Source organism: Ochotona curzoniae, unplaced genomic scaffold, assembly GCF_017591425.1.
Source record: "Ochotona curzoniae isolate NIBS_2020 unplaced genomic scaffold, NIBS_Ocur_1.0 scaffold_4683, whole genome shotgun sequence".
NCBI classification, from domain to species: domain Eukaryota; kingdom Metazoa; phylum Chordata; class Mammalia; order Lagomorpha; family Ochotonidae; genus Ochotona; species Ochotona curzoniae.
Window position 1 is genome coordinate 12,166,989 of NW_024467121.1, and position 63,274 is coordinate 12,230,262.

At 37.9% G+C, this 63,274-nt stretch overlaps 3 protein-coding genes across 5 annotated transcripts; all 3 read right to left on the bottom strand.

Moving 5' to 3' along the window:
• Positions 1–2,126: 2,126 nt before the first annotated feature.
• Positions 2,127–12,843, bottom strand: LOC121148049 (prostaglandin-E(2) 9-reductase-like). The gene is made up of 9 exons (XM_040968033.1): positions 12,695–12,843; positions 10,190–10,357; positions 9,144–9,260; positions 8,287–8,364; positions 7,384–7,506; positions 6,095–6,204; positions 5,652–5,817; positions 4,857–4,939; positions 2,127–2,359 (listed from the first exon to the last, which is right to left on the bottom strand). Exons 1-9 carry the CDS (start codon positions 12,776–12,778, stop codon positions 2,317–2,319), a joined length of 972 nt encoding a protein of 323 aa, XP_040823967.1. The 5' UTR covers positions 12,779–12,843; the 3' UTR covers positions 2,127–2,316.
• A 6,108-nt stretch (positions 12,844–18,951) lies between these two features.
• Positions 18,952–32,852, bottom strand: LOC121148057 (prostaglandin-E(2) 9-reductase-like). 2 transcript variants are annotated; one of them, XM_040968046.1, is made up of 9 exons: positions 32,766–32,852; positions 31,382–31,549; positions 26,956–27,072; positions 26,086–26,163; positions 25,527–25,649; positions 23,885–23,994; positions 23,469–23,634; positions 20,893–20,975; positions 18,952–18,994 (listed from the first exon to the last, which is right to left on the bottom strand). In XM_040968046.1, exons 1-9 carry the CDS (start codon positions 32,847–32,849, stop codon positions 18,952–18,954), a joined length of 972 nt encoding a protein of 323 aa, XP_040823980.1. In that variant the 5' UTR covers positions 32,850–32,852. The 2 variants fall into 2 exon arrangements, with proteins under 2 accessions (XP_040823980.1, XP_040823979.1); XM_040968045.1 differs by lacking the exon at positions 26,086–26,163 and having other exon boundaries at positions 32,766–32,849.
• Positions 32,853–38,412: 5,560 nt separating this feature from the next.
• Positions 38,413–58,462, bottom strand: LOC121148044 (prostaglandin-E(2) 9-reductase-like). Of its 2 annotated transcripts, none has more exons than XM_040968019.1 (9): positions 58,327–58,462; positions 55,870–56,037; positions 48,743–48,859; positions 47,837–47,914; positions 47,340–47,462; positions 45,542–45,651; positions 45,003–45,168; positions 40,618–40,693; positions 38,413–38,687 (listed from the first exon to the last, which is right to left on the bottom strand). In XM_040968019.1, exons 1-9 carry the CDS (start codon positions 58,408–58,410, stop codon positions 38,581–38,583), a joined length of 1,029 nt encoding a protein of 342 aa, XP_040823953.1. In that variant the 5' UTR covers positions 58,411–58,462; the 3' UTR covers positions 38,413–38,580. The 2 variants fall into 2 exon arrangements, with proteins under 2 accessions (XP_040823953.1, XP_040823954.1); XM_040968020.1 differs by having other exon boundaries at positions 38,413–38,681; positions 40,611–40,693.
• Positions 58,463–63,274: the final 4,812 nt, after the last annotated feature.

The window sequence follows — 63,274 nt, forward strand, 5'->3', positions numbered from 1 at the left end:
TTCTCACCATGTAAAGCAGAAAGAATATGGGACATCTTCTAAAGGAAGACAAATGTGAACCCCCAGAGTAAAATGGTTTAAAATTCTACCTTATATTGGCACTTATATTTAGGGGAAGAAACTAGTTTGAAAAAGTAAAAAGTTTATTCTAAAGGCCCTCCTTTCATAGAAAGGTTGAGTTGCCCTCATCCTTTTCACTGCCCTTTAATAAATGAATGAAAAACAGTTGAATCAGCACTAGGTAAAAGCAATATTAATTAATATATGACTGATTATAAGATTCAATCAAGAATCTACAATATATGCCTTATAAATTTCTTTTATTTATGAGGTTTCTTTTTAATTCCTTACTCTTGATACTTTAAGTAATATTAGTTTATGTTTAGTGAAAATTGATTTTGGATATAAGTAAATCACTTGTCACTATGTAACCACATGTGCTACCAACCAGTGGAGTTCCTGGCTTCAGCCAGGTGACTTGCTGGTTTGAATGAGTAATGGTTTGCTGAAAATGTTTTTCTTTGAAGTAAAATATTGATTTTTTGAGGATTGTTGATGTATCCTCTTAACCATGAAGTAAATATGAAGCAATTAGGACCTGACGCAATAGCCTAGTGGCTGAAGTCCTCTCCTTGAATGTGCTGGGATCCCATATGGGCACTGATTCTAAACCAAGGAGCCCCGCTTCCCATCTAGCTCCCTGCTAGTAGTCTAGGAAATCAGCGGAGGACAGCACAAAGCCTTGGGACTCTGCACCAGCATGGGAGACCCAGAAGAGGCTCCTGGCTCCTGATTTCAGATTGGCTCAGCTCCAGCAGTTGCGGCCTCTAAGTGGAATGATTCATCAAAGGGAAAATCTTCCTATCTGTCTCCTCCTCTCTGTATATCTGCCTTTCCAATAAAAAAAAAAACAAGAAATCCTTTTAAAAAAAAAATGAAGCAATTGGGCCCGGCGGTGTGGCCTAGAAGCTAAAGTCCTCGCCCTGAACGCCCCGGGATCCTATATGGGCGCCGGTTCTAATCCTGGCTGTTCCACTTCCCATCCAGCTCCCTGCTTGTGCCCGGGGAAAGCAGTTGAGGACAGCTCAAAGCATTGGGAACCTGCACCCGCGTGGGAGACCCAGAAGAGTTTCCTGGTTCCCAGCTTTGGAATAGCACAGCACCAGCCTTTGCGGTCACCTGGGGAGTGATTCATCAGATGGAAGATCTTCCTCTCTGTCTCTCTTCCTCTCAGTATATCGGACTTTGCAATAAAAAGGAATAAATAAATCTTTTTTTAAAAATGAAACAATTGTATGTCATGCAAAATCTTGTGATGATTTCTGTATAAAGAAAGCAGCTTTTTTGAGTTGTCCATTATGGGCATCATACCATAATGGTCCACATCTCTTCTTGTTCCTGTCAATCCACACATCCTTTGCAAGGTCTAAAGCCAGCCAGAGCTGGTCTCCAGCAGTAGTGAGCTTGCCAGCTTAAGCAAGAGAATTTTTTTTTTCTTTTGCATTTTAGGGTCTAATGCAGCTGGTATATAACAAACCAAGAAGACATGCTTGATTTGAGACAGAAGCATGTAAAAGAAACTATTCTATAAACCACAGCTAAAGGGGAAGCTCAAGCCAGACTCTCTGACAAAACCTATTAAAGATTACCTTTTATGTGTAGCAATTATTCCCAACAGAACTTTGCTGATATTCCCAAACTGCAACTGCTCAACTTCCTCTTATGCAATTTCTCACATAATGGACTTGCAATTATGCTTCCTAAGCCTACTCCTCTTCTCCCCGTATCTAACCTCCCCCCCAGACACCATATTACCCAATCGTGAACAGCTCTGATCTGCAAGAGGCTGGAAGTGAGCTCCTGAAGGATTCCATCTGTGCAAGACTGCCTCACCTTCTGGCCCCTAGGATATATTTATTGTTCCAGGAAAGACTAGAGAAATAAAGGCTGGGAAAAAAACGTTCCTTATTGCCTTTCATACTTATAACTCTTCTGTTTCTGTCTCTGGCCACACGTCTCCACTGTTTTAAGCAAATCATTTATCTTAAGAGCAAATCAGTTGAGGAAATAAGGAGTCAAAATGAAACAAATCAGGCAAGTAAAGAAATCTATGACCAATGACAATATTTAATAAATGAGCATTATTTTATTTCTCAGTGAGTGACAAAACTTAATGCCATGTTTTATGCCCCGTGGATGCAGCTGAGGCTGAGGCTGAGTGGCTGAACAGCTCATAACAACCAGAAGAGAAAGCTAGTCACCGGCGTCTGTCTCCATCATGGTACATTTGCAGCAGCCATGAGAGCAGGCTCAGTGTCAATATTCATCAGAAAATGGGTACTCTGGGTGTCCAGCAGCACTAAAATGAGAACAATTAACAATCTAAATTCAGTGACCACATTTCTAGAATATTAATTGTGTGATTTCTATGGAGTTACCATTAGAGTACAATAGAAAAGTATGTTATATTTATAGGTTAAGCTATATTTCATAGAAGGCTGAGGCTGGTTGCCACCTGAAGTGCTGGCCTCCCATGCGGATGCTGGTTAAAGTCTTGACCCTTCCATTTTCAATCCAGCTACCTGCTCCTGTGCCTGGGAAAGCAGCAGATGATGGCCCACATTTTGAGCCTATGTCACCTCGTGGGTGACCTGGCTCCTAGCTTCTGATTGGCTCAGCCCCAGCCATTGTGACTCTCTCTCCCTCTCTCTCTCTTTGTCTCTCTCTCTCTTCCCCCCACCCAAATAAAAATAAATCTTGTTTTAGAACTGGTTTATACTCATGAGCATGAACTTATGACAGATACATAATACAATTTTTCAAATCGTTTCCCTTTGCCTGGAACTTAACATAGAAAAACATGCAGAATTTAGGAATTCAAACACATTGCTCTGACTTAGTTGCACCTTTCAGCATGAAAAGTAATATGCAGGCCTATGCTAAATCTAGGAAAATGTGGATTTATTCTGTGTGTCTTTGAACAAAGCACATCCTCATACTGTTAGGAGGTATGGAAAGTTCTGTGGGGGGAGAGGTAAAAGCTAGCAATTTTGCAGCTTTTCAATTAATTTTTTACTTGTGAGATCAGAGCGTATGAAACAGCATAATGTATTTGATTAAAAAATGGAGAGCATGTCATAGATAAGACAGAGTTCAATGTTCAAACATTTCCTATAAGTTAGTCCATTTATATATTTTGTAAGGACTATAATGTGATAAAAATTGAAAGCTTATTAAATTGTCTCAGAAGTTTAGGAATTATTCATACTTATAACCTTCTCTCTATGTTTGTACTATGTCTCTGCTATGGTCTTTTTTATTCTCTATACTGGTAAAACAATGATTGTATCATTTTAATATTTTACACTACATTAAGGGCTTTCATACGTTATTGCATTTATTTCTGTAATGAATTAAAAATGCCATGTGTGGCAGGAATATATGATCCTTGTTATTCTCATGTATTGTACATTTTTGCTTAGATTCTATACTTTAGAAAATAGAAGAAAAGTAAAAGATACTCTGTTGGCTGCAAACTCTCTTTTATCTTGGGAGTTTTCAGTCCGTTCTCATTCTTTAATTTCAAATCTACGTTTAAGACTTCATTTTCTGCTCTAAGATCACCATATTTTAGAAAATAAAAACTGTTTCAACTGCCCCGCTGAAACCAGCCTCCCTCTAGCTAAATGCAGTGTTTGAATCCTTACAAAAAAATGGACAAGATATGACAAGCTTTCAAACTATTCCAAACATTAACAGGATTTAAAGCAATTTAAGAATTTCATATCAATATACATTAAAGGATTCCATATGAAGGGTATAAGAATTTGTGTATGGGTGTTCCATGTTGAAATTCTTTGCACATTTTAAATAGCATAGTATACATGCCTTTTTCTACACTAGTTATTAGAAATTGATGGTTAAATAGCCTAGGAGTGTTATTAGGATTCTTCTAAAAATTAAAAAAAAAATCTTGCCTTATTTGATAAAGAATATTCAAAGTAAGGCCTGTTATGATTTATTCCTGAAGTTATTTTATATGGATATCACCAATAACTAAACTCCACTGAGTATTGCTCCTGGCATTTCAGTCAGGTCACTTTTCCCCCTTAAATTGCACTAGATTAACAGTGCCTTATCTAAATTCAGTGCCTAATCTAAATGAAGTTGCTTTATTGTAATAATATTCATTTGCTTTCTTTCCCCAAGAAAACTGTTTCTATTGCCAAACTTTCAAGACACTTAAATTAGTATTTATGTGTTTTAAAAAAATGTATGTTAAGCTTCTTTAATATTTAAGTAATTAAGTGCCCAGTTGTGGGGAAGAGAATGGTGTCAGAGAAACCTGTAAGTATAGATTACAGGAAATTCACATATTGAGCAATATAAGTCACATTTCTCCAAACCTTCAACAACCAATATAGTTTTGAACAACAACAACAACAAAAATGCCAAGCATAAATAATTTATAAACTTGAGTTCTCAACTTTCACAATAATAAAGTTAGAGGAGCTGATTGCTATTCAGGTCCAATTATTGCAATTATTTATTCCATTATAAATCCACATGGTTTTGGAAGTCTAAGTATCTCAATTACTTACTAAAAATAACAAAAACAAAACAAAAGTTGCTGGCTTGAGAAACGGATTTCTGCCTAGGAACACAGGGTTACAGTTACCGTACTCAACCTGATAAGGTCTGAATGACACAGCAAACATGATCTTGCAAGTATTTAATTTTGCTACATTGGTGATACCCACATTGCAGTCCATAACAGCTGAAAAATAGACACTATATCACCCTACATTTCTCCTCCAAAAACAAATTGAGGCAAAGCATTCACCAGTATTACTTACAAATTAGCAGTAGTGTATCGAACATTTCTGTTCAGTCCATCTAGAGCTTTCATGTCTTCTGAGGACAACTGGAATTCAAAAACCTATCAGAAAAAAATTTATATTGCTTATTTGCAAATGTGGAAAATTCCCAAAATGTTCCAAACATTTTGAGACACCAAACAAAATGCTTGAGCCATAAATAAAGCATGGCAGAAAATTACGTAGCAGGGCATGACTAGATACATTATATTACCACAAAGGAGATTTCGAAGTTCTCTAAAATAATGAAAGCTTACATTCTTGACAGATGATGGGATCATAGTGCAAGGTCCAAGAGAATCCAAGGGCAAACATTGAAATATACAGAAAAATTCACTAAAGCTTCTTGATACAGTTGGATTTTTATATCTCATCAAAGAAGAATTAGAATTATAAAACAAAGTTTTTTTCTAATATAATTTAAGACAGCAATTTTTGAACATAATGATTTTTTTTCAAAGGACACAAGAACATGCTTGAAGTGTATTCCACTATTGAATATGAACCATTTTAAATAGCAAAAAAATATATACTTATATTTGCTAGCATATCAGCTCTCCATAATAAATGTCTATTTTATGTAAAAACCTGATTTGTGTTTTCCATTCAATCATAATTCCTATCATTATATTTCTCAGCAATATGTGCACATCTCAACTACATGGGCAAATAAAGAGTAACCGACTTGGCCCAATGATGTCTTAACATCTCACAAAGCATACAGACAAAGCATACTGTGCAAGGTCTTGATACCGCCAGCAAAGAGGTTCTCACCTGAATATTCTCTCTGATCCATTTCTCACTGAAACTCTTGGCCAGGACCACAACCCCACGCTGCAGGTGGTAGCGAAGGGCAATCAGGGCTGGGCTTCGGTTATGCTTTTTTGCCAAGGCACAAATGACCGGATCATCCAGAAGAACTGGAGTGCTCTGGTCCACCCTGGCAGGAATGGTGAAGAAACTGAAACCTTGAGGCTGGGCCTTCAATTTGTTAGAGAGCTTCCAAAACAGACTAGGAGACTCATTCTAGATCAGTGCTTGCCAGCTGTGATCTTTGGACCAGCAGAACCAACATCATTTGAAGGTTGCCCCTCCTAACCAGTCAGTTGACAGTTATATACAGTACAATACTCTGTAAATGAGGTATTGAAAAAACAACAACAACAACAAAACACTTCACAAACAAAAGTAATTTACAAACACATTCTGTATTTTACCATTTTGGCTCCCGATGTGATCCTAGTGCACTGTAGGCAACCAGAACAATATCTTTCGATTTGCAGAAATCTAGCAGTTTGTGTTGGTTAAGGTAAGGATGACATTCCACCTGTAATTACAGATGCAAAAAAGAAAAAAGACTAAATGCAATGCTAATATTCATATGAATGGAAATTTAAAGGTATGAGTAGCTGGATCCAAATTGGAAGCATGAAATTTGAACAAGATATTTTAAGGTATTTCTTAAAGTCTTTATGCTCAATGAAATTAGCCAATTCTGAAAGGCCAAATAGCACGTGTTCTCTCTAAGGCAAAATTCATACAAAAATGCACAAATACATATATAATAAATTTGTACACACACAATGCATGCGCACACATAGATGATCAGAGATGAATACATAATGGGGTGGATATATCTTGCAGTTTGCAGCTCTACTCCTGAATAAAGAGTGGGCTGCCAGTGAAACAGTTAAATGTACCTTGATAATATGATACTAGATTTTCTGTTTTTATTTATACCTGCAATGCCATAGTGCATGCATGTAGCACAATGCAGAACTTGTAACTCTTTTTGAAGGACTGTTTTATTATAATAATAAGGGAGGGGCAGACAGTGGAATGGGAAAGTAGGGAGAGAGAGGGAGTAGGGAAAGGGGAAATTCCTGTACCTATGAAAAATAATACAAATAATTTTAAAAAATTGAAAAAGAAAATAGAATGTATGACTCATTTGAAGTACTTCTAAAATTCTCATTTGTTTTATATAAAAAAATTAAAGCCCTCATGAGTATATCAATGTGAATATTAAAACAAAAGAAAGAGAAAGCAAATAAAATATATGTCCCTTCCGACGATGATCACTACAGTATCTTCTCTTTTGATTGAAGGGAAGATATAAACATTAACTTAATCTATTAGACTGATTATAGTACATGCTGACCTAAGCTGTGAATGTCAACTAATTAATAATACCTTTAGCCATCAATAAATGATGTAATTTTCCTATGTATCTTTCACTAATATGGGAAAAAATCCCATCTTCCCTTTGAGGTTTGATTCTTGCTTCTGCCTTTCTTGAACATTCTGATCTCCCTATAATCTGTCACATGTTGCAACAATTTTAACTAACATTAACAAACATAGAGACAATGGAGGACACTCCATGCCCTACAGACTTCTCTGTTCAACACAAAAAAAGTAAACAGATGTGGAGAACAAAGAGGAACCTAGCAAGAGTATGAGCGGGAAGAATGGAAATCAGAAGGAGGGAAGGCTGAGTCCTCACCTGGTTGCACACAGGCTTGTACTTGAGGCCTGGCTTGTTCAGAATCATCTCCAACTGCCTGCGGTTGAAGTTCGAAACCCCGATGGACTTGGTCAGTCCTGCATCCTTGCACTTTTCCAAGGCCTAAGAAAAAAGATTGCAAAGAACTATCTCCACAATTGACTAGAATAACATGAAGGCATATTGATACCATTAAAGGGAACAATATTACAAAATAACACAGGGCTCGGTGCAATAGCTTAGTGGTTAAAGTTCTTGCCTTGCCAGTGCCTGGATCCCATATGGTCACTGGTTTTAATCCCGGTAGCTCCACTTCCCAATCAGCTCCCTGCTTGTAGCCTGGGAAAGCAGTCGAGGACGGCCCAAACCCATGGGACCCTGCACCCATGTGGGAGACCAGTAAGAGCTCCTGGCACCTGGCTTCGGACTGGCTCAGCTCCAGCTGATACGGTCACTTGGGGAGTGAATCATCAGATGGAAGATCTTCCTCTCTGTCTCTCCTCCCCTCTGAATATCACCTTCCCAATAAAAATAAATAAATCTTTTTAAAAAAGAAAAAATAATAATACAGACACTACTGGGCACTGAATGAACAAATTAAACCAGAGAGAAGTATAGTAGACATAGGATAGCAAGAAAACAGATTACTGCTTTCTTCTTGAGAAAGCAGAAAATCACCACACATGAATCAAAAAATGTGCCATCCATCGTTGTTCCGAATTCTGCTCTGTTGCTGTCTGTGTCTTTCGGTAGTGTCTCTGCCAACCATCACTTTAGCACCTTAACCCTTACAAGGAACATGGATTTCTATATCCAAGCTGCATACACCAATCTTGTGAGGTGGGTGGTGATACAATTCTCCCTCTTCCTGATTCCTCTGTACTTACTTCTCCAAATACTCACCTCCCAGGTGGCACGGATATCTACAGTGTCAAATATTACTTTTCCGTTTTCATCTCTTGGAAATAAGTCCTCCCCAGGCTGAAAGAGAATTAGTCATTTATCATTATATCATCATAGCCAGGTATCCACACCATAGCAAAATACCCAGATGTATTGCAATGTGGAACATTAAATTTTCATAAAATACTTGGGGCAACATTCTACAGTATTTGTAATGAGTATTGTAAATGACGTGATAAATAATGTCATGCTATTTCTTTTGTCTTTGTGTGTGTATGAATAAATAAATACTATTTTCCGCCTTGTATTGAGGTTCAATGTTATTTCATATTCTTGTGTTCTTTCCCCTAGAAAAATGCTTCTCTTCCACTGTCAAACTCAAGAGCTACATGCTCTCAATCTCTTTGGTCCAGGGCAAGCAATCAGTACTCCTGAAATTCCTTAACGCACATAATTCCAAAGACAAGCACTTGAACTGTAAAAAGTATATTGAGCTTCTACTTAATAACAAGCAAAGCTAGAAACTGTAAGGTAATACTAGAAGATGCAGAAATAGTAGCAAATGTTAATAATACAAGCAAACATAAATAACCTACAAAAATTTTATAAACCATACAGTGATGCAGACAATTACTGATACAAACAAAACATTTTCCAGTGGTGAGTTGAAACTATACATCTATTCATGGCTTAAGCACTCCATTTTAATACAATAAGTTATGATGTTTAAACCAGTTTGAGTGGTTTCTATCATTTTCATAAATTAATAAGTTTATCAATATCACTTACTTGTCTTTAAAATTTAGGGTCATGCTGACAGCAAAAGGGAAGCAAATTTGATGATGATAATTTCCTACCTTCAGAGCTGCTGGGAAATGAATAATATAGAGATCAACATAGTCCAGTTGAAGTTTTTTCAGTGATTTTTCCAAGCTTGGTCGGACCAGCTCTGGTCGAAGGAAAGTGCACCAAAGCTGAAGGGTTAAACAGTGGAAATTGCGCTGAATAAATATGTTGGTCAAATTTCTTGATTTACTTCATCTAATATTGAGACTTTTTCATACTAGGCAAGGAATAGTGAGCACTGAAGGAAAAGGCTTCCTTCTTTTTGGGTGTCCTATGCCATAATTAGTCTCATGATCTCCATCACTTCTGTAGAAGTTACTAATAGGCCTACTAAAAGACTGATGGTTATGGTGTCAGAGATGATTTTCTATCAAATATCGATAATGTCCATTGTTTCATTTATGTTTGACAAAGTTCACAAATAAAAACATAGAGACATTGAAGAACTGGTGCCAGTGCCATGATGTAGTGGGTTAAGCTGCTGCCCACAGCACCATACCATATGAGCACCCGGCTGCTCGACTTCCAATCTAGCTCACTGCTAATGTGCTTTGGAAAGTCACAGAATATGGACCAAGTACTGTGTCCCAGTACTCACAGGGGAGCCCTGATCAAGCTCCTGGATCCTGGCTTCAGGCTGGTCCAGTCTTGACTTTTCTGGCAAGTTGTGGAGTGAACCAGAGATAAAAGCTCTCACTAACTCTTTCCACTCTCTCTTTTTCACACACACACACACACACACACACACACACACACACACACACACACACAAAGGAATGAAAACGAAAAAGAAAATGTAAAATGAAAACACTCTCTGGGATCTCCGGGATAGTGTGTCTTGGGAAATCCTCACAAATGAAAAAAAAAAAAAAAAAAGAAGAAGAAGTAAAGATTGTGAATCTTAAATATGAAATAAAAACATAAAATGTAATAAAAATTAAACAGCAGTGATTAATTTGTAGCCATAAGAAATTCCTCCTTAATTACCGAATTGCATAATTATTTCCACACAAAACATTTAGTTGCTTAGTTCACCTGCATGTCACATCTACTGTACCTTGGAGGTGTAGAATATGTCTTCCCTCTTCACAGTGCCATCTGCGATCTTGCTGCGGATGGCCAGACCAACTTCCTCTTCATTTTGGTACACATAAGCAGCATCAATGTGGCGGAAGCCAACATCTATAGCTATTTTGGTAGCCTCTGTAGCCTTACTCTTAGGAACCTGAGGAAGCAGCCAAAAATATGAGAGAGATAGACATGTGATTAGAAAAAAGGTGATGCACCAGCAGTGGCCCTCACAATAATCATTTTTCTTCTCAGGTCTGGATGATTTTGTATAACTGGGATAAGGAAGCTATCCCTCTTTGCCTGGGTCTTCCCTAATTAAGAACAAGCAGGCAGCTCAGCAGCCACTGACTAGGAGGATCTGTTGTCCATTGAGGTCTTGCTTTTATGGAAGGCTCAAAGGATACAGCCAAAAGCTAATATCCTAACTGCTACATAGTGAATTCACAAAGGAATATTAGCACAAGGAAACATGGAATGGAATGAAATATGGACAAAATACAGCACAATTAGCTAGGAGTCCTCTTCCAATGAGACAGAACACAATTCTGCAAGAACTGAATTTTTGCAAAATTTACAAATTTGTATCAAAAAAGCTGGTTTTTAGAGTTCTCTACTTCTAAGATTTTTTTGAAATTTGAGATTTGGTTATAAAACTTACAAAAATTATAAAATATATGCACATATATAATATATATGAAATATATATAAATGCATATTCTATTTCCTTAAAGAAATTCAGAGATAAACAAACTCCAATGCCTGGACAGGTAGTTTAGTTACAGCCACCATGTTAAGAAGTCAGGAAATTGAACACAGTGTAGGGTTTCTGATGCCAATCTAGATTCAACTGAATAAGAGACATTTCAATAGATAGGAGGATATTATATTAACCCTATTCTACAGAGTCATTTTGTCTGTCCCTCACAGCAAAAGAAAAGAAAAAAGGAGCAGAAAAATTATACTCAAGAGTACATATTGACCTGAGAAATTAACTGTATCATATAAGAAGTTATTCTAAATAATTGTAGTCACCGAGACATAAGCCGTTTCTTTTATATGAGATAAGCAGAATTAAACTTCAGAATCATTGGCCTTCACAAATTGCATAGAGACTGGAAAGTGTTTGTTACAGGATAGACAGGTAATGAAACAAATGCTTCCAAACATTTGAGTAATTTGAGGAGCTTGATTTGTTGACAAAATAGTAAGGAATCAGATAGTAGACGTGCTGCCTGCTGCTCCCCTCCCAGCTGTGAGGGCACTAAGACATTTAATCCCATCTAAACATTGCTGAATGCCCTACATCCTTCCCTCTACTTCTTGTCATCTCACTGTCAAATGTAAATGAGTCTTGGTGTGTGCCTTCAAAGGTTCTTTTCTGTGCTTTGTATAAATTATTTTTCTTGATAAAATGAATGGCATCGTTTATTTGTGATAGTTTGTACTTTATTATGTGAAAAACTGCCTGAGAGATGCAAAATACTGGGTTAGTAAATTATGGCATTCACAACATCTTGAAATGTGAGTAAATTAAAAACAAATATAATGACCAACGTTGCTTTTAATGTTCAGCTAATAAAACAGCTTCCCATACCCTCGTCAAATGTAGTGCTTGTGAAAGAGGAAAGAAGAAACTCCTCATGTCCTAAATGGATGAAAGTGAAAGTAAATATAAAGTATTACAGAAATACAAGGAAAAGTTTTTAGACACTTTAAATAAGTCTTTGTTTAAACAGAAGTTTAAATTTGGATATACAGACCATGTCAGACGATTGTGTAATCAGGAAACCCTATCAGCGTGTAAGGTTCCCTCCACAACGCTCACTTTATTGGGCCCATGCACATACTCCTTTGAATCCTACATTTGTTAGCCAGTATGAAACACTTAGCCTCACTTTGTTAGATTCCCATTTCCTTAACATATTATTCTACTTTTGTCTAGGCAATTTCCCCAGAGGTAAGAACAACACAAAGCAAAAATCTTCTGTCTCCTGCTTCTGTAATTACTGTGTAACCTTCAGTTAAAGGTTACCTTGAACTGTTGAACTGAACAGCCTCACTCTCGCTTCGTTTCCTATACACTTCCACTCATGACAGAAAAATTTCCCTGTACCATTCCTGATTGGGAACTGGAAATATTTCTTAAATTAAGAAAACAGCCAAGAAATCGCTCCAACTGCAATCAAACATCAGGCAAGCAAACTAAGAAGCCGTCCTGATGAATTCTGACTTGCTTCTCTTTCCGAAAGTAGCAAAACAAGTGTCCAGGATCACCAGCAGGGGACCACAGAATCTGACCGTCAGGCAGAGCAAAATGCGACTAAACTCAATCTTATGCATGAAATACTGCTAGCCTGGAGAACTTGGGGGAAAAAATGTGAAACTGTCAGTGTGACACAGTCTGGCTGACTTTTCAATCTCGTTCGTACTCCAGTTATCCAAGCTCTATTTTCTTTCGTTCCTTGAAATGAAAAGTAATGCAGATAATTACCTCATCAGGTGCATAGGTGCCCAGTCCCAGCACAGGAATGGAGTGTCCGTCATTTAATGCCACACGCTGAAATTTGGCATCCATTGTTTTCACTCTGCTGACCAATCACACTCTGCTTCTTGCTGCTGCCTGAACGAGAGGAACAGGAAGTCAACATGCCTGCTGTCTGTCTAAAGTTCTAGGAATGTGGGAGGAGCAAAGTTAAAGCGGTATGTCCTAGTGAAGAAGAGATGTGCAAACAGTTTACTATTATATAAAATGTATGAAAGAAGAAACCATGACTTTATTAAACTATAAGCAATCAGACATCTGTCCTTTCATTTTATCTTTATAATGAAATGCCATGTATTCTGCATTGCACTACATAAACAAACACAAATACACAGAATTAAAGAAATGAACTGAGGGAAAATACATTAAACTGGGGAGATTGCAACAAGATGGTGGCTGAGTAATAAAATGCACTAATTTGAACAGATAGTCATCTGTGCACAGTAACTTAAACAGGTACCCATTTGTAGACAATGTTGTGATCAGGAACCCCATCCAGGCACCAACTACCTTCCCAAGAGCTAAGGAACCCAGTGAAGTATCAAAGAAACAGCACGTAGAATCCGTCTGAGAGAAAGGATGAATTGTCATGATTGCTAAGTTGAGGAACTACAACTCCTGCCTCATCTGGCCTTGTTTAGAGATCTCTAATCCTGGCAACAAAGAATTGCACAGTCCTCACTGGCTTTTACGTTCAGTCTAGAAGGTAGTTCTGCATTATAGTGTAAGGAGTTACATGAATACACTCAGATCCCTGTTGGAATGAGAGGCGGAGAAATTCCTGTGCACCTTTAAATTGTGCAAAATGCTTGCTTCGGCCAAGAAGCTGCCCTTCAAGAAACAAAATAACAAGTGTCTTCTGAGTTTCTAGTTTTATCATCAGAATAGCAAACAGGCAGTGAACCTACCCTTCTGTATTTCTGATCTTATCATGAGAATAGAAAGAAGTTATTAACCCACCCTTCTAACGGCTTTGACTTGTATGTTTTATCAGAGCTAAGCCAGACAGAATTGTAATTCTGATAGGTTTTGTTCGATACGTTTTGTGTTTTGTCTCCACCCTCTGATTAGTCTTTGAATTGTGCTTAATAGACTCCATTTGACCATTTTCTGAGCTCATAGAGAGCTTCCCCTCTGACTGTTGTGGCAAGGTGGTTTGATTCCTGACTTAAAAAAGTATTCCTTTGCTCACTGCTTTATGTGGCAATTCTTTGACATGAGACAAGAACCAAGCTCTCCTTAATGGCCCCTACTTACCCATAGCACCAACAGGTCTGACTGAATCTCATGGGTTCAGCTGGCCCTAATAGGCCACAGAACCCAATCCTACAATAACCCTTTCCATCACGGTGGACAGTGGGTTCAGGGTATCTGGTGTAGGCAAGTCCTTAAACCCTCCAAATAAGGAGACATCCTCCATATGAATTGGGGGGCACACTCTCCCTCACAATCTCTCTCTCAAACAACTAGAACAATTGCAAGTTGTGACTTGAGTCTCATGCAGCAATCTAGTCTGACTGCAGAGGCTCAGGGTTCTGTGCACACTGGGGACACATATCCAATTATAGTCAAAGGGTGCAATGTAGAGCGAGAAGGTGTTCTGGATGGTGTTCGCATCTGGGTGAGTGGAGAGATTCAGAACAAAGCAATTAGTCCCAGTATTCCCTCCCCATTTGGCAGCAGCCAGAGGTGCTCTAACATTCCTGTCTCATCTCAGGTAGAACTCTGGGCTATTGCTCCACCCAAATTCAAACCTACATAGCTAGTCAACCTCTTGGAGAGGATTTGTTGGTCGCAAGTTCTTTACCCTGCATGAGTGCAAATTTTGGAGCTCTGGATCTGGGTAATAATTCTGAGTCCTTGTGTCCACTCATTTCTTAAAATCCAGCACTTGGACCAGGTGTGATAGCATAGCATTTAAAGTCCTCACCTTGAATGTACCGGGATCCCATACGGGCACTGGTTCTGATCCCAGCAGCCCCGCTTCCCATCCAGCTCCTTGTTTGTGGCCTAGGAAAGCAGATGAGCATGGCCCAAAGCCTTGGGAACTTGCACCTGTGTGGGAGACCGGGAAAAGCTCCTGACTCCTGGCTTTGGAATGGTTTAGCCCCGGGTTTTGGAGGCCGCTTTTGCTGGGGAGGGGGAAGTTGAATCATCGGACAGAAGATCTTCCTCTCTCTCCTCCTCTCTGTATATTTGCCTTTCCAATAAAAAAAAAAAAAAGTAAATCTTAAAAAAATGTAAAACAGCAACACTCACAGTTCCAGTGTCTGATTTGCTTACTGATTGAAAATCTATGAGCAAGGAATTCCCACAACACAGGAAAGGGCTGCTCTCAACATCTAAAAATTAACAGGAATTTTACTGGTTGGCAAGTTTTTCTTTTAGGAACCACATCTAAACCACATCTTTTCTTTCTCTTCTGGACTCTGGGGTGCATTCGTTTACTCCTGCCCCTGTTTCAGAATTTTCATCCAAAAAAAAAAAAAAATCATTACGTATCCCACTGTTTTGGTGTCGTTTACCTGATTTCCTTCATTTGGTATTTATTTCTATATCTATTTCTGTATCTCTCTCTCTGTGTGTATATATCAAGACTACTCCGGGTATCTTTTTAAAAAAAATATTTCTTTTTATTAGAAAGTCATATATACAGAGAGGAGGAAAGACATCGAGGAAGATCTGCCACTGGCTGAATCACTTCCCTAGTGGCCTCAACAACTGGAGCTGAGCCGATCCAAAGCAAGGAGCCTGGAGCCTCCTCCATGTCTCCCGTGTGGGCACAGGATCAGAACTGGCGCACATATGAGGTCCTGGAGAGTTCAAAACAAGTACTTTAGTCACTTGTAAACCTGCATTTGCAGTAGTACAATCTACAATAGCAAAGACAAGGAAACAACCCACATGCCAGTCAGAAGTAGATAAAGAAGCTGTGATACATCTGCATCGTGGAATACTACTTGGTTATTAAAAAGATATTCTTTGATATTGTAGACTGTACTGCTGCAAATGCAGGTTTACAGATTTCTTTCTCACAAGCAGACTTCATTTCCTTTGGATATATTCTCAGAAGTGGGATAGCGGGGCCATACGGCTCATCTATTTTCACTTCTCTTAGCAGTCTCTATACTGACTTCCACAGTAGTTATAGTATTCACCAACAGTGAAGGGGGGTGTTTTTCTCCCCACATCCACCCCAGCAGGCATAGTTAGTAAAGTTCTGAATGTAGACCAATTTCACTAACGTTACGTGGAACCTCAGTCTAATTTTCATTTGTATTTCCCTGACAGCTATGAAGCCTGGACATTTTTTTTTTCATATGTCTATTAGCCATCTGAATTTATTGTTTTGAAAAATGCCTGTTCATATCCTCCACCCATATCTTCATAAGGTTGCTTGTTTGTAGTTGTTGAGTTTCTGAAGCTCTGTGTAAATCCTGGATATTAGACCCCTATCAGCTGTGCAGTGTTAAAAGATTTAATCCCATTCTGTTGGTTCTTCTTCATTTTTGTTTATCATCTTCTTTGCTTCTCAGCTTGATGTATTCATTTTTCTTATTGATTTCTTCACTGACACATAGGTCACACATTAGCATCATTTGCTTCAAGAAGTTTGTATTTTATTTCATTTTTCATTCTTTCACCTCCATATTGGTCATTTTAAGGGCATATATAGTAACTGTGTATAGAGACTATCATATCCATATGTGAAGATACGATGCAGCATGCATCTCTACTTCCAAATCAAAGATGGACTGTCAATGAAACCGTTAACTATATCTTGACAATAGGGTGCTGTGTCTATACCTGTAATGTCAGGATACCCTTAAATAGCAGAATGACAGAGTTATGACTGATTATGAAAGACTATGCTATTGCAAAAATATAGGGGAAATCAGTGTGGGGGGTAATATGGGTGGGAAGAGAAATTCAAGAGCCTATGAAACTATATCATAAGATATTAAAATAAGTATATGTTTAAAAAGAAAAAGGTAATCTGCCCAGGACTTGGACTGGCACCTACATATAATAGTGATATCAAATATCGGTCTTAGTTGCTAACCAGTGAAATAATATAATTGGTTAAAATCTTAATTCCATGTTTTATCCTAAAAGGCTTGGTCTATTTTCAAACAGTTTAATTCCAGTGGTTTTTCAATGACCATTGCAAAAACTTCATCTAGATAACTATACCTCTGTATTTTTAATTTTCCAATGCCACTGAGGGTGTACACATTTTTACCAATATTATTTTGCCTAAATATCACTGCATCCATCATTTATATAGATTTCTCCATTCATAGAGAAAAAGGATTGATTCCTAACTTCTATATTCCTCTAACAGGCAAAAGTCAACATACTAAATAATGGGAAACAAACCACTGAAGACAATTTTGGATACATTTTGAAGATAATTTGGCAATCCTAGCTTGAAAAATATATGTTGACTGCAAGAAAAAAAGAGGAAGGTGATCTCAACTCCAATATTGTTTAAAAGGAGGTATGTAGTTAAAAATTTCCAAGTTTGGCAAAATTGGAGGTAGGTGTCTAGAGGATTAGAGAATATTATTTCAGATTTTTATGATATGTGCATTGCATGAACACATGGAAATTCTTAGTAGCAAATTTGATGTTTCAATCTGGAGTTTAGTTTAAATGTTAACATGGAAGTTTGGATTTGAGATTTCTCAGATCATTGATGATATGTAAAGTGTGAAGAATACCTGAGATCAAAAAGGGTTTGAGTGAAGACGGAAAAGTGCCCAAAATTACACACACACACACAAAAAAAAGAATAAAAAGTTCACAGCTTATGAAATGGTGAATATTGACAGAAAGACTGTAAGGCATACACTTTGGTAGGATATGTCTCAGTTATAGGAAGTTGTTTAAAGCCTACTTGACAGGAAAAAAGTATCCACAGAGACAGAAGAGCTAAAGATTTCATGTTCAAATATTTACACAGGTCATGAAAACTGACAGCCTCTGAGTTTCTTGACTCTTAGCCCATGACATTATCCTGACTTTTGAAGAAAGTTTTTGAAATTAATTTATGTTTTTGATGTAATTATCTGATTGTCTGAGTATCTTTACATAATGAAAAGTTAATCAAAATAATTCCAAGTCGTTGTAAAAAATAGTCTAAGGAGTTTTTGCATGCTAAAACAACATGCTATGTTGCATATGCTTTTTTCTTAAGGCTTTTAAGTGGATGAAGAGCGTGGTTTTGATTCTGTGTTTATTTTTGGTTTTTCATATACCCTTGATAATACTTAATGACTTTGTTATAATTTGTACTTTATAGTAGTTATCCTTCCAGTTTCATGTTTATGTTTTTTAAAGGGATAAAAGGGAAGGGATTAATATTCATTTTAAATTTTTAACAGAATTGATAAATATGGAAGTAATATGAATGGGCATCTTCTCATTAGTTCTTCCATTTTTATTCATTTCATTTCTAATTGGTTCTTTCATTTTCTATGCCACTCTATGCCCAGGGACTTAATTGTTTCCCCTAGGGTATACATAATAGTGAGTATCTAAGTATCTTGATAAAATGTGTTTAAAGTTACCTTTTATCTACAGATATCATCAAAAAATGTTGCCAGCTTTTCCAAGAGAGATGTGCCCCTACTTCCTCAGTTTCCCCAGGATACCAAAAACCCAGGTGTCTGTAGCCCTGACACATAATGATGCTAAAAGGGAACATCTAGACTACTAATCATCCTTGCAGTATTATTTCACCATCTAGGATTTATGCAATGATTTCTTATTCCTGAAAACACTGAAGCAATAGTGACTAAGAAATCTTTGCTAAATGCTCTGCTGTGTTATAACTCCTTCCACTTTATTTCAGCACAATCTGTGGATTATTTGTTATCTCCCCACGCCAGTGCATCCACAAACACACGGGTCTCCAAATTGATAGGAAAATCAGTTTGCAGCATTAACAAAGTAGAATGAAACAAAGCATACAAGTAATAAAGCAAGTGGTAGGCAAAAATCTTTACCATACATTTTATTTTCAATAATGACAAAAAACTATAGACATCATGTTATATCCTGTGGATATTGCTTCAACCGAGGGTGAGCTATTAGCAGCGTAGAGTAGCCAGAACAGTGCGCAGTCACCAGCATTTGAGATGTCTCCTCAGCCATGGGTCCAATTGCAGGAGCTTTTGGTAGAAGTGAAAGTTGTCTCTGAGTTAATATTCATCAGCAAATGGAAAATTTGGGTGTCCAAGAAACCTAAGAAGGGAAGAATGCACAATCCAAACTCAGTGACCACGTTTCCAGAATACTAAAGAAATGATTTCTGTGGAGCTACCATTAAGGTAGATGTAATGTTTGCTTTCTTTTAGTTTTTAAAATCTTTCCTATTCATGATCATAACTTTATGATAAATATAATTATTCATAATTTGCCATTTTATTTGTTACATCTCTTTGATTGTGTTCATTTTATCTATAATAATGAACATTAGTAATTATAATACATCCAGTACTTTCGAATACACAATTTTACAGCCCACTAACCTCTTTCATAACATCACTTTTATTTCCATCATGAATTATAAATTCCACAGATGGAGGGAATGTATAGTCCTGATTACTCTTGTTGTTTGTATATTTTTTTTAGCTTCTGAAAACTTCGAGCTCAAAAGGAGAGTGAGGATTTTCTGTTTGGCTTCCAATACCCTTCCATCATGGACTTACTGACTCCATTCTCTTCTGCTAAAATCTACATTTAACACCTCTTCATCGGTATTGAGAACACTATATTTCTGAAGATCCTAATCATGTGTTTCCATTAACCTTCTAAGGTCAACCTTTCTCAAGGTAAATACAGGGTTTGAGTTCAAGATTATTATTAATAGTGGTGTAGTTTTCTTAAGTGCTTATTTTGTAATGAAAAATAGCAATAGCCAATTGGAAACGTACTTATTCTTCAAATCAAATTTATTACAATGCTAAAAAGGTATTGTGAAATGCAGTAATGGCTCACATAAGGCTTATTTTGCCTATTCCCAAAGTTACAATAAAAAATGTATTTTATAAACACCTGAGACCATTGATTATTGCTTTTGGTGTTACCGTTAGCTGTCTTGGCAATGCTGAATTTCTTTTCCTCATGATTTCTTACTAATGTGAGGTACAGAGATTTATTTATTTATTTATTTATTTATTTATATTATTTTTTTTTAAGATTTATTTTATTTTTATTGGAAAGGCAGATATACAGAGAGGAGAGACAGAGGGGAAGATCCTCCGTCTGATGATTCACTCCCCAAGTGAGCCGCAACCAACGGCTGGTGCTGTGCCAATCCGAAGCCGGGAACCAGGAACTTCTTCAGGGTCTCCCACGTGGGTGCAGGATCCCAAGGCTTTGGGCCATCCTCGACTGCCGTCCCAGGCCACAGGCAGGGAGTTGGATGGGAAGCGGGGCCACCGAGATTAGAACCGGCGCCCATATGGGATCCCGGGCGTGCAAGGTGAGGACCCCAACCATTGCGCCACAGCGCCGGGCCCAAGGTACAGAAATTTATAACCAGATGAATTGAGCTTTATGTAGTAAAAGTCATCCTTCATCTGTATTCTTTCCCCAGGGAAATACTTTTATGATAAGCACTCATTACTTCTGAAATTAGCACTAATTTGTTTCAAAAACATCAATGAAAGTTTCTATTTAATTTGTAAGTTCTTAAATATGCATTTTTTTTTTCCAGAAGAGAATAGTAACCAAGCCTACTGCCATTTTTGGAGGCTACTTACACGCTTTGTGGTATAAGATATATTTTTTTCCGAAGCCGCCTATATTTTGGAGTAGTTTTTATAGAACTTCTATCAAGAAATAAGACAACTCTTGAAGTTTGAATTAAGCTATTAAAGACTTACGGTATAAATAAACATGTCAATGAAAGAACAGGTCTATCGTCTAGAATCAAAGTGTTGCTGGAAATACCTTCATCAGATAAAAATTAAGAAGGTTTGGGAAATGAAGTATTATTTTTACGGATTTATAATTAGGCTATAAGCGTGGTTCCCACAGAGCTTAATTGCCGGAAGTAGGAAAATAAAGGCTAAAACCCAGTCTACATTCCTCCTTAGCAAATAAATGAAGGCAACACATTTACTAAAGCCACTTACAAATCAGCAGAATAATATCGAAGATTTCTGTCTAGGCCGTCTAATGTTTTCATGTCCTCTGAAGACAACTGGAATCCAAATATCTGTTTGCAGGAATACAATATTTAAATTTTTACAGTGAATATTTGCCATTCTTGAAAACCCTGAAATGTTTACAAATATTTTGAGACATCAAGAAATGACTCATCAATAAACACCGCGTATTAGTGAGAATATCAATTGGAACAACCATTTCAGAGACTCCTTGAAAGCTGCCATTTGATCACCAGCCTGACCCTGGGAAGTTACCCAATAGAAATAAAAGCAACATAGTTATCTGCATCTCTGTGTCTTTAATTGTTCACAATATATAACACTTGGAATTAACCCAAATGTCCATCACTTGATGACTGGATAAAGAAAATGTGGTTTATATGGTTGATGGAATGCTTTCAACCACAAAAAGGAGGAAAATCTGTCTTTTTCAATAGAAACAGAGCAAATGGAAATCATTGTGCTTCATGAAATAAGCCAGACCTCAAAAGACACAAACCATAATATTGTTCTGAGGCTCTTAGTGCTCAAAAAAACTGCTTTCATGGTTTTCAAAATTCAAAACTGCTTTGAAGTAACTATGGGTTAAGATGTTTCATGTAGTGAAATATTTTTTGTTTTCTCAATCAAGAGGTATTGAAAGCTATGATGTAAATTAAAGGAACCAGTAGGTGGGGATACAGTTGTGGGAAAAAAAGCTATAGGCATAAGAATGTATTGTTGGTGAAGGAAAGTTGAAAGCATGTTTTGATAGAAAGTTCTAACAGAAACAGGTATTGAAGGAATAAGCATGTTGTACAAGGTTTTGGAAGCTGAATGCTCTGTGAGATTAACTTGGAAGAGAATAGAAGGAAATTATTTTAAAACTAACTCTTCTGTTTTAAAAGATAGCAAGATTACCAAAGTTTGTCCTGCATGCTGACTTGGATGCATGATGGTGTGGTATAATGGGGCGGGTCACTTTCTCCCTCCTCCCAGCTTCTGACTGTGGCACAGTCAGCAATGGGAGGGAGTTTGTTAAACTTCCCCAACTACATGTCCGTTCTTGCAATCCTCTCTAAATATCCAAACTTAGTAAAACAACAACAACAAAGTTATGGAGGGATTTTTTTGTGTGTGATGTAAAAAGCCAGGGCATTGAATAGACTGTAGCCATTACAGAGATTGGCTTTTCTAGAAGCCCTGCAACTCCGCCAAAAAGTCGTCACTGGAAATGAAACTATGTCAAGACTCAAAGGACATCTGTACCAGAACCACAAAGTGTATTGGCCCTTCTTTGAAGAAACTCTTCGTTCTTCCTGGCATTACTATTGAGCATGAGGGAATCCAGGACTAAGATCGGGCTAGATTGGCCACATCCTACAGCTTCTTGCTATCACATACAGTGATGCTCTTGATAAATATGCATGCACTAAATAGAGTGAGATGGAAGTCCCTTCTAACAAATATTTGCCAATGGACAACATTTACATTTCTGGAAAAGCAAGTGAGAAAGGACTCCATTAAGACTGCCCTTGCCTTAATAGTAGCTTATATAACCATCATCATTGCTCATGGGGATAACGCACTAGAGACATGCAAATAGCCCTGCACTGTGACACCCCAGCAGCTTGTTCTTCCTTTTCATCAGCCCCTCTCCTTTGCTGGGGTTTTGGCTATCATTGAAATAAGATTCGACGTCTGCTCTAACTGTGTGTCATTTCTCATGAATTGTCTTTGACACCAGGACAAGAACTTAAATTCATCTTACTGGTTTCTTTGAAACAAGGGGACAGCATGACATCCTTTTCCTTGGTTATAGCCTTGTCAAAGCAGGTTCCAGTCCTCTCCCTAGGGAACCTAAGGAAATTCCCCTTGCCCTATACCAAGGGGACTATTAAGTACACTATGAAATCATAAAAGAAATTTCAGGAATTCTACATCTCCAACACCCTCCAACCAGTAATGGCTCACAGAAGGAAAGGAATGAAAGATGAATGTCCCATACAACTCTCTTAAAATTATCTCAGAAGGATCTCTCTCCATTCAGACCCCAATCCAAAGCCACTTCAATACAGTTGCAGTGGGGAAGGTCACTTTAGCTTCTGTAAATACTGTCAGGTTTTCCTGCTTCAATTCAGTTCTCAAGGCAAACATCACCTCCCATCACTCCCCTCCCCCATATACACACCCTTCCCTAGGATGATAACTACTGCAAAGGCCTGAAGAGGTGGTGGTTTCAAACCATCACTTCATGTCTATTCATTTAATGCTTTTTCAGAAGACTGAAAAGATGACTGCTCACAAAATTATGAGGCCACTCTTACCCATATTTATTGTGGACAATCCCACAACCTTATCCTGAGGTTCATACTGAAAAACTGATTTTTAACATTTTCTGTTCATTATAACTATGCCTTCTTATTATGTCTCAAAAATACACAGAAATTTTGAATGCATGGGTAAAAGTTTGATGCAAAATATCTTGACATGTTGCAAAGCAGAACAAATGGAAGGGATACTATGTAGGTTCCTGGATTCCTCCAGTCCCAAGTGCCCATCACCTGAATATTCTCTTTGATCTCCCTCTCAATGAAGCTCTTGGCAAGGACCACAACCCCACGCTGCAGCTGGTAGCGAAGAACAATCTGGGCTGGACTTCTCTTGTGCTTTTTGGCCAAGGCACAAACCACTGGATCTTCCAAGAGGATTGGAGTATTCTTGTGCACCCTGAAAGAAGTAGAAAAGCTGAGCTCTTGAGGCTAAGCCTTCAGTTTATTAAGAAGCTTCCAAAACATGCTACGTAATCCACTCTAAATCAGTGATTCAAAAAGACAGTCTCTGTACCAGCTTCACAACATCTGAAATATTTCAAATGTGTACAATCTCCTCCTTCTGAGTCAGTTGTGAGTTAATGTTGTAAACTGATTGAATTTCATCAACACTGTGATTTAGAAAATACGTCCTGTTTTTCTCTTACCATTTTGGATCTCGACTTGATCCCAAAGCAGCATAGGCAACCAGAATAATGTCCTTGGACTTGCAGAAATCCAGTAGTTTGCTCTGGTTGAGATAGGGATGGCATTCAACCTGTGAATAGACAATATTGAACAGTCTCATAGTATTTGTATTATTAGTATTAAAATAAATGGAAACATAAATGATGAATGTAGCAAAATGTAGAAACAGATGAAATTTAGATTGAAAATATTGTATTTAAACATGGATTTGATGGCAAAAGAACAAGGAATAAAATAGACTCAAGGAGAACAGCAGCTTAAGTTTTGCTAAACTTTCTTGAGTGTAGATGTGGTCGCAAAAGAATCACCACAATATGCTATGTCTTCCCCATAGTATGTCTTCCCCATATTATTTTCTTAGTCTCCCATTATTTCTTCCTGTTCAATATAACAGAAAGAACAGATATAAATAAAAAAGATTTGTATGTCTGAATTTCAAAGGTGTGGAAACAACCAGATGACCACTGAAAGAGGAGTGATTAAAGAAACTGTGGTACTTCTACTTTATAGAACACACTTTACCCATTAAAAAGAATAAAATTCATCAAATCTCAACAAGATGATCCTAACTAGAAACCGTCATTCTCATTGAAATAAGCTAACCCCTAAAGGACAAATATCCTATATTCTCTCTTATATAAAGCAGCCTACAAAGCATAGAAATTCAATAGGTATAAAGGCAAACATGCATCTTGATATATGTGTAACAGAGACTGTCATATCAAGATGTGAAGATATAGTGCAGTATGCATTTCTGCTTCCAAAGATGGATTGCCAATGAATCTGTTAAATATATCTTAGAAATAGGATTTGGCCTCTGTCATTATCCATACCTACAATGTCAGGATACAGTAAAAAAATAGCAGAATGATGGACTTATGATTGTTTATGGATGGCTATATTAGTATAATTATATAGAGCAAATCAGTGAGGGGTGGATTTAGGGTGGAGATAAAGGACTTCCAGGAGTCTATGGAACTCTATCATAAAAGAGAAAACAAAAACAAAACAAAAAACATTTCAGCTGTTTTGTCCTGCATTCACTGTTCCATTATATGCTGCTGATCAATTGTTTTCATTTTGCAGTGACTTCTGTATCTCCTTCACCAATCAGTGGTTGTGATGATCATCCTATGCATTTTCTTACTGTTATTAATATTTTCTATGACACATTCATGTAGGTATAGGGATTTCCCACTCCCCCTTCTCTTCCTCCCTTTCTGATCCTATACATTCTTGATTAATCTGGGATAAATCCATCTTTCATTGAGATTTGATTATTGACTAAGTATTGATATCTTACATCTCCTTTGCAGATAAACCCATCTTCCCATTGAGGATTGGCAATGGACACGTGCTCTTCTTGATGATCTTTGCCTCCACAGATTTTTACACATATTTCAGTACTAAGGATCCATTACCTTTCCCTAAGACATTACCAAATACGGAGATAATGGAGGGTTTTATTTGCCCTAAACACAGACATAAGATCTCCCTGAAGAATTTTTTTTTTTTCCAGAGTGTATGGCAAAGAGAAGTGGAGGAGAAATGGTATTGGAATAAAAGAACTCAAAGCTGAAGCAGAGGAGGCTGAGTCCTCACCTGGTTGCACACAGGCTTGTACTTGAGGCCTGGCTTGTTCAGAATCATCTCCAACTGCCTGCGGTTGAAGTTGGATACCCCGATGGACTTGGCCAGTCCTGCATCTTTGCACTTTTCCATCATCTGGGCAGAAAGATTGTAAAGTGTATTTCCACAAACAACAAAAATATTATAGGTATTATAACTCATTTAAATTGAAACTGTCAAGAGACTAAATGAAGTTAATGGTCATTGGCTGACAAAAGAAAAGAAAATCATTAAAAATACTGTGAGGGATGTTGATGTTAAGAAAAGAAATTCCTATGTCATCCATAAGAAAACAGAGAAAGCACTGTACATTAATGAAAAGATGATACTGTCTTCTTTGCCCCTAATTCTTCTCTGTTTCTGTCTGTAACATCCTATTTTTGTCTTCCTCTCCCACTGTTTGAGCATAATTACAATGAAGGATGACATGAATATGTACATTTTAGATTTTATGACTCATTCTTTAAATCGAATTGGGACCTGCTGCCCTCCAATTGCTGCTTCCTCTATACTTACTCCTTCCAGTACTCACTTCCCAAGTGGCACAGATATCCACTGATTCAAATTTTGCTTTCCCATGTTCATCTATTGGGAATAGTTCTTCTCCAGGCTGGAACAGAAGTAATTTTACACTATACCACAGGATTCAGATATGCACCTCATAGGAATACACACATTTGAATTTATTCTGAAACATAAAACTTCAGTAAAATATACGGAGCAACATTTCAGACATGTATTTGCAACATGCCTTGCATATGGAATAGTAAAGAATGTCATTATGCTACAGACTTTCTTCTCACATTTGTTTTCACATATTCAATGCGATTTTTGCAGAATTAAATAGTAACCCATGGATTGATGTTACTTTGTGTGCTTCTGTTCTTACATCTAAAGAAATAAGCTTAACTGTGAATTTCTGTAGAAACATGACATTGTCTTCCATTAATATTGGACTGTACTCTTCATGCAGGCTACAAGATCAGTCTTCCTCATATCTTTGCATGTCTGTGGATCAGACAGAATGCGGATCAAGGTTGTATTATACTAACAGATACAGATCAGCCACGTAATGTTAGTGGCTGAGACTTTGGAACTGTCTGAAGTCATGTATGTCAGGGATGAAAATGCTCAGATAAATCTATTTAAACCTGTGGCATTGCTGTGGAAACTACTGATACATACATAGTTCTAAAACCTCACAGCTGTGTATTACTCATGATTTGGGCTCCCCATTTAACATTATACAATAAACTGGATGTCAGAAACAAGTTTGAGCAGTTTTTATACCTTAAGCAAACTAAGCTTTTATAAATGTATCAATATCATTTACTCATTTGAGAAAATGATGTTCATATTGACAGCTAATGAAAAATAAAACTGATGATATTAAACTTCCTACCTTCAAACCTACTGGATAATGAATAAGGTACAGGTCAACATAGTCCAGTTGAAGTCTTTTCAGTGACTGTTCCAAGGCTTTCCGGACCAATTCTGGTTGAAGGAAAGTGCACCAAAGCTGCAGGGGTTATAAACAGAGGATTAGCCTAATTGCTTACTTTACTTCATTTAATATTATTTTTAACACACTAAAATGTTGAATACAGAGAAAAATGATTCCTCTTTTTTGATTTCTTGTGTTCTGATTTATCAACAGAATCTTTAGCATTCGTTTACATATTACTCATCAAAGCTCTGATTATTACACCAGAAATACATATGCCATAGTTGATAATAACAACTGGTGCTTGAATTAGGTTTGACAGATTTTACAAAGCAAGATTTTGAAAAAGAAACAAAAACATGTCACAAGAATGAAAAAATCAGTAAGTCAAATGAAAAAACACAATGAACAATCTTCCCAATAGACTGAGAGAAGTAAAAGAAAGAATATATGTTAGAAAGAGGTATTTTCAAATATCTCAAAGAAGAAAAGAAAAAATAAATAAAAGTGAAAAATGTCTTGGATTCTAGAACACCATTATATGAGTCTTTGGATTTTCTGAGGAATGGGAAAAAGTGTTTAAAAATAATCTGGTCACTGAATTAATAGGAGAAAACTTGCCATACTTAGCAAAAGTAATGGGCATCCAAATACTTCGAGCTCGTAGGACCCTAAAAAGACATGATTAGATAAGAGCTACACCTCAGCCCAATAGTATTCATATTTTTTTAAAAAGATTTATTTTATTTTTATTGGAAAGGCGGATATACAGAGAGGAGAGACAGAGAGGAAGATCTTCCATCAGATGGTTCACTCCCCAAGTGAGCGCAACAGCCAATGCTATGCCAATCCAAAGCCAGGAGCCTCTTCCGGGTCTCCCACGCGGGCGCAGGTTCCCAAAGCTTTGGGCTGTCCTCTAGTGCTTTCCCAGGCCACAGGCAGGGAGCTGGAAGGGAAGCGGGGCTGCTGGGATTAGAACCAGCGCCCATATGGGATCCTGGGCGTGCAAGGCGAGGACCTTTAACCACTTGCGCCACCATGCCGGGCCCAAGAGAGCATTTCTCAACAGATGCACTAAAGTCCAAAATGGAATGGAGAGACAAAGTACATAGTCTGAACAGACAAAACAAACAATGCCAGCAAGGAGAAAGGACCACAATACCTTACCCAGAGAAACTTCCACTCATTAACCAAGATGAAATAAAGATTTTGCATTTTTTTAATTAAAAGAATTCTTACTCCACAGCCAATTTTACAAATGATCCTTAAGCATGCATTGTAAAAGCAAACAAGAACAAAAAACAATATGAAGGTAGAAAACCTACTAGTTGAGAGAACAAGAAATGCTCAAAATAAACATAATTTTTTAAAGATTTATTAATTTTTATTAGAAATGGAGATATACAGAGAGGAAGAGGGACAGAGAGGAAGATCTTCTCTCTGATGATTCACTCCCCAAGTGAGCACAATGGCTGGTGCTGTGCCTATCCAAAGCCATGAGCCAGGAACCTCCTCCAGGTGTCCTGCATGGGTGCAGGAACCCAAGGCTTTGGGCCGTCCTCGACTGCTTCCCCAGGCTACAATCAGGGAGCTGAATTGGAAGCAGGGCCGCCAGGATTAGAACCAGTGCCCATATGGGATCCTGGGCGTGGAAGGCGCGGACTTTAACCACTACACTATTGCCCTGGGCCCAACAAACATATAATTTTATAGAAAAAAAGTGAGTTGCTAATCTATGATAAACTTGAACACAAAGAGGTTAAATTTTCATGTGAAAAGCTACCAGTAGGCTGAAGGGATAAGAAAACAAGATTCAATCACATTTGGAAAAAGGAAACAAATTCAACAGTAATGGCACAAAGATAAAAAAAGTAAGAGAATGAAAATGTTATTCTGGGCAAAAAGAAATAAAACAGAAGCAGGCATATTTCTATTAACAAAATGAACTGTAAGAGAAACAATGATCAACATGGATTGACCAAGGCATCTGTTCAACAAAAAGATATGACAAAAAGATATATATGCAACTGAGATATATATGCAACTAATGCTAAGGCATTCAGTTTTATAATAAAGTTAGCAAATTTAACGAAAGACACAGCATCAGAAATAATTACACTGGGGGATATTAATAATTAACTTATATCAATGCATATGTCAATCAACAAAAAATAACAAATACAAAACAGAGATAATTTATATTGTAAACTAAATTATCTAATGGAAATCCACAGACCATCCATCCAACCATTGGAGAATACATATTATTTTCCATAGGACACAGATTATTCTCTAGAATAGACCACATAAGTCTATAAAATGTCATAAAGTGTCTCAAAAAATTCAAAAAATGTTTTCAAGTATATGTTATTTAGATTTCTGAATTTTATTTTTTTAATTTAATTTTATTGATGATGTGATGCTAGTATCACAAATTGAGAGTCATGACAATCTTCATAACATAAATAGAAAAGAGTAAAATGATTCAATGAATCAATATTTAAGGGTATATGCAAAATGAAATCATATTCCATAATTTTCACGCTCCATATTAAAGTCCATTAGTAAGATATGTACATGTGATGTTTGTCATTTTGTGATGGTGTATTTCATTTAACATGATGACCTTTAGTGCTACCCATTTCATGACAGAATTTCACTTTTTATTGCTGAATAATAGTCTGTTGTGAATATATTTTGAATTTCTTTATCCAACCATCATTTGATGAGTGTCTAAGCTTGAATTCATCTTAGATATCTGCCATGTCTCTAGACTCCGACCTTCCTTCACTGTTCTTGCAGGCCTTAAGCAGAAAGCTGAATTGGAAGCAGAGCAGCCTGAGCTAGAATCAACACACATGGGATGCTAATGCTTGCAGGTGGAGGATTAGCCTGAAATGCTGTAATACTGGTTCCCATTATGTATCTTTAAAGACCACAGCATCTAAAGAAGACAATCAAGAGCAAAAGAAATTCTAAAATGTATGCCAAGTACGTGCAATTGGAACAACATGCTCATGAAGGAACACTGAGTCATAGAATAAGTCAAAAGGGTCATTTTTAGAAGAGTTTGTTGCAGCAGTAGGTGCCTACATTAAAAAAAATTAAAATATACTAACTTCATAATCAAATAATACTTCCAAAACACTTAGAAAAACAAGAGTAAAATAAAACTGAAATCAGAAGGAAAGAAATGAAGAAAGAGAGGCAATAAACAGAATTAAAAGTAGAAATCAGTAAAAAAAAAATCAGTGAATTATAGAACTGGTTTTTCAGAAAAACTAGAGAGCTAACTCACTGAACACTGTAGCCAAAAGATAGTAGTCTCAGAACCAACGCTGGGGTGCAGTGAATTAAGGCACGACTAAAAAGAACAGGGAGGCCAGCTGAGGAATGAAACAACTGGAGGAAGGTCCCTTTCTCCATCTCATCCTCTCACTATCATTGCATATTTCAAATAAATATTTAAAAAGCTTTAAAAGCTGTCATAGAAACAAAAATGGCCCTGAACAGTCAAAGCAATCATAAACAGTAAAAAACAGAGAGCAGTATCACAGTAACAGCTTTCAAGGTATAATATAGGGCTGTTATAATCAAAACATCATGGTACTTACACACACACACGCACTCCTACATTAAAACATGTAGTCTAGTGGCATAGTACAGGGCCCTCAGAAAGACATGAACACATCTATAATCTTTTGATCTTTAAAAACTTGAGCAATGGCATTCCTTACACAAAACAGTGTTCATTCAGTGAATGACATTAGGATATTTGATTTGCAAATGCATAAGTTTGGACCCAGATGCCTACCTATATATATGACAGAAAAATAATCTCAAAATTGATGAAAAAATTAAGACTTCACATGAACAAAATACTAGGGGAAAGCAGAGGAGACAGCACAAAAAAAAATTGATGAAGCAAATGGCTCTTTGGATAACTATCCAAATTCATAGCACAGGGCATAAAAGCAAAACTTATCTGTTTTTAATATATTTTATTCAGCTAAAAAACTTCCACACAACTAAGAAGCAGTTAGCAAAATGAAGAGAAAGCCCACAAATGAAAGAAAATATTTTCACATTTCTATGTGACAATAAATTAATGTTAAAAATACATAAGGTTATTCATAAACAACAGCAAAACAACAAAGCAAACACTCCTTTTGAGAAGTATGCAATCAATACACATATTATGTGAATAGAGCAAACTTAAAACTTCCAGAAAAATAAATGTTAAACTTAATAAAACAGAAAAATGTGTGATTTAAATGTGGAAATAGGAGCAATTTCTCACCAAATAAAAATGAAATTGTATAATTTTCCTTTCTATAAATCATGTTTTGCTAATTATCACATTAATGCATCAAACATGTGATACCTTTGAAGTGTAGAATATGTCTTCTCTCTTCACAGTGCCGTCTGCAATCTTGCTGCGGATGGCCTGACCTATTTCAGGTTCATTTTGATAAACGTGAGCAGCATCAATGTGGCGGAACCCCACATCAATAGCTATTTTGGTGGCCACCCCAGCTTCACTTTTTGGAACCTAGAGAGGTAACCACAAATATTATTTTGAGACCTCTGTGGTTAGAATTAGTTCATCTATCATCAGTGATTTTCACAACAATTAAATATTTCTAACATGTTAGAATAACTTTGCATTTTGGAGAACTGAGTGCATTTCCCCTAACTAACATAAAGAGGTATGCAAGTAAGGAACCTCCTCACAGTGGGCAACCATATTATTTACTGGTGTCAAAGTTCCACAGGAACTGTGCTAGCTTTATTGATTTAACAGGAGGGTACAAAACATAATAGCAAATAGCCGATATTTTAGTTGTTATTTACACAGTGAACTTGCAAAGGAAAGGTAACACAGGAAGGAATTAAATGGAATAAAATATGAAATAAAATATGGAAAAAAAGTTGTTATTGATCCTATTTTATTTAATTGAAAAGAACTCAAAAGAGTTCTTCTGTGAGAAGTAAGTTTGATAACATGTGAAAATGTATTTATACAGGACTGTGGTCATTTACAGTCTCCATTTTAGCCAAAACCAAATCGTTGCCCTCAACAAAAATTAGGCATATCTGCCTTATAAAAATCTTCCCAGGCAGGGTAGCTACTTCAGCCATCTTCCAAATATGGTAGAGAATGAGGGACAATGTAGGCTTCCTTGTGCCTCAGGAGCAAGATTGAAAATAAGCAATTACTTGAATGGAAAGCAGATATTATTTGAATTCATTCTTATTGTGGCATAGCAGTAATATCACCACTTGCAATGCTGATATCTAACACATGTTTCAGTGAGAGTCCCACAGCTCCATTTCTGATCCATTTTCCCTACTAATGTGTTATGGAAATCAACAGAATATGACCCTGATGGGCTCCTTCACCTATGTGTAAGACCCTAACCACATTCCTGGTTCCTGGCTTCAGTCTGGACCAGCCTTGGTTTGTAGTCAATATGGGCAGTCCTGTAATGGATAGAAGATCTCTTGTGCTGTTTCTCTCTGGCACTATTTCTGCAATTGACTTTCACACAAATTAATATACTTTAAAAAACACACTCAAATAATATGTATTTTCAAAAGATGAAATAATTATTAGATATTATTAATCTCTCTGTCATCCGTTAAAGCCACTAAAACTCGTGGAATCACTGAAGAACTAACTTCAAAAATCTAAGGTTACATTCCAGCCACTTTTTTCTTTTGTCTTTTTTCTTTTGCCCCCTCAAGCACTAAGCAGCACAAATTACCTCATCAGGTGCAAAAGTGCCAAATCCCAGCGCAGGAATGAAGTGACCATCATTTAGTGCCACACGCTGATATTTGGGATCCATTGCATTCACTATGCTGGCCATGAGCAGTCTGCTTCTTTCTGCTGCCTTCCCAGGAACCACAGGAATCAACATCTAACTACCTGTTTAAAGGTCTATGACATTGGGAGGAGTGACTTGAAAGCAATATCCCACAGTTCAGCAGGGACTGGGAAACAGTTCACAATTTTATATAAAAGATAATTTTTATTGCCAATGGAAAAGTAACCATTGCATTTATAATGCTCCCTTTAGAGTTCTCATATATTATAAAAAGAGGTAACTCATTTACCAAATGATTATTAACTTTATTAACTTTATCTGACATCAGTTCTCCTGATTTTTGCTTATTTTACATTTGTGATAAAATCCCTTCTAATCACACATGATTTAAAATAATTACTTGTCTTATACAACACACAAAGATAGAAAGAATTAAAGAAATGATTTCTGATCAATTTTTTATTGTTCCTCCATGAAATATCTAAGTTAAAACTGAGAAGCATGGGACCAAATGACAGCCAATGAAGAAGTTGTGGCAATTGTCCCCAGGACACAAAAATGCAACAGCTATTCACACAGTTGAGCTTCATAAGAGTCAAGGACCTCATCAGTGCTGTGAAAGAACAGCACAGGAACTCCATAACCCAGCTGGAAGAGAGCACAAGTACACTGTCAATGCTGCTGCCACGAGCAGTGGTAACATCTGTCTCTCTCACCTGCTCCAGTCTGCTAAGGTCATCTTGATGGCTTAGAATCAAAAGGGCCCAGGAAGCCTAACTGCCAAGAAAAAAGCTTCCACAGCCCATTTCAGGCTTTAAGACCAGTGCACAACTGTACCTAACAGGACAGATGTGACCACAGAGCCAAGGTCTATGTATTCCTTTCTACTTCAGTGGACAATGGATTCGGGAGAGCTGTGTTAGACCTCCCCAAAGACTCTTAAAATAAGATGCTCTATTGGTATTAAGGCCATACTCTTCTCCATAAATTTCCCACTGAGAATCACTTGAGAAATTCCTGATTTTGTCACCTGTTTATTCTAATAGCAAGGCTCATGGGTCACGAAACACAGGGACAGATTTCAAAGTGGAGTGAGAGAGTGCAAACTGATGATTCAGTACTAACAATACTATTCACATGTTTGTTAGAGTAGGAACTCAGAACGCACAACTCTCTCTCCACTGACTCTAGACAGAGGAGCTCCACTACGGTCTTATCAGATAGCACTCTGGACTATTGCTCCACCCCAGAAAATTAGCTGAAAATCCCCGGTCCAACTACCATACTTTGTTCTAAGCTAAAACTGCACACAAAGAATTTGTTCCACATAAAGTTTTTTTTTCCATTGTAACAGAGCCAAAATCATTGCCACATATCAAACCACTCCCTTGGGCATTATCTATTAGTACCAATTTTTCCAGCCAATATTATTTCCAATATCGCTGAGCTGGATATAGGCCTCAATTAGAGAAGTTTCTATTTCCATGCAGCAAATATAGCTAGCACCAATTTCATAACTCTGGAGCCAGGCTCTTTTCATGATGGGGATTTGTGAGCCAGGCATACTTAGAACAACCACAGCTGAGTCGTTTATACACCAGACCTTCCCTGAAGAGACAGACTTGTATAATGTGAATCTCAGTAACAACATTGGGTTGCATGAAGAGCCTAGATCCCTACTGTGCCCATCATCAACTTAGTGAATAAAGGCATAGGAAAACTCAGTAAGCTAATCTGCCCCTGCTGCACCCTCATTCCATATTGACACTGGTTCTAGCTCCTACTGCTCCACTTCCAATCAGGCATCAAGCTAATGAGCTAGAAATATAGCAAAAGATGGCTCCAAGTTCTTGGGCTTCTGTGCTCACGTGGGAGAGCTGGAAGAAGCTCCTGGCTCAATTGAAGACTGGTAGTCAGGAGCACATCCTGGGTCTTCCACATGGGAGAAATACAATACAAATATTATAGAATAATGGAAAGTATTACAAATTTAAAGGAAAATATAGACATAAAAATAGAAGGAATGCATTGAACCACAATTAGGCATGATCAAAAAAACAGCCTCACCGTGGTAGCTTATAGTCAAACCTTCATAAACAAAATAGAGTCCTCTAAAATTTTCAAATGAATTATACCAGGACACCTTTGTTGCTGAATAACAGCCCGAGCTAGTTGGAGCTCTTTCTATAGAACTTCCAAACTGCATCTGCTCACCAATTGCACAGAAGGCCAATCACTGATATCAGGGAGGTGAAAGAAAGTAGGTTTATATTGCAAAGTACACAGAGCAATGAGCTGAGCAGCTGTTGCATAATCCCTGTGTAAAGATTTAGGGGTCAAGGTTCTTATGGGTTGAAATTAAGGAAGAGAGGTGCATGATCAATTGGTGTCCAAATTCACGGTCAGTGGTGCTTGTGATCTTTCTGAGAGAATTTATGGTGGCCAAGTGGCTCCAGTTGGTATGGGGGTTAAGTGCATGTGGCAGTCATATTCTGCACAGAAACAAATCACCCCAGGCATGCTGGCCACCAAAGGTTCCTGTCTAATGGAGAGCAAAGGACTCCTTGAGTCCAATGGTTGAAAAGTTTGTAAGGCTTGCTGGAGCCTTCAACGAATTTCTTTTGATAAAGGACATGTGAGGACATCTTAGACTAAGGGAGACAGACAATAGGATTGTCCTGCTTTTGCATTTTTGAGATTTGGTTTCATTTTTAGAGGAATTTCCAGCAAATTGAGAGCTGATTTCTCTGTGGGACAGGAGAGACTGAAAACATAATTTATGTTCTAAAAGCAAAAATTACCAACCCAGAATGCTCTACCTAGCCAAGCTCTCATTTATAAATGAATGTGAAATAAAGATGTACAAGATAAGCAGAACTTTCAAGAATGTGCTAATACCTGTCTAGTCTTACAAATTATGATTAATGTGCCACAGAAAGGAGTCGATTAGCATCATGAGAAAAAATATGAAGGTGGAAAACCTCGTGAAAAAACAACTGAAGGAAATTCAATACAAGCTATGAAAATACTTATATTAAAATTTCAAGGGCAATTTGTTATTTATCATTAATAGCTGACTATAAATGAGCTAAATGTCCCAATAAAAAGGCATTGATTGATTCAATTTAAAAATTAAAAATGATTCTGGTATCATGGTATAGCACACTAAGTCTCCACCTGTGGAACCAGCATCCCATATGGGCACCAAATCCAGCTGCTCTACTTCCAATGTGGCTTCCTGGTAATAGTCTTTGAAGGCACTGGAGGAGGGGCCAAGCCCTAGGACCTCTGTACCCATGTGGAAGGCCAGGTAGAAGAGCCTGAATCCTAGATCCTGCCTTGGGAACAGCCCAGCTCTGGCCTTTGTAGCTGTTTGAGGTGAGAACCAATGGATACATCTCTCTTTCTCTCTCTCTGTCTCATTCACTCTCTCTCCCTCTCTCTCTTATCTCTGTAACTATGTTCTTGAAATAAAACTAAATAAATACTTTAAAAAGTGAAGATAAAAAAGAAAAGATTAATCTCTGGGTTGCCTCAAGAAACATACTTCACAAGCAAAGGTGATGTAATACAAAAATATAACAAAAATAGTAATGGGAATTCTGCATACATCCATTACTTACATTATGCTAATCTCTATTGTTTATAGATGCTAATAATGGACTTAATGTAAATCGTTGTATAGCTTAGATATGTAGTCCATAAGACATATAATTATATATTTGTGTGTGTTTTTAGTTTAAAAAATATTTACTTAATTTAAATACAGGGCTATAAATTGTAGAGAGACTGAAGGTGAGTGACTGAAAATTATGGAGTTGATTTACAGGACTCTCTTATTGACAACATACTTAGTTCCCTTTTTCTCTTTTTTAAGCATGTATGTATGTAAAATGAAGAAATGTCATGCATTTCATGTATATGCTTTAAGAGCATAGAGGTATTTATATTCATCTCTCCTTCCAATTATTCCTCCTTCTGTTTTCATTTTTCTTTTACTTTGGTAATAACATTTTTTTCAATTTACTTTATAATCACAAGCTTAACCCTCCACTAAATAAAGATTTCTAAAAGCAGTGAGTAGGAAACAAGCATTACTCAAGAATATAACCAATAACTAATCAGTAATAAATTCTCAATGTATTCAGTTTACTCATTTACTTTTGATTGCTGTGCTCTGTATATTATTTTCCACCAATTAGGGAGAACATAAGATATTTGTCTTTTGGGGACTGGTTTATTTCACTAAGCATAATGGTTTGCAGTTGCACCCATTTTGTTGCAGAAAACAAAGGATTTCTTTCTCTTTTTTAAGATTGACTAGTGTTTTGCCATGTATTATACAGCACAATTTCTTTTTTTTAACATTTCATTATTATTGCTATCATTTTATGATACAGTTCCATGTTCCCTTATCCCCTAGCACAATTTCTTGATCCATTTATAAGTTGTTGAATATATGAGTGATTTGATATATTAGTTATTTGTGTTGTGCCTCTATAAACACTGCAGTACGGATCATTTCAAATATTCTTTTGATTTCCTTTGGCAAAATCGCAGAAGTGGAATGGTTATGTCATATGTTAGACCCATTTTCAAATTTCTGAGAAATCTCCATATTTTCCATTTTTTCTAGTAAAGTACTAGTTTACTTTAACCAGTAATGTGGAAGGTTTTCTTCTCTTAACATCCTTGTCAACATTTGTTATTTTGTGATTGTTAGATGACAGCCATTCTAATGTGTGAGGTAAGACTTCATTGCGGTTTTAATTTGCATTTCCCTGATGGCTGGGTATCATAATTTTTATCTACTAATATTTATATCAAAGAACTGCTGGCAACACTTTCAGGCATAGATGAATTCAGTTTCTCAATCTCAACCCCGCTCAGTTCTGATTACTAAGGTACTCTCCCTGGCTGAATCCCTTGCAACTTTAAAACTTAATGTGCTGAGCCCAGCGCGATAGCATAATGGTTAAAGTCCTCACCTTGAACGTGCCAGGATCCCATATGAGTGCCAGTTCTGATCCCAGCAGCTCCACTTCCCATGCAGCTCCCTGCTTGTGGCTTGGGGAAGCAGTCGAGGATGGCCAAAGCCTTGGGACCCTGCACCTGCGTGGGAGACCTGGAAAGATGTTCCTGGCTCCTGGCTTTGGATCAGCACAGTACCGGCAGTTGCACTCACTTGGGGAGTGAATCATCAGGTGGAGCTTCCTCTCTGTCTCTCCTCCTCTCTGTATATCTGACTTTCCAATAGAATAAATAAATCTTTATTAAAAAAACTTAATGTGCTGTAAATATAGCAAATCTCTAATATCGGTGCCCTTATCAAAAGCTGCCAGGAGGCATCACTGGACTATTGGTCATCTTGCGATATTCCCTTGCAATATAAATCCTCAGGATGTTTGGGCTTATACAGAAAAATCTTTTCCAAACTCTGCAGACTGACAGGCATTCCCAGGTGTATCCCAGCAAGTATTTTGGACTCGCTACTACAATTTCCCACAGCGATCTCCAAACTTCAAGGCAAATCAGTTTAAGGGTCTAAAGAGTCAGAATAAAACAATGCAGGCAAACAATAGTATAAGAGTGTAGGTAAAATTTTTAATAAAAGATCATTTAGTTTTCCACAATGACAAAGCTTTACAGTCATGAATTTATGTCCTATGGGTACAAATCTGGCCAAGGGCAAGTTGCTAAGGAAAGCATTAACCAGAAGAGGGTGCCCAGTCACCAACATCTGCCATGTCCCCTACACCATGGTCCACAGGAAGGAACTTGTAGTAGAAATTATAATAAAGGTCTTCAGGTTAATATTCATCAGAAAATGGATAATTTTGGTGTCCAATAAAGCTGAAATGAGAGGAGCATAGTTTAAACTCAATGACTACATTCTAAAAGCAAAAAAAAAAAAAAAAGTGAATTTTTTGGAGCTATCCAAAAAATTTGAAATAAATAAGCTAACTCTCCATCTTAAAATCTCACATTAAAGAGCATTACTTTATGACAAATATATAACCTCACTCAAAATTTGCACATTATAGTCTTTACCTTGAACGTATCATATTGTACATCCAGAATAAAGAATTCAAACATATACTTTTAACATGATTGTATCTTTCAATTACACAAAGCCATATTCAAGATTAGCTTACATATGTTCTCAATGATAAATGAAATGCAGCTGTGTGTTTATGAACAGGAAACATACGCATACTGTTTAACACTGAAAGAAAAGGATTTAGGATGTATATGTCACTGCTAGCAGTTTGACACCAGTTTGATTAATGCTCTTGATTGCTCCTAGCTCATCATTCAATAAAATACTAAATGGATTTATTTGATAAGACAGAGTTCAGTGTCAAGATGTTTCCTGTGTAATGCACATGTTTCTCTATTTTCCTAACTACTGAAAATATACAGTGAAAACACAATAATTAATTATTATATTTAAAAAATGTGTATTTATGCAAAGTGAATGATTGTGGGAATTATTCATGCCTCATCACTACATGTCTACCTGATTTCCCTGACGTACTTTTCATTTGTCTCTGTAACAGTCAAACATGAATAACTATAACACATCTTTCAATTTTGAATATGTAGACTTATAATAATCCTTGCTTGTGAATGTCTTTGCCAGCTCCTGTAAACTTAGTGGACAAAAGGGGAGTAAGGATCTTTTGTTGGCTGCAAATTCTCTTCTACACTGTTTTTTTGTTTTGTTGTTACTGTTTTATGATCTATTTTGAAGACTTCAACATCTCTAATGAGATTACCATATTTCAGAAAACTGTATTTCCAATAACGTTGTAAAGTCAGCCTTTCTCAGGGTGAACAAAAGTTTTGAGTTCTTAACAAACACAAAAAAAGAGGGAGATTTCAGTATGTTGAAAATTAATTTGCAAACTTGTAAGAACAACTTCATATGGTGAGAATATACATTTATGCAAATGGATGAGCTATGCTTATTTTGAATTTTTAATAGTTTTTCATATAATTTGCTGTACTTCAAGTTAATATTATCATACTTCAGGATTATTGGGTGTTGCTCTCAACATTACCCAAAATAATGGATTATTTTGGCCTTTGATCTTGTTATTAGTGTAATGTTTTAATGTTTGGAAATTCACCACCACATACATTTTATTTTATTTTGGTATCACTCATCCATCCTTCCCCTAAAATGTTTGAATGAGTAATCTTTAAAGATCTCTGAGATCTTTTTTCAAAAGTATTATTGAAATTTTAAAATGTATTTGTAATTTCTTACATGGATAAGTTTAGGGAAGAACATTGTCAAACAAATCTGCTACAAGGAACAGAAGACAATTCACAGGATTTACAATCTAAGCTGATTTTTTTCAAGTACTTTTAAATCCAAGACTATTTTGTACAGATCAGCTACCAAAACTAAATCAGTTGTTCATACAAATGTATATTCAACCTGTACATTAGTTACTGACACTAATTGTTTACTTATAAATCTACAAAAATCTGGAATGTGAATTATCTTAATGGCCTGTAAAATAAACAAGCATGGAGATGACTAAAAAAAAAAATTCCGCCTGGGATCAGACTGTGGAAAATTTTTCAGTCAGGTAAGAATTAGGAAGCTTTGGGAGAAGAGGAAGTAAATTTTAATTTACAACTTTTAGTCAGTCTTCTTTGGTGGTTCCCATAGTGCCTTTTTGCAGACACTATGGAAGTAGAGGCTAATATAGATCTTATATTCCTCCTCAGAACATAAATTCAGGTAACACACTTTGTAAAACTACTTACAAATCGGCAGGATAATATCGAACATTCCTGTTCAATCCATCTAGACTTTTCATGTCTTCTGAAGACAACTCAAATTCAAATACCTGTTAGAGAAGGACAATATTTTATTATTCTTATGTAGAGTATTTGCCAAACTGAAAAATCCTGAGATATTTCAAATATTTTAATACATTAAAAATCACTCATGAATAAAAACTATTCATGGGAATGTAAGTTGCTGCTACAATAATGGAAATTAACATGGAAAGTACTTATAAATATGAAAATAGAACCAAATCACTGCAGACACAACAACCTCATTGGCTTTTATACAATGCAGTGAAATGAGCAAATGAAAGAATATTTGTACTTTATTTTTATAGCAGTTGAATTAACGATAGCTAGGCTAAAATATCAGTCAAGATATTCATCAATCAATGAATGTATGGGCAAAGAAAACACAGCTTACATATATCATGGGATGCTAGTCAGCCTTAAGGAAAGAATCACTATTGCCTTTTCTCACAAAATGAATACCTCTAAGATCATAATGCTTAGGAAAGTAGTCAGTCTCCAAAAATCAAATTATTATATATTTTCTCTGTTTTGTGGAAGCTAATATGTAACATAACAAATACACACATACCACACTGAATGCAAATGCAAGAAATCAACATCCTAAGGTTTCATTACTGTATCTACAGTATTTCTTACAGCTATCTTTGTATGTATTTCTGTGGAACAGTAAACAACTTTTCACTTGTTTTACACTTCATGAAGTTGAGCACTAAGTCATAAATTATGAGATTATTTGACTGTATTTTATCATAAAGTTATTACAACAACAAAGGAAGACACGAAGATAAAGGGATGGAGGAATAGAGAGAAAAAGGAAAACATCCTATGCTTTAGAAATGCAAAGATGAAGTACATAACATGTTGCATATACGCAAATCATAAAATAATTAATAAATAAAACAAATATTGTGTGAAGAAATTCAACATTAGCTTTAGAAGCAAGCTTACAAACTAACTGGAAATCACCTAATTAAAAGAGGATAGGGCCATCCACTATGAAAGCTCATTTAGTCAACTTCCTTGACACAGTTTGATGCTTGCATCCCAACAATAAATAAAAGAACATGGAAAAGAAGAAATGAAAAATGTTGACAATTTCAAAAAGAAAGAAATATTTTAAAAGTTATCTGGGGACTGGCACGATGACCTAGCAACTAAAGTCCTTCCCTTGAGTGGACCAGGATTTGGGTACCGGTTCTGACCCTTGTGGCCTCACTTCCCATCCAGCTCCCTGCTTGGGGCCTGTGAAAGAAATTAAGGACAGCCCAAAGCCTTGAGACTCTGCACCAGTATGAGAGACCTGGAAGAGCTCCTGATTCCTGGCTTCAGATTGGCTCAGCTCGGGGCATTGCAGCTGCCTGGGGAGTAAATCAATGGACATAAGTTTTTCCTCTCTGTCTCTCCTCCTGTATTCCTTTGCAATAAAAAGAAATACAATCTTTTAAAAAATGTTATCTGAAAAACAATGTGGGACTTTAATATCAAGCAACTGCTTAAAGTTTTATATAACAGCTTGTTCAATAAAAAATAGCCAACATATTTCAAATATGAGGAGTTAGAAAACTTTCTGTTTTGTTGGGAAATACAGTTTTGTTTTCCAATGCAATGAAAACACCACAAAATGAAAAGAAACCATTGAAGAGAGGAGTTTACGTACATACACTACCTGGAGGAGGAGGAGGGCCCTTTGATGTGTTAGAGTGACACAGTAAGAGACAGGGAAAATCGGGAAGTCATAAAGAGAGACATCTCTCATCTCCTGGTTTATAGGCAAATGTCTGTAAGTATCATTGCCGGGACAGACAGAAGTTATCAAATTGGAAATCATTTTGTGTTACTTATAAGGGTTGCACATTCTAGACACTAGAGCAATAATTTTTTGCTTTTTCATGGAGTGCATTCTCACCCTCTTAGATCAGAAGCTGAATTTCCATATGGTCTATGAGCACCCCAATGTTCCAGATTCTTTTTTTTCACATTTGTAAATTTTACTAAAATTTCACATGTTGATAATTCCCCCAAATTATCAAAAGGTCATTGGGAAATATTTTATAAGTATATGTCCATTCAATTTCAAATATTTCATGTTATATAGTTGAATTTAGATAACATCCTTTAAACAAAATTACAGAAATGGAAAAGAGATTAATTTATGACTTGAAGATTGAAGGAATGGTAACAAGAAACTATATACTTAACCTCGATATTCCTTTAAAAAGCATTAATTCATGTCAGAAGACTATCATATGTTTTATCCCATAGTATTTAAAAAATAATGATTCATTTAATAAACAGATTTATAAAACAAAGATAATCATTTCATACTGTGGTGAAATATTATTATGTTCTCCCTATAGGAAAGTTAATGATATACATCAATCATAAAGATTTAACTACATAAGAGTAAGATTTTTTAAATCATGGAGCTATACCATGAAGAGAATGAAATTGTTGAAAACATATCTTAAAATATTTATTTATTTGAGCAGCATAATTCCTGAAAGAGAAGAGAATGTAACAGCATTGTTCCTTCTGCAGGTTCACTTGCTAAGTTGTTGCAATGGACAGGGCTAGACTAGACTGGAACCAAGAGCTAACAAATTCATAAGGTCTCCCATGAGAATGGCCAGGGATTGGACAATTGGCCTTTATTACTATCCTAAGCACACTGGCTGGGAACTGGATTGAAAGTGAATTAACTAAGTCAGATGGCTTACATACATGGTATCAGTGAGACCATAGCACCCTAATTCACTGTGTCATACAATGGTTCCAAGAACATGTTTTAATAAATACATATCAGTATGAAGTTAAAGTCCATTGGTCATTGATTAAAGAAATATTTCCCAATATTCCACATGGGTAATCTGCATGCACTTTGGCTCCATTATTTATTACTCTACCACTCCAGTGTGGCCTAGCTGCTTCAAAGGTAAACAGAACTTTACAAATGCAATCGCTTGCCAGTTCTGAGAAAGTCTTGCCTATATAAAATCAAGGCTGGTGCACTGTGCAATGTGATGAAGTGAAGCCTGGAATACTTGGATGCAGGATGAAAAGTACTGTGCTGGGGCCCAAGTGAATGAGACTGACCATTTCCTCATGAAACTGGGAGCCAAAGTGTGCCTTGTGGCTGCATTCAGGTTGTCCGTGACACACCAGAGCCCCTCTCTTTCTCACCAAGTGACCACCACTCTTGAGAGACTGTGGTCTCCAGGCTGCTCAGAACAGGTAGCTAGGCCTGTCTCCTTTGTGTGGAGTAAGCAGATTGTCCTTGTCTCTGAGCTGAGGACTTGGGATGGGGTGGATGTGGATTCGGGGAACCAGGGCTGTGACCAAGGCCACTTTCCTCTCATCTCCTATTCAAGGTCATTCAGTGTAGGGTTGAACTCAGCCCCTTGCCCTGTCACACATGCTCAATCAATTCTCCACAAGAGAGTTTCTCATGTATAAATACATGAGTGAGTGGATAACAAGCACATGAGAGCTCAAGATACAACACAAATGGGGTAAGTTGAGACTGAGTGAGAGGCAATTTTCAGCCTTATAATGATTAGATGAAAAATTAATTTTGTATAATCCTTTGTGAGTAAAATATTTTGTTTCATGATTAGAACAGTTAATGGTTAAATAATACCTACTTGGCTGAAAATGCAGTACAATGGCAGGTGCTAAAACAAGCTGATTTTCCTCCTGTGACATCATATCTCACATAAACACCTAGCTACTTCACTTCCAATCCAGTTCCTTGGTCCACAATGTGGGAGAATAGGAAGAACTATGGCTCCAAGCTTCATACTGGTCCTGTTCTTGCCTTTGCAGCCATGTAGTAAGTGAACCACTGCATGGAAGATCTTTCTCTTTGTCTCTCTATCTCTCTACTTCTCTCTTTCCATAATTTGATATTCAAATACAATGCATAAATCTTTAAAAAAAATACATACACAGTTAGTTCATTTAAATGGGCCAATATTGGAGCAAGTGCTGTAAAAAACAGGGAAACTAAGTGAAAATACAGACTTGTAAATTTTAACTATGTAAATTTTGACATTGCAAATATATGTAATAATTTATAAACAAAAATTATTGATTTTAAAGCACTAATTTCATAAAACACATCATTTATATTATGCTACCAAGCAAATTGTCATTTAATGCCAAATTTTGATGCCCTGTTTGCTGTCCAATTATAATTATGTCTACTCATCATGTCTCAAAAATGGACCAAAACTTGAATATATGAATGAAGACTTGGCTCAAAGATATCTTACAAAGAATGAATAGTAAGGATAATCTGTAGGATACTTGATTCCTCCAGTCTCAGTTTCTCATTACCTGAATGTTCTCTTTGATCTCCCTCTCAATGAAGCTCTTGGCCAGGACCACAACTCCACGTTGCAGCTGGTAGCGAAGGACAATCAGGGCTGGACTTTGTTTGTGCTTTTTGGCCAAGGAACAAACCACTGGATCTTCCAAGAGAACTGGGAAACTCTGGTCCACCCTTAAATGGAAGGTAGAAAGGCTGAATTCCTGAGCCTGAGCAGCTTAATAAATGGTTTCCAAAACACACATGGAGCCCACTAAATCAGTGCTTATCAAAGGTAGTCCTTGAACCAGCAGTTCATATCATCTGATGTGTTGCTACAAATGCAGAGTAACCCCTCTCTATGTCATCTGAGAAAAACTATAAACCTACCCCAATTAACTATGTAAAGATTGTCAAAAATATAATAAAAAAGAAAAACTATAAACCTACCCCAATTAACTATGTAAAGATTGTCAAAAATATAATAAAAAAAGAAAAACTATAAACCTAAGTGTTTATGATCTATAGTATTTCATAAGCAGTGATTTAACCTTTCTGTTTTCTTTACCATTTTGGATCTCGACTTGACCCCAGAGCTCCATAGGCCACCAGAACAATGTCCTTGGACTTGCAGAAATCCAGCAGTTTGCTCTGGTTGAGATAGGGATGACATTCCACCTGCAGAAAGTTTCAAATATCAGAATACATTTAATGCTAGCTAATAATAAAATAAATGGAAACTCAGAAAATAAAAATAGCTGCATTTAGAATTGAAACACAAAATTAGACAAAATACGACCAACTAAGATTTTGTTAAATTTTGCATTGAAGGTTGTATTTTATTTGAAAGACAGACAGAGATAGAGAAAGAGGGAGAGAGTGAGGAAGAGGAAAGAGAGCCTCTAGTTACTGGTTCACTTTCACAAATGACCACCACAGCCGGGTCTGACCCAGGCCTAATGTGGTGCCCCAAACTCTACCTAGGTTCCCCAGTTGATGGCAGGGGCCCAAGCACTCGCAATAACTTGTACTGTGTTAGATGTGTTTCCACATAGCTAGGTTGCAAATGGACAGTGAGAACATGAACTTGTCCTCCATGTGGGCTGCAGGCTTCACAAGCCTATCTCACCATGTTGTGCCTCACTGACAGCCCTGCAATAAGGATGTTTTTAAGTAATAATTCTAAGAGTTTGTTTCCTAGAAATGTAAAAACAAGACATTCCTAAGAAAAGCAGATCTGTGACTAGATCTTGGTTGTACGATAAGAATGCTTTTGTGTTAAGTAAATGACAAACACCACATGGGGGAAAAAGAAGTCATATTTTGCAATTTGGACTTCAATGGTGCCAAAAAACAATTATTGTTTTAAAACTTATGGGAACTGATGAAAAAAAAAAGTCATTACAATAGAATTCTTACCACTTTGACTACATTTCAGCATCTAACAAATAATGAGGAAAAAAAAAATTCTCACCTGAACAGTGAATAAAAACCCATAGGTATATAGTTACAAATATGTAAAAAAAAAAAAAAGGGAAAAAGGGTGACAGAGATGACAAAGATTTACACCTTATGATGGTTATTACTACAGCATTAATAATTAGAGAGTTATTAAAACTGATGCTGTCTCACAGGAACAATTATAATTCATGATAACTTAATGAGCAAATGTAGAGCAAATAAAACAAAAAGCTCAGCTGAAATGCAAATAACTTAGCAAACCCCAGAGTAAAAATCATTGAAGATAAAACATCACCCATGGATGCTCATTTATGTAGCATTATCTGTTGCATGTTATCAACTGATATTATCAACAATTACAGTGCGTGAAATAGATATTTGCTAAAGGAAGATGTGGTTCTTACTAGCTTAATAAAGTGACCAAAAATAAATTGCTAAGTGTGGGACAACCTATCATTCTGATTTCTCTTAGGATACCATTTTGGACTGTCTTTGTTTACTGCCCATCAGATGTTTCTAAAGCCACCTTTGCCATGGATGGTGCCTTCTGCATCACCTTCAGCAGTCAGTGTTCTAGGCATCCGTCTAGGTACTCCACAATGGTCTGGAACAAATCTATCTTCTCATTGAGGATTGTTTACTGACAAGTTCCCTTCTTGCTCATATTTACTTCCCACTTATTTCAGCACATATGTCTCCCAACCTTTTCACTAAGACATTACCAAGCCAAGAGGTAACTTATGGCACTACTTGTTGTCTAACCAGACTAAGGCTCTGCCCATAAAACATTCATTCTGAACTATATGTGGAATAGCAGTGAAGGGCAAATGGATTCCTGCCACTGGTATAAAAAGAAGGGTTTGAAAATAAAAAATAAAAAGAAGAAGGAGGCTGAGTGTCCAGACCTGGTTGCACACAGGCTTATACTTGAGTCCTGGCTTGTTCAGAATCATTTCCAGCTGCTTGTGGTTGAAGTTGGATACCCCAATGGACTTAACCAATCCTGCATCTTTGCACTTTTCCAATTCCTGAGAAGAAAGGTTATGAAGAATGTTTCCTAAATGGCAAAAATATCATAATGACACAACAGCAGCATCGAAAAGAACACTGTCAAGAGATTATGAACAGAGGAGAAGATGAGAGAAGAGAACAAGTCCTTGTGTCCTATACAGACAATCAGAGAAACTGTTTTACATGAAAAGAAATCTGAAATAACCTTGCTTGCCTCTAATTCTCCAATTCTGTCTGTGCCATCCCAGTTCAGACTTACACCTTCCCACCTGAATACACTAACTCTTAACAATGACATGATCCTGCACTCAAGAATGCTCGATCTGTCACTTTAATTGGGACCCTGTGACTCCATTCTGCTGTCTTTGCATTTGATGTTCCCAATACTCACCTCCCAAGTGGCACAGATATCCACTGTGTCATGTATAACTTTTCCTTGTTCATCTTTTGGGAATAGCTCCTCCCCAGGCTAAAACAGAGATAAACATGTATTCACAATATTGCCAAATTCGCACATCCACACCATGAAATAAACACCCAGATACATTTAGGTTGGGAACAGTAGACTTCAGTCAAATACGCAGGGCGACATTCCACAGACATGTATATTTTCAGTGTGCTTGTCTATGGCATGGCTAAGAATGTTATTATGCAGCAAGTTTGCTCTCTTTTTGTATCTACACTGTGTGTTAATGAGAATAATATCAAAATTCTCTAGGCGATAGAGGATTGTTGTTATTTTTTCTGCTCTATCAATTTGCTTAGAGAAAATACATCTTTCTTTCACTATGATAATCAAAAACTACATGACCTTTAACTGCACCAATAATGGCTTGTAAGTTTCACCCAGGCTAAAGAGTCAATGAGTCTTACCTCCCCAATAATACATACATTAAACAGCAAGCACTTGGATCAAAAATCACAGATCAATACTCTGTTCCATAGCAACAGCAACACTAGAAGATGTAGAACAGCTATCCAATGGTAATTGCCATAGTTTTGACTTGTGCCTGAGTCAAATTAATCATTGTTGAAAGGCTATGAGAAAATCTTTAAACCAGGGGTAGTGCAGTGTAAAAACTGAGAGTACAAAAGTATTTTTTAAAGTTACACAAAATGTGTGCATTACTGATGAATTGGGTTCTCCTTTTACATAATCCAACTAATGATATTGCTGAAGACAATTTGAGTGGTAACTATACATTACATATTAAACTTCTGCAAATATGTCATTCATTAAAATGATGGTTGTACAGGTAGCTAACATGCAATAAATTTGATGAGACTTGCTGCCTACCTTCATAGCTGCTGGGTAATGCATAAGGTACAGATCAACATAATCCAGTTGAAGTTTTTTCAGTGACTGTTCCAAGCCTTTTCGGACCAGCTCTGGTCGAAAGAAAGTGCACCAAAGCTATAGGGGTTAAACATAGGAAAAGATGCTCAATGAATACATTAGCCAAGTTGCTTTTTTTTTAACCTAATATTGAGAATTAGTTTACTACTTAAGCATTACTAAACGCAGAAACAAATTGACCTCTTCATTTTTGGGATTTTCTGCACTTTGACACTTCATCAGCACCTCCAACATTTGATTGGATATTGCTAGTAAACAGAATAATCCTTGGTGGATATTACACAGAAGAGAAATATGCCATCAATTAGCAGTAGTGGCAGTTGTTTTTATTATATTTGTCATGTTTTACAAAGTAAAGAGCCAATGATATTACAAAAGAAACAAACAGAAACATTATAAATGAAAAAGCAAATAAAACACAATGGGAGACACTAGCAAAGACACAGAAGGCATAAAAAGGAACAATTGTCTCAATGAGAGATTTTTTCAAATACCTACATTAAATAAAAAAGAAAAATATAAAATTACACATTGAAACAATGTCCTGGATCTCTGGAATATGTTTCTGGAATCCCCAAAGGAATGGTACAGAAAAATGGCTAAGAAAACCTTGTCAAAGAAATAACAGTAGAGAAGTACCCTACATATAGAAAGTTATGCACATATAAACACATAGTGTCTAAAACCACAAAAAGCATAACTAGCAAGGATCTTCAACATACTACATTTTACTCAAACTTTGAAAAAGTGGAGAGTGTCACAAATTTTTCCAAATGGCTGGAAATACTGCTGAGACTGCTCTTCTGTCTGCCCCCTTCTTCTATATAAGCTTGTGACTTTTTTTGAAAAAATAATCTTTACATAGTTGATTAGGACACAAAGGGTCAAGGGATACAGGAAAGTGGGTAAGATCATAGCTTCCTCATTACTTTTTTTTCTGGATCTGAGGTAAGGGGGGGAATAAAGGGAAAAGCCCACTCAGCCTCCCACCCATCCCAGCACCTCGACATGGGACATGCTCTGAGGGTCCTCCTCAAGTGGTTTTGATAATCCAATAGTTCTGAATTGCTGCCAGCCTCGCCATTCTAAACATGGTTAAATCTTTCCAGAATCCACTGGCTGACACAATGTACCTTACTCTGTCTGCCCAGATTTTCACTGCCAACACATGGCTGGGGTAGATATCAATGTGTTTTGTCCTCCGTCCTGTTGTGGTTCCAGGTATCCTCTGCAGGTTCCATTAGACTGCCATATCCTCCATGTGCACTTGGATTTTCTGTCTATGGTTCCATCTGAGCCTCTGAAGAGGCTCCACTTTGACACTTGCACTCCATTGTCAGACCATGGAACCTGCACTTCTCTTACGGTTGGGGTTCTAAGATCAGCAGTTCAGTTGGAGGGATTCACAAAGAAACCTTGTCTGAGGTGATCCCAGGCCTGATTCCTGTGTGTGCATACCAGTACAGGGTCCAGAACAGCCCATTGCCCCAATCAGCTTATGCTTATGTTGGTGATTGCAATGTCTGGGTCAGTTCTGTTTCCAGCCCCATCTTCTACAAGAACTGATGGGTGTTGCAATTCAGCCTGATTCTGCCCACCACACACTCGGCCCTCACATAAACCAGTGGGAGCTGTAGCCTAGTCGGGGCAACCCCCCAAAACACCAACTAGGCCTGCCCCTGCCCTGGTTCCCGTGCTTTCCAGTATGTGCAGCAGACTGGTCTAGTCTGTCCCACATCCCATTCAGCATTCGTACATGTCAATGGGCATTGAAGCCTAGTTCAACCCAACCAGCCCCACTCTCCAGTCCACACACCTGCTGGTGGGTGCCGTTCTGTCTAGCCACGTTTGCCCAGTCCATGCTCGCCTGTGGGAGTGGTAACTCAAGAGGGAGGTACCCACTGTTTCCCTCCTGAGCCCATGCCCAGATCATGTGCTTTCCAGGTGGTTCTGCAGTATAGCTTGACGGAATTAGCCCCCGATGCCAGATATGCCAGCTGATGTTGTGGCAAAGCCCGACCAACCCTCACCCACTCTGATCTATGCTTGTACCAGTAGGAGCCATCAATCCAGCCTGGCTTTTCCCTGAACTAGCTCACATTAGGCCCACAGGTGTTGTAGCTCTGCCTGGACTGGTCTTCCCACACTGCAACTCAGGCTATCCAGTAGAAGTGGTATTCTAGTAGGGGAGCCCTCCACACTTCCTCTACCAGCTTTATCCCTTCCCTCCCGGGTCTTGCATGTGCTAGTTGGGTGCTGTGTCTCGTTTTGTCATGGCCTGGCCCACCTTTGCTTTCACCAGTGGGTGTTCTAGCCTGGCCTGCCCCAGCCCACCTCCAAATCCAGCTCAAGAAGTTGGGGCTGTCACACAAACCAGATTGCATGAGACTAGTAGAGGAGCAGATGGAGCAGGGTCAGATTCCAGCACCCTCCAGCGAGTGGTGGGACTTGTGTATGCTGGGTCAAGACAGGCTACTGCATCCAAATGCAAAGGTTATGAGAGGCAAGGGATCGGACCAAGCTGAGTTGGAGCAACCACGGCCAAATGCAAGAGTTATAACTGGGAATACATCTAGTTGGGGAGCTAAGGTTATGCCCTAGCTGGGTTTTGGTTCCCACTGATAAGCACGGGGCTGAAATGGGAGCTGTGTTTTTGTCTAGAGAAGGCTGCAGCATAACTTGTCACAGTGTAGGCTGGGGCTGGGTTCCCAGACTGGGCTAGAGTCCAGCACCCACTGGTGCTCATGAAGACCAGGGTAGGGGTAGGACGGTCTAGGCTAGGTTTTTGTCCCTGATGAGCCAGGTATGAGCTATGTCCAGCTAGACTGAGCTGCAATACCCAACAATAATAACTGGAATGCACTGAAGGCTGGTCAGATAAGGCCATTGTTCCTGCTAGATCAGGAGTTGGACTGTATAGGGCTGGCCCATGGACCCACCCGTGTGCACAAGATCTTGCACTGGGAATGGTTCTAATTGAGGAGACTGGGAAACTTCTCCTTCGGGACACAGTGCATGCAAGTGAATACAAGAACCACGATAGGGAAAGCCCAGACCAGGCCAGGAATGGTACCCAGCGGCATACATTTGGCATAGGTTGGGGGCGAACCAGGCAGGGCCATTTCACATCACCCACTGGAAAATCCAAGCACCAGAACCAAGTGTGGGTCATGCCGGGTCTGGTCGCAACACACACCAGTACACGTTATGGCTGGGACTGGGTGCTGGCTGGGTTGGGCTAGGCTTTAGCCCCCAACAAGCTCGTGAGTTCCTTCTGATAAATGGACAACTTTCACCACCAGTTTGTCTCCAGGGTTTCTGCTGCAGAAGAGCACTGTCACCTCCCCGCTCGGTGGTCTCAGGGTTTGCTGGACAGAATACCCCCAAGACCCTTAATTAAAAAAAATGGAGATATATTACACAACATGAAGGATTCATGGTGATATTCATAATATGAATAATGAAGGATAAATTTTGTCTTACATGGTATGATTCAATGAAGTAATATTTAAGTCTACATAGAAAATGAAATGCTTCAATTACATTTAATCCTCCATTGTAAATTCTAATACTGATGTGTATACATTCTAACACATTTCATTTAATGTAATTATCTCTAGTTCTTTCCATACTGTTGCAAATATTTACATGTTCTTCTCATGATTGAATAATGTTCCATTGTGTTTATTTCACATGTTTTATTTGTTCAATCACTAAACAAGAAAACAAAAAAATTACTTTGGGAAAGCTTAGCAAAAATATGTGGAGGATCTTTATAATAAAAACAGCAGAACACTAAAAATGACAAACAGAGAAGACACAGAAAAGAATTGAAAAGCATTGTACATTCATGGATAGGAAGCACCCTACCAAAATATCTGTAACATCCAGCAGCCAAAAGAACTAGAAAAATAATCTTCAGATTAATAAGCATAGGCAGGCATTGTGGGACAACACTTTGAGCTTGGTGTAATGCTAGCATGCTATATTAAATGGCTCATTCAAGATTTAGCTTCTGTATCAGATTTAGCTCCCTGTTAAGATGCATATGAAGACACATGACCTTGGCCCAAGTGCTTAAACCCCTGTAAATAACATTACTTAGGGAAACCTAAATAAAAGTTCTGAATCCTGGTTTGGGCTAGCCCATTCTGGATCGAAATGAATCTTAGAGGAGTATCACACATTTCAAGTAAGTGAACCAAGAATCTACATTTTAGACCTGAAATTGTCAGACTTGGAGGAAATATTATAGGCCATTAGTATTAAGGAGATACTTCAAATACACAAGGATAAAAAATTTAAAAAGACAAATAGTGTTTTACTAAGCTAACGAGTTCTGCACAGAGAAGTGATGAATTACAAAATGAAGGTAAAAGCAAAAGAATAGCGGATAATATTTGCAAGATATCCATCAAACAAAACATCAATATCCAAGATATATAAGAGGATGAATACACTCAATGACAACAAAAAGTTCTGTTTAAAAAATACACAGGAGCTGATACGGTGGCATACAGGTTAATCTTCCGTGTGAAATGCCAGCATGCCCAATGGGGGCCATTTCTAGTCTTAACTGCTCTACTCTTCAGCTCCCTACTTATGGCCTGGAAAGCAGGCAAAGGCCTTGGCAGCTGCAAGTATGTGCAATGCGATGTGGGAACTACTCGCTCATGGTTTGGACTGGCCCAGCTCTTATCCTTTTGACATATAAGGAGTGAACCTGAGGAACGAAGATCGCCGTCTCTCTCTATATATATATAATTCTAAGTTTCAAGTAAAAACTAATAAAAATACTTTTTATACAAAAAAGAAAAAGTGAGTAAAATCATTTGCCAAAATAATATGCAGGTTCACCAGGTATCAGGCGAATGTAAATAAAAAACTCAATTATGACACTTCTTCTAGGGCCCGGCGGCGTGGCCTAGTGGCTAAAGTCCTAGCATTGAACGCACCAGGATCCCATATGGGCACTGGTTCTAATCTCAGCAGCTCCACTTCCCATCCAGCTCCCTGCTTTTGGCCTGGGAAAGCAGCCGAGGATGGCTCAAACCCTTGGGACCCTGTACCCGTGTAGGACACCTGGAAGAAAAGAAGTTCCTGAATCCTTGCTTCGGACCGGCCTAGCATCGGCTGTTGCGCTCACTTGGGGAGTGAATCACCAGATGGAAAATCTTCCTCTCTGTCTCTCCTCCTCTCTGTATATCTCCATTTCTAATATAAATGAATAAATCTTTTAAAAAATACATAATGGAATCTTATTCATCTGCAAAAACGTGTGTTCTATGTATGTGCAAAATAAATACATAAAAATAGGACACTTACTTCTGTGGCTATCCTATTATGTAGAACATAGATTGTCTTCACTAAATTATAATATTTATATGACAATATAACTTTATCTCTTCATTACATTATTATTCAAGAATCTCACATTTTGTGATATTTATATCTTGTTTACAAAAATATTATATATGTGCGTGCATATATCTACAACTGAACACCACAACATGTTTAAGAATTAGATATAAAATAAAAATCAATATGAAATATAAATAAAATGTGCAATTTAAATATATTCCCAGAAGTGGGGAAATGGGGTCACACAGCAGGCATACTTTCAATTGTTACAGCACTCTCCAAACTGACTTCCTCAGTGTGGTACTATCCTATATTCCCACCAAAGTGAAGGGGCTCACCTTTCTTCCCACATCCATGCCAGCAGATGCTGTTAGTAGAGTTCTGAATGTAGGCCAATCTCACTGAGATTAGGTGGAACTTCAATGTGATTTTTATTTGCATTTCCCTGACAGCTAGAGATATTGAACATTTTTTTATATGTCTGTTAGCCAGACAAATTTGGATTTGTTCTTTTGAGAAATGATTGTTCATGTTCTTTGCCCATTTCTTCACAAGGTTATTTGTCTTCTATCACTCAGTTTCTGAAGCTCTTTGTAATTCCTGGATATTAGTCCCCTCTTGGGAAATGAGCTATGCATATGAGAAAAGTATCTGTAACCCTATATTTATAACAGCACAATCTAGAATAGAAAAGACATGGAAGCAATCCAGATGCCTATCCAAAGAGCAGTGGATAACGAAATTATGATACATCTACTTCATCGAAAACTACTCAGCCATTAAAAAAAATGAAATCCTACCATTTGCAACCAATTGATCCCTGCTAGAGAACATCATATTCAACAAAATAAATCAGACTCAAAAAGACAAATCTCTTATGTGCTCTCGGTTATAAAGCAACCATTATGCAAAATATAAGAATAATAGAACTTTTAATGTTGTTTTTGCTTCAACTCATGGGCTTTAACATTTTATTTTTATTTCTTCAAAATAGATTCTTTCCTTTTATTAAATTATTCTTTGGCTTATGAATCATATAGTAGTATTATTTTCTCCAAGAAGTTTTTTCATTTATTTTCTCATTTTTTCAGCTACACATTAGTAACTCAGTATTTAACTTCATGGTGATGAAAATTTTTAAAATTAATTCCGGTTGTTGATTTTCTTTTAAGACTATACATTTAAGTGAATTTATAATAACTGTGTAATATAGACTGTCATAACTAGATGTGAGGATATAATGCAGTATGCATCTCTCCTTCCAAATCCAAAATGAACTCCCAATGAAGTTTTTACATCTATCTTGACAATAGGAAGCTGGACCCTATCACAGTGCCCATAAATGCAGTGTCAGGATACACTTACATAGCAGAAAGATGGACTGCTTATGTAGGACAATAATATTGTAATAATATGGGGAAAACCAGTGGTGGTCAGGGGATTTGGGGAGGGAGTAAAGGCAAATCCCAGAGCCTATGCAATTGTGTCATTAAATGAAAGACAGAAAGAAAGAAAGAAAGAAAAAAAGAAAGCAAGCAAGAAAGAAAATAAATATGGTTTTAATTTAAACAAAACTTTAAAAAATGCGCCATTTAAATGCAGAAATAAAAGCAACCCCTCAGACATTAAAACCCAGAATAGATAATTATAATTCCCACAAATCACATCTCAATAATTAGAACCCTTATACCTCAAATATAGAATACCTTGGAGGTGTAGAATATGTCTTCTCTCTTCACGGTGCCATCTGCAATCTTGCTGCGGATGGCCTTACCGACTTCCTCTTCATTTTGGTAGGCATGAGAAGAATCTATGTGGCGAAAACCAACATCTAAGGCTATTTTGGTGGCCTCCCCAGCCTCACTCTTAGGAACCTTGAGAAGTAATAAAATTGTTATCTGTGGATACGTGTATCTAGCTCAGGCATCATCAGTGATCTTTACAACAACCGATGTTTTCCTCATGTATGAGAAGAAGTTTGCAATTTGGTATATCACAACTTACACCAAGAAATAGACAGCTCAGGAAACTCGTCACAAATGTAATCCTTATTAGCCACTGGAAGCAAAATTCCTGAGGAACTATGCTTGCTTTATTGATATGATGAAAGGGTACAAAGAATGCAGTAAATTTAATACAATGTTTTTTTTTTACTAATACTAGGGAATTCACAAAAAAATGAAAACAGGAAAGAGTTAAATAGAATATAATGTGGAAAACTTGGTTCAAGCTTCTGTGCATCTTCTTCCAGTGAAATGATCAGAACACAACAAATTCTGTGGATATGAATTTTATACCCTTTTCAAATTATCTGTAAATAAACTGTATGTTGAAAAACTCCTAGACACTTTAAGGAAGGGGTTGTGTCCCATAGATACCATTAGCTTTCGCTGTAAAGAAGAGAAGCATACAATCCACTGTTTGCAAAAGCAGTATAGCTGCTGTCTAAATACAATTAAGTTAAGAATGAGGACTAACACATGTTTCCTGGTGACAATCAGAGCAAGGTTGAAAATAGGAAAACAGTTGATAGGCAGCAGGATTTTAATTCTGTTCTACAGTGATTCTGCCTTCCCTGCTGTGCTCCAACCTAAATAGCTGCTAGCAACAAAGATTGTATACTCAAGGGACTGTGCTGTGCCATATGAGCTCAAGCTGCCACCTCAGACACCAGGATCCCATATGGGTGTAAGCACCAATCCAAGCTATTCCACTTCTCATCCATTTTCCCGCTACTCGTAAGCTGGGAAAAGTAGAAGATGCACCAGGTATTTGAGTTCCTACATCTAAGTAGAAGACCCAGGGTAAGCTCTTAGTTCCTGGCTTCAACTTGGCACAGGCCTGAAGTGAAGGCATTTAGGGAGTGAATTAATAGAAGCTTTCTATGACTTTCTGTCTCTGCCACTCTTGATGCAATTCTACCTTTTAGATAAAAAAGTAGATCTTCAAAATTATATAGTCAAGGGCTATTGACTTTCATGTGAAAAACTAAATCAATTTGCAAGGAATTGTATGCCATCCCTTGAAAGAAGAATTACTATTTTTAGATAACATAAAAATAAAGTAAGGTTTAAAATTGTTAGCATTCCAAAATTGATATAGATATTTGTAATTACAAGTTAAAGATCAATGATGTGAATAAAGCTGTTTTCCATTGGCTTGAAGAATTTGAGATGCTAACATAATTCAATACATTAAAAATTAAACACAAACTAAATCCTCCTGCCCTCCCTGGCAGAAATCTACTTTTCCTAGATGTGATAACTCTCAGACATTTACAAGTGCCAAAACTTTATCTGCTGACCTAACCTGGTCTCCTTATGTCAACTCACTCTAAAAACTACTGACATCTTCATGTGCTTCCTTAGAACAACCTTCATTGGTTTCCTTGAGTTGTACACAAGAATAAGCTACAAGTGCAAATTTGAAGTAAACAGTGCCATGTTGCAAAATAACATAATCCTGGGATAACGTCTCTGTGTGTAATTCCCTCCTTGTGCTCAGTTTCATGAATAGCACTATACACCATATAGCTTGGAGTCCTATGCTTCTTTACAAAGTTGTTAAAAAGTATCAGAGTATTGCTCTTATTAGTTTCCTATTTTCCCCCTAATACCACATTGTATTTGAATTCAGGCAAGTGGCTCAGACTTAAGAGTAGTAAGATAAAAATCTGCTTTGCCAAGCTCCAGGAGTTATTTTATGGTACTTGATTAACTCATGTATAGAACAGCACTAGTCTCTTTTCTCATTTTTTGCTTTCTACAAATCGAGAGAAAAAAATTTTCTTGCACTGTACCCTAAAAAAAACATTACAAGAGAAATCATTCTATCTTCATTCATCTACTAGGTAAACAAGCTGAGAGTTCTGCTGAACATTTATTTTCTTTCCTTCACCAAAGTGAGCAGAATGAAACAGAAACAAGTAAAACACAAGTCTGAGGTCACCCGGGAGGAACTCCAGGCTCTGACTGTTATGCAGAGAAACATTGTGCCTAAGGTAAATTTTCTGCATGAAGTTGCTCTAATCTGGAGAACTGAAGAAAAAGTAAAACCTGAAGAGCTGCATAGGAACTGGGTTTCGTCAAATCTAAGTCACCTTTCATTTAGCATAGTTTCAGTTTGTTGTGTTCCCTAAAGCATAAGTAACTCAGATTACCTACATTGTCAGGTGCATAGGTTCCAAGTCCCAGCGCAGGAATGAAGTGACCATCATTTAATGCCACACTGTGATGTTTGGGATCCATTGCTTTCAGCTTCACTGGAGAAGCACACTCTGCTTCTTTCTGCTGCTGTCCAAGAAATAACAGGAAGTGAACACACTGCTGCCTGTCCAAAGTCTGCAACGGAGGGGAGGAGTGAATTTAAAGCGATATTTAACATTTAAGCAAAAAACTTGGAAGCAATTCATTATTATATATGAAAGAGATTTTTACCACTAACAAAAATGAAACCATTGCATCTATTATTTTTCTTTCAAATGTCTCTTTTTGTAAACAATTAACAAAATATTGAAGAAACAAATATTGGCTTCATTAAACCACAGCAACAGCTGGCATTCATTCTCTTGATCTTTTGCTGTTATTTATCATGAAGAGATCTCTTCTAATTTTGCAGTGTCTGAAACAATGACCTCAAATTAAAACTGATGAGATTCCACAAGAAGGCTGCAGTTATTGTATCCCAATAGATACAAATTTCAACAGGTAATCACACAACTTACTTTCATAGGAGTTAAGCAAGCCAGTGACATACTGAGAAAAGAGCATAGAAACTCCAGAATCCATAGAGGAAGAGTATACACACATTGCTAATGCTCTTGACCTAATCCTGTCTTTGACCTACTCATACATGAATGTCTCAACTTCTGCTAGAACCACTTGGAGAAACAGAATATTTTTGTGGACAAAAACACACTGCACAATTTGGTGTATTGTCTTTAGAGCCTAAAAGAACGAGCTGTTCCTTTTCTTCCATTTCTTATTTGGTTCAAATTATTAGGGAAACCATAAAGAAAGCAAACCTACAAGAGGAACTTGAGGTGAGCTTTTTGGCTAGGGTGGCATGTATTTCCATCTGAAAGGTCTACACATTCCCTGGTCAGTATCTTCGCATTCTGCTGCTGATGTCTCCATGTCACATCCCCCTCCCATACACGGGAAAAGCTTTGATGAGGTATCACTATATTGCTCTGCAGGAGACGAATTAAAAACTAAAATACAGAGAATGTACCTAGGAAGAAAGAGAAATAAAATTGTGGGCCTGGCACAGTAACCTAGTGGTAAATCCTTGCCTTGAAAATGCCCAGATCCCATGTGGGGAACTATTTGGGCCCCAGTTGCTCCAGTTCTCATCTAGCTTCCTGCTTGTAAACCTATAGAAAATGCCCTAAAGCATTGGGACCCTGCAGGCATGTGGGAAATCCAAAGGAAGCTTCTGATTCCTGGCTCTGGGCTTTGGATGGGCTCAGCTCTAGTGGTTCCAGCCACTTGGGGAGTCAACCAGTAGATGGACGATATTCCTCTATGTATCTCTATAGCTCTGTAAAATTTGACTTTCCAATAAAAATTTAAAAATTGAAAAAAATAAATAAGCAGATATTATGTTCAGGAATTTTTTCCAAAAAATCATTAACATTTGGTAAGATAGATCCTAAAGTGCGTTCTTCATGTTAACCACTGTTGATCCTAAGAATCAATCTCGTTGCTCATGTCAAGAAGGTATTTTTGAAGCAGAGAATAGCAGTATAGAAGCAGAGAGAAAGAAACACAGAATAAGTTGAGAGTTCGCAGCCAGAATGCAAGTGATTATGACACACTTGTTTCCTCATTGTCGTTACTACTGTTACCCACCCTATAAAACACCACGTTATCAGAAAAAACTCTCAGTTGGTCACAGTTCAATATGATTCTTATCTCCATTTCAGGTTTTAGACTTCAAATAAACTTTGTAGGGCAATGAAACAAGGGACGTCCAAAGCAGACGTGTCCTTTATTCCTAAGTGGCATTTTAACTAAGTCATATGTTGTTTTATAGGTACTCCATAGCATGAAGTTTAACGTGGGAGCAAATATGCCCTAAACCAGGCAGATAGACTTGACTCTGGACAGAGGTAGGCAACAGAAACATTCTCTAAACCCTGGACCCAAGGCTACCTTGGATCAACTCCCATTCCAGCAGCAATATGAATAGCTCTTAGGAAAGATTCTCACTAATGTTGAAAAGAATTTGTTTCAGAGTTACATTGTACATGTTAGGATCAGAAATACATAGAGACAGAAAGAGAAGCAGAGGATTTCAATCTACAGTTTTACTCCTCAAATGACCACAGCAGCCATGACTGGTGCGGCCTAAATCCTGTTGCCTGGAACTTCATCAAGGTATTCTGCATTTATGGCAGAACACATGTTTCATAATTTTTTTCCAAGCCCCAATAATCAGGGAGTTTGATTGAAAGTGAAGCAGGAGTGAAGCCTGTGATATAATGCCTGAGGCCGAATCTCAAGGCCTCCACTCACTCAGGCTAGTGAAGTGCTTCCATCACCTTCCTCTGTCAAGAAGTCTGGATATTACAAGGCAAAGAACACTGACCAATCCATCAGGCATGCAGGCAGCTGGCTAACTTCATGGCTCTCCATGTGGAAAGAAAGGATTGTGGAGCTCTGATTGGAAGCCCTGCTCCCCGTGACTATGTGAGCCTCACACACTATGATAGTGAGAATTCTGCGATAATGTAATGGGGTATGGGCTCTGTGCACAATTAGAAGCTCAGAGTTCCCTGAATTTCTGGGGTGGCATGTCACAGAAGGTCAATTGCTCACACAGAATAGTGCACATACAATTTGCATCACTTTTGTAACAGCAAGTGTAGGTCATATATCCACCATAGGGAGTCCCAACACAGTCAGTGTTTCTTAATGGAGAAGGGGTGGGGCTGTGATCATACCAGCCAATTCAACAATTTCCCTTTCCTCTAGGGATAACAGACACCTCCCATGGCTTGGGTGCCACTGTGGACTCCCTATTACGGCCACAACACTTCCCTGAGCTTTTTGGTTCCACCCAGGATGTAATTCTGGGTATTAGCTAAAGCAGCAATCAATCAACAATTCGCAGAGCCTCATTCCAAAACTACAAGTTCTTAGCAGAAGTGAAAGCATGTGTTTTTACAAATGCCAAACATTAAATGTAGAAATATATAAAATATGAACACGGAAGAAAATATGGCTCCTACAAAGAAGTACAGCAACATTTCAATATTATGTCATGATAACAAAAATGGGGATAAAATGCCAGAAAACGATTTCAAAATAGTGATCATAAAATCATACGGATACTCAGATTTGACCAGCACAGGTATGGACAGCTGTGCATTATGACTCCCTGGAGAAGAGGAGGCTCAGCTGACTTCTGGCCCTTCATAGCTTTGGAGCCTCTTGGAACGACAGGTATAGACAGCCAGGCAGCATGATATCCTGAAGGAATGGAGGTCGGGCCTGCCCTGCCCTGCAGTGAGCTCTGGACTTGGTGATGTGGACTTACATTTGGTATTGGGGATGGCACAGGTGGGTGCAAGCAGGGACCTGAGGGTTTATTTCCAGTGATGAACAACTTCCAAGGGTCTTTCATGGACAAAGCCGCTGTACTTGCAGGGTTAGTCATGGAATCCACCAGTGAGAGTTGGAACAGAAAATGGGTAATGCGAGCCTGGTTCATGACACTAACCAGTACATGAGTGAATTAGGTGTGGGGTCAGAATCCGTGGGGAAGTATGTTAGCTCACCCTTGTGGAACAACAATTTCTGTTGGCACCCATAAGATCTATGGCTGGGAGCAGGTCTGGTTGGGGCACTAAGGGGACACCCTACCTGGGTTGCAATTGCCATTGGTGAGAATGAGATCAGAAATGAAGGTAGTGGGCTAGACTATACATGGCTGCAGCCTCCCTATTCATAGGTGGGAATGGTGTCAGAGTAGCACCAGACTGGATTAAACTTCAGCATCCACTAGTGTTCGTAAGAGCTGGAGTGGGTGTAGAGCAGGCTGGGCTAGGTCTCCTTTCCCACTAAACCACATGAGGGCTGTGTTGGGTGTGTACCAGGTAACACCCAACAATAAGAACCAGATTTAGTTTGGACTGATTGGACAAAGACACTGCTCCTGTTTGAACAAGAGGTGGACAAATCCACCTGGGCCAAGGATCCACCAGTGTAAGCAAGGCCTGCAACAGGGAGGTGCCTGATAGAGGAGCTCAGGGAACTCCTTTCTCAGGACAGAGTCACTGTAATTGAGTGCAAGAACCAAGACAAGCAGCAGTCCAATCCAGGCCAAGCTGCACTACCAGTAGCATACCATTTGGGTCAGGTCAGAAGTGTGAGCCAGACTGGGCCAGTTTGTAACATCCACTGACAGAACTGAAGACCAGAATGGTTTGCAGGAGGTACAGGGCCTGGCCTTCACCAAGCAGTTCACACGGCGGCTGGGACAGAGATCTGGCTAGGCCAAGTTTTGCTGCAGCACCAACAAACAGTAGCTGAAACTGGGGGCAGGCTGGACTGAGCCAGGCTGAAGCACCCACTGGTCATGCCAATCTAAGGGCAGTGGGGCAGGGACTGTGACCCTGGGAGCTGGTATCTTGCATGCCCAGGTTGCCTGGCTGGAGTCCTCAAGCCTGGCTGTGCAGTGGGTATAAAGTCCATTAGCCTCTAGGACTAGGAGGTCTGTTGTAGTCTTGGTCACCTGGCCCAGGTCTTTATGCCCACCTGCACGGTGGGTCTTGGGTCTGTGAGCCCTGGAGCAGGGGTCCAGTTAGACACAGTGCCTTGACGGGATCAATGGGCCTGCCTGTGTGGTGGGTGCTGGGTCCATAAGCCCCAGGTTTGGGGGTCTGATAGGGTTCAGGGCAGCTGTCCCATGCCCTTGGGCCTTCCTGTATGGTAAATGTTGGGTCCATGAACTCTAGGGGTTAGGGTTAAGTGTGACCCAGGTCACCTGGTCCAAGTCCTTGGGCCTGTGTACATGATGGGTGCTAGGCCCATGAGCCCCTGGAACAGGGCGTCTGGCAAGGCCTGGGTCACCGGGTCTGGGTCATTGGGTCCAGCTATACAGTTG

Excerpts from the sequence above, each read along its gene's own strand:
- LOC121148049 (XM_040968033.1), bottom strand. The coding sequence starts at position 12,778 with ATGGATGCCAAATTTCAGCGTGTGGCATTAAATGACGGACACTCCATT. Across the intron at positions 7,507-8,286 it reads ATATCCGTGCCACCTGGGAG|GCCTTGGAAAAGTGCAAGGA; the intron begins GTGAGTATTTGG and ends CTTTTTTCTTAG. Across the intron at positions 4,940-5,651 it reads GGATCAGAGAGAATATTCAG|GTTTTTGAATTCCAGTTGTC; the intron begins GTGAGAACCTCT and ends TTTTTCTGATAG.
- LOC121148044 (XM_040968019.1), bottom strand. The coding sequence starts at position 58,410 with ATGGATCCCAAACATCACAGTGTGGCATTAAATGATGGTCACTTCATT. Across the intron at positions 48,860-55,869 it reads ACATATTCTACACCTCCAAG|CTTTGGTGCACTTTCTTTCG; the intron begins GTATTCTATATT and ends TAACCCCTATAG. Across the intron at positions 47,915-48,742 it reads ATTACCCAGCAGCTATGAAG|CCTGGGGAGGAGCTATTCCC; the intron begins GTAGGCAGCAAG and ends TCTCTGTTTTAG.
- LOC121148057 (XM_040968046.1), bottom strand. The coding sequence starts at position 32,849 with ATGGATCCCAAATATCAGCGTGTGGCACTAAATGATGGTCACTTCATT. Across the intron at positions 23,995-25,526 it reads ACAAGCCTGTGTGCAACCAG|GTTGAATGCCATCCCTATCT; the intron begins GTGAGGACTCAG and ends GTCTATTCACAG. Across the intron at positions 23,635-23,884 it reads TCAAGTCGAGATCCAAAATG|GGTGCACAAGAATACTCCAA; the intron begins GTAAGAGAAAAA and ends TACTTCTTTCAG.